The sequence below is a fragment of the Carya illinoinensis genome, chromosome 11 (genome assembly GCF_018687715.1).
Source record: "Carya illinoinensis cultivar Pawnee chromosome 11, C.illinoinensisPawnee_v1, whole genome shotgun sequence".
NCBI classification, from domain to species: domain Eukaryota; kingdom Viridiplantae; phylum Streptophyta; class Magnoliopsida; order Fagales; family Juglandaceae; genus Carya; species Carya illinoinensis.
Genome location: NC_056762.1, coordinates 5311345 through 5383433, shown reverse-complemented (window position 1 = coordinate 5383433; position 72089 = coordinate 5311345). Strand labels below are relative to the sequence as shown.

At 34.6% G+C, this 72089-nt stretch overlaps 5 protein-coding genes across 11 annotated transcripts; 4 read left to right on the top strand and 1 right to left on the bottom strand.

Annotated features, from left to right (window-relative positions):
- The first annotated feature begins 2620 nt into the window (after positions 1-2620).
- LOC122281671 (putative DNA glycosylase At3g47830) lies at positions 2621-6658 on the top strand. Of its 2 annotated transcripts, none has more exons than XM_043093396.1 (4): positions 2621-3132; positions 3562-3777; positions 5761-5817; positions 5887-6658. In XM_043093396.1, exons 1-4 carry the CDS (start codon positions 2740-2742, stop codon positions 6115-6117), a joined length of 897 nt encoding a protein of 298 aa, XP_042949330.1. In that variant the 5' UTR covers positions 2621-2739; the 3' UTR covers positions 6118-6658. The 2 variants fall into 2 exon arrangements, with proteins under 2 accessions (XP_042949330.1, XP_042949331.1); XM_043093397.1 differs by having other exon boundaries at positions 2622-3132; positions 3577-3777.
- Positions 6659-6886: 228 nt separating this feature from the next.
- On the bottom strand, positions 6887-8370 carry LOC122281670 (peroxidase 65-like). The gene has a single exon (XM_043093395.1). The coding sequence runs from the start codon at positions 8137-8139 to the stop codon at positions 7159-7161; it is 981 nt and encodes a 326-aa protein (XP_042949329.1). The 5' UTR covers positions 8140-8370; the 3' UTR covers positions 6887-7158.
- A 30532-nt stretch (positions 8371-38902) lies between these two features.
- Positions 38903-48869, top strand: LOC122281344 (alpha-mannosidase I MNS5). 3 transcript variants are annotated; one of them, XM_043092749.1, is made up of 16 exons: positions 38903-39170; positions 39857-39899; positions 39986-40051; positions 40128-40189; positions 40329-40428; positions 40636-40818; positions 42388-42436; positions 42525-42704; positions 42867-42987; positions 43845-43926; positions 44033-44118; positions 44310-44410; positions 46696-46837; positions 46955-47105; positions 47347-47564; positions 47664-48869. In XM_043092749.1, exons 1-16 carry the CDS (start codon positions 38923-38925, stop codon positions 47695-47697), a joined length of 1866 nt encoding a protein of 621 aa, XP_042948683.1. In that variant the 5' UTR covers positions 38903-38922; the 3' UTR covers positions 47698-48869. The 3 variants fall into 3 exon arrangements, with proteins under 3 accessions (XP_042948683.1, XP_042948684.1, XP_042948685.1); XM_043092751.1 differs by lacking the exon at positions 38903-39170 and adding an exon at positions 39194-39763; XM_043092750.1 differs by having other exon boundaries at positions 47347-48869.
- A 2582-nt stretch (positions 48870-51451) lies between these two features.
- Positions 51452-52392, top strand: LOC122280798 (protein RSI-1-like). Its single transcript, XM_043091835.1, has 4 exons — positions 51452-51613; positions 51724-51774; positions 51858-51900; positions 52030-52392. Exons 1-4 carry the CDS (start codon positions 51482-51484, stop codon positions 52212-52214), a joined length of 411 nt encoding a protein of 136 aa, XP_042947769.1. The 5' UTR covers positions 51452-51481; the 3' UTR covers positions 52215-52392.
- A 1396-nt stretch (positions 52393-53788) lies between these two features.
- On the top strand, positions 53789-60804 carry LOC122282814 (putative recombination initiation defects 3). 4 transcript variants are annotated; one of them, XR_006230471.1, is made up of 13 exons: positions 53790-54161; positions 55145-55295; positions 55803-55956; positions 56179-56313; positions 56704-56756; positions 56853-57047; positions 57309-57374; positions 57497-57546; positions 58155-58305; positions 58562-58640; positions 59631-59739; positions 60425-60535; positions 60640-60804. XR_006230471.1 is itself a non-coding variant. In XM_043094851.1 (12 exons), the coding sequence occupies exons 1-11, from the start codon at positions 54097-54099 to the stop codon at positions 59735-59737; spliced, it is 1200 nt and encodes a 399-aa protein (XP_042950785.1). In that variant the 5' UTR covers positions 53789-54096; the 3' UTR covers positions 59738-59739; positions 60425-60804. The 4 variants fall into 4 exon arrangements, 3 of the variants coding, with proteins under 3 accessions (XP_042950785.1, XP_042950786.1, XP_042950784.1); XM_043094851.1 differs by having other exon boundaries at positions 53789-54161; positions 59637-59739; positions 60425-60804; XM_043094850.1 differs by having other exon boundaries at positions 60425-60804.
- Positions 60805-72089: the final 11285 nt, after the last annotated feature.

Genomic DNA, 72089 nt, shown 5'->3' with positions numbered 1-72089 from the left:
TAATATAATATTATTTTTTTAATAATAATTTTTTTTTCATATTTTGCAATTAAATCTACTATATGTACATTAATAATTTAATTTGATATTTAAATTATTGATTTCCAACTAATTTTTTTCCTCAAACTAATTACAAACAAACACATTTTGCTAACCATTCTTCTGCCTAACAATCAAATATATAATAATTTAATGAACAACAAACACATATAAAATTTGTTCATCCAAGATAAAATATTATATTTGAAACTAACTACAAACCACCATTCTTTTCTACCTAAACTTTACGTCTACAATTCTATCCTCGATCAAACACATTCATTCCACCATACACAATACCCAACATTTATATTCATAATTCTTCAAACCAACTTGTAGATGTAGCTAACCGTTCTTTTGCCAAGATTTTTAGATATAGCTAATAGTCTTGGATTAAACCCTATAAATATATCCATTCTTTAACTACTTTCCACTCATCAAAAACTAATATTTCTTCTTCCAATTCTTCGCATTTTTTTCTCTTAGTTCCCTATGGATCCCTATAGCAATACTCTTTATATGTTAGATGAAGATTATTTTGATCATGAGGATCTTATTATAGAAGCAATGGCCCTACATAGACAACGACATGTAACTCTCAGAGCATCTTCTTCACGTCGTCCTAATTCTCAATAAACAAGGCAATATAATTTAAAAATGACTGCAATTGAAAAAAATAATAGAACACAAGACAGAAAAGTTTACAGAAAACCAATATAAAAAAAACAAAAAAAATAATATAAATAAATGACTGCAAAACATATCCAAAAAAGAGAACAAAGACAGAAAAATAGTAGCACATACAACGTATTTGGCATTAAACAAGGTAATACAATTCAACTTTTAACAACTGCCACAAATGATTGCAAGTGAAAAAAATAATATAACACAAGACAGAATAGTTTACAGCAAAATAGTATAAAAAAAATAGAAAAACAGGGTTGGGGAGCTAAATGTTTGATCAACAAGCTTATTCAATAATAGGGTTTCCCTAAATTAAGCAAGCTAGTTATTATTTCACTATGTCAAAAATGAGCTTCAAATAAATTGGTAGACAAAGGCTGGAATTCAGCCTTAAGTATGGGAGCATATAGTTGAACATGTTACATTTGTCAAACCTAAATTCGAGGAGGACGGATAACTAGTGTTGAAACATATATACTTCACCATGGTTTATTGCATTTCTACTTCGCAGTTGAGACAGTCCTAAAGTTATAAAAATGGTTTATTGCATTTGTACTTCACTATATAAATAGTGTTGAAACATGGTCTGAACACAATTGAGATAGTCCTGAAGTTCTAAAATTGATTTATTGTATTTCTACTTCACTATATATATAGTGCTGAAACATGGTCTGAACATAATGTCCTTACCATTTTTCATTTGCATGTTTTGTTCTCTCATACATGCCTTTGTTGTCAAGACTTTTAGACTATTTTTTACTTTAAATTGGCCATTTTTTACAGTCTCATATTCATATTAAAAAACAATTTAAAAAACAAAAAAACAGAAATAAGGAATCGACCTGTACTGAGGTAACATATTAGATGTTTCCAAGCACATCACTAATCATGTGGTTGGATAGTATAATGGACTTTAAAGTGGGTAAAGAGTAATTTTCAAAACTACATGCTGCAAACTGATGGACCCACCAAGACATACTCGAACACAATCATGGACAAGTCTTAAGCTATGATTATTTACTTTTTTTTTTTTTAAAACTAATTAATTCTTAATAATTAACTATTTTAGGCAACCACGAGGAATCCATTTATTTAATTTATTTTTCCTCTTACAATCATAATATATGGGACCGACCCATCACATGGCTTTGGCAATAAAGGTTGGAGGGGCACACCAATTGAGAATTCAACATCCTTAGCCCACCATTATAGCCTCCAAAGAAAACTCGGTTTTTTGGTATTTATATTATCTTTTTGTTTGTAATTTTTGTATTATGAAAAATACCATAAGTTCATAACCGATAAATTTATGTAGGTGCGCATGAATAAAGTTTACATACCAAACCTAGTTACCTAGCATACTTTTTTTTCTTAAGCAAGTAAATTTTTATTAGAAACGAAAAGGATGATACATGAAGGGGTGAGTTTCCCAATAAATGCCCTTAGCCTACTTTTTAATCTATTGGAACTATGATATGGTGTTCAAACTTGTATATAGAATGACCCTATTTCTAAAAGGAAAATATTAGTATATTGCTTGAATTTATTTCCTTATTTTGATTGTTTATATATTTAAATTTTTTTAATTTTTTTAAGAGAGTGATTTTTAATGTATTGATATATTTTTTATTTTTAAAAATATTTAAAAATATTAAAAAAAATTAAATTTATGCTAGACGACAATACCAACAGTCCGACAGCCCTACAATCACTCGATTCAGTCCTTACAAAATGTGTGATACAAATTGACCCTCCAAAGCAGAAAGACATCTGAGATTCACATATTTTGCGGTCATGGAAAAGCCCAAGTGAAAAATGCAGGCCCATCTTTAGATAAAATTAATTTCCAAATTTATGGCAAAATAAAATGAGGAAGCTTTTTTCTTTAAAAAAAAAAGTAAGCTTTTGCCTACGAGAACATGAACAGCCGCTGTAATCGGCAGCAGTGAAATTCACCAGCTGACTTGACAATCGAAGTACAAAAATAAAAAAAAACAAAGGAACAAACAGCAGACAATGCAGAAACCCCGCAAAAGGAAGCAGCCTGAGGTCCGCCAGCCGCCCCAGCCTCGAATCAAACCAGCCAGACCCTCCATTTCCCTCGGCAAACCCCCCAACGACCCGTATCCGACCCACCCTCGACCCACCCCAGAAGAATGCCGAGCCATACGGGACGACCTGTTGGCCTTCCATGGCTTCCCCCAAGAGTTTGCCAAGTACCGCAGACAACAACCAAATTCTTCTTTCGATCAGGCTCATGGTTTTCTGAAATCAGAGCTCTTAGATGGGGAATCCAAGGAGACGGTTTTGGACGGTTTGGTTAAAACTGTCCTCTCCCAAAACACTACGGAAGTTAATTCTGAGAGGGCTTTTGAGTCTCTCAAGTCTGCTTTTCCCACTTGGGAAGATGTATGTAAGCCTTTTTGTTTGATTTTTTCTTCAATTTTTCTGGCTTGGTCGGCCATAGGCATTGGGATTGGGTTTTATCTGTTATGAATGAATTTCCTCGAAGTTTTAGGGTCTTAATGAATCATGGTAAAAGTAGTGCTTTAGGAGATTCCTTGATCGTGTTTATAGAATAAATTGTTTAACGAAAATGAGTGATGTAGAACAATGTGGGCTTTTCTATTCCGTTTTTTAACCTAAATGTGGTTTTTGAAGAAGTTATTTTTATTTTGGCTTGATAAATGTTAGTAAATTGACATTTAGGTTGTATTTTCTGAAAATATATTTCAAGGTTCATCTTTTGTTTCGGCCTGATGGTTATTGATGGATCACGAATGCTTTGGACTATATGGGTGTTCCTGAAGCTACTTTTTCTTTGGTTTTGAATGATAGTCGTGTTTGTTCAAGGTCCTTGCTGCTGAATCCAAATGTATAGAAAATTCCATAAGAAGTGGAGGTTTGGCGCCGACCAAGGCATCCTGCATTAAAAATATACTGAGTTGCTTGCTCGAGAAAAAAGGCAAATTATGCTTGGAGTACTTGCGAGACTTGTCGGTTGATGAAATTAAAGCTGAGCTCTCTCAATTCAAAGGGATTGGCCCCAAAACGGTAACTGTTGTTTTGATTATCCTTTTATATGGTTCATGCCTGCTTGAGTTTAAACCTTCATGGCGTTAAGAACATTGGGACCTGTGTCTATTTTTAATAAGAAGGTATGAGATGGCTTATTAATGGTCCAATTTAATGCTTTCTTTCACTTCCTTTCATGCCCTATTGTTCTCCTGTTATTGTATTGTTGCTAACATTTTCAAGTGCACATTTTCTGGTGACTGAAATAGTTTAACGTCTGTATTTTTGTTGTCCTATGTGGTACTAAGTATCCTTTTCAATTCCCTGCTGCAATTACACTTTAACCATTGCCTGCAGTAAATGTATGTCGTTATGTACATTTTGGCCTGATTTTGGGTTGTTAGGGGCTCTCTAATATGAGCTAGGTGTTTTCTTGTATACGTTCAGTGTACCTAGTTACTTGTATGATATATATAATATCAGTTTGTCTACGTACAGGCGTCTAATGTAGATGCCGTGCAGTCAGTCAGGCCACGTCAGCTGATATTTAAAAAAAAAAAAAAACAAATGAATATGAAAAGGGGAAGAAATGGGATTGAAACCCATTTCAGTGGTTTGTCGCTTCTGATGGTGCGAGAGATCAAAACCTTAGCGCGACTCTTTTTCCTTGTGTGGGACTGTGGGAGGAGCGATCGATCTGTTGAGATTTGTTGTTGTGGAGGAAGAGGGAGAGAAAGAGAGAGAATGGTGCAGAATAGGTTTTGCAGTCTCAGGTTGGGAAGACCAAGGATGGGAGGCCATCAATGGGAATGGTATACAGCAGCGTTTTTGCTAAGGATGGATTTCCGCCTCTGATTGAAGAAATGCATAGTTGCTGGGATGTGTTCCAGTACTCATTCATTTAGAATTCTGTTTGGTAGTTGAGGAAAAAAAAAAGGTCCGAGAAAAGGAAATGGATAAGACTTTTTTTTTCTATGATTTTTTTTTTTTTTTATGATTTCAAACTTCAAAGTAAGAAACAAAGAAAAGCTGACTGCATGAGTTTGTTTTATTTGGATTTTAGCGAGGACAAATCTAAAAATAAACAACTTGTTCAAAATTTGTTCTTGAGGATTTCAAGTGCATAGATGATGAATTTTATTATTTTTGTGACGGTGGAATTAAGGATTTCAGTTACTTTTTGTTGTAACCGAACTAAATCATGCTGTAAGATTTTATTTTTAAGAGATTTTTTAAGAACCATGCTAAAATGGAAGATCTGGTTCTGAGACCAGTTCTGAGAGAATGGTGTGGAATCGAAAGGGAAGCAGAGAGAGGAGGGATCTGAGGAGAGAGAAAAATAAAACGGTGGGGAAAGAGGATTAACTAAACAGTGCATTAAGAATTAATCCATGTCAACTGCCGCTTACGAGGCGCTTATCCCCGCCGACTGCATCCAGCTTTTTTTCATATAATATTTTTACTTATAAAAAAAATTTACTTGTGTTGTATATAACGTCCTGTGATATTTACACTTGCCAAATTTTCGCTTCCCAATCGTGGCAAAAGGAGTCTTGATGTGATAAGTCGGGGTATCAAGTAGTGTCACTTTCTAAAATCATGATGCTCTATTCTCAACTTCAAGGGTCCGGGGAATTTCTGTGAAGTATCTTTTCAGAATTCTATTGGAATACCAATTAGATTTCCTTGGTTTGTTATTTGGTCAATTTTCAGTAGCACAAATAAGTTGATTAATTTAAAGAACTTATTTTTGCGGATTAGAATCCGCTTAAAATGAAACAGAGGTATTCAATTGGTTAGAGTACTGTGATAAGCATAATAATGTAGTGTAATGTGACACAAGATATTGGACTGGTTAAAATCTTTCATGATTTTATTGCTTATCTTTCTATATCAGAAATGATGGTAGTTTCTGATGTAGTTATATCTTCTGCTCTTTTCATATCTCATATTTATTCACATTCACACATAATTTTTTTCCCCAGTTGCATCAAAATTTCACAATTATGAAATGGTTGATAGGTGGCTTGTGTTTTGATGTTCCATCTTCAGCAAGATGATTTTCCAGTGGACACACATGTGAGTACCGTATTTCCCTAACTGCTTTTGTGCTGTGGGATTCACATAATACTCAGCATGCTTATGCAGGTATTTGAGATTGCAAAGGCCATTAGTTGGGTACCAGCTCTGGCTGATAGGAATAAGACATATCTTCATCTCAATAAACGGATCCCAAATGAACTCAAGTTTGATCTGAACTGTCTTCTGTATACACATGGTAAGCTCTGCCGCAGATGCACCAAGAAAGTGGATAAGCAGCAAACAAAGGAATCCCAGGATAACCCGTGTCCTCTATTAAAGTACTGCAAGAACTCTTAGTATGAAACCAAGTAACAAGTTCAATCCAAGGTTTTTAATCTGAAGCCCTTCATTGATCCTAATCTATTGTTTTGAGAGTTTTGTGTCCAAAAGGATTTTCCAGACTCGGGCGTTGAAGGCTCACGAATGCCCATAAGAAAGGGCTGAAAAAGAAGAATGTGGCTTCATGCAAAAGAGTTGGAGGCGCTCGAAAGTCTCGACACACGAGTCACGGTTACTTCATTTTTTATGGCTCTTGGTCATGGTTTGTTTTCATGTTTTCTACAAGAGGTAACACAATACAAGGATCTCGGAGGTGGGGGGCGCTTAAATTCCTTGGGTGGAGACCAAAACTTCCACGGCGGTGCATATGATGTTATCAAAGCCCATATAACTCCGGCTTGGAGTGAACAATAAAGCTGAGGGACATTAATAGAAACATTTTTGAGTTTTTCTTCGATTTTATTAACAATATAGAGAAACCTCAAGTGGTCCTCAACATCGTTCTTGCTTGCTGCCCGTGGACGTCAACAGGCAATTTAAATTGTTATATTTATTTTTATTGACTTCTTCTCTCCCGCGTGCACATCCTAACGTAAAGGGTAAGGTACTCGTGGTACTGAAACTGAATTTCAACTCACTCATGAAGATGACAACCTCAACCAAAACATGTAGCAGCCTTCCTTTCCAGATGAAGATCGATGAGAAACCTTTCCCTCCTTTCATCACTCGTGAATCTCAATACAGATATTAACGTTAATTATATTTTTAAAAAATACCAGCTATAATATATGTAATGATAGCATAAATATTATATAGTCATGAGCAGACCGTCAATATCATGATGAAACACATCTACCAGATCATCACATATATAAACACATACATTATGCATATACCAGTCCGAAATCCGAAAAAAGAAAGAAAGAGGAAACATCAGGCAAAACAATTAACAAGGTCAGAAATTAACTTATCTCTTTTGGTCACAATGGCCATGGTTATCATCATCAAGACCAGACCATAACGTACGCACGTACGTACATGTCTTTAATTGATATGATTTTATGCCTTGTGTGGCCTGTTGAATGCATCGCACCTGTGTCTGACCTCTCCCTGTGGACCAGTCTTAACTCCATAAACGCTAAGCTTCTCCATTGCATGCGAAAATTCCTGGAAGAACATTGTCTGGTCCGATGCGTACAAATCTACGATAGGCCTTGTCCTCGGGTCCGTCGCCAGTAAATGGTCCGAGGTCAACAGCCCCAGTCCCCTCTGCAGATTCTGGAAGTACATGTTGTCGAACTTTCCGGGCGTCATTACGTCGTTGAAAGCAGACATTGTGTGGTCTTTGGTGTAGTTTGCACAAGTTTTCCTCAATGCGACGGCAAACTTGGGATAGATTGCTGGGTCCGTTGGTGTTTTTTTGCTGTAATTGAAAATTCTGTCGCTGAATTCCTTGCAATGAGAGAATCCAATGGTGTGTGCTCCACTTAGGGCAACTATTTCTTTTAATGTAAAGCCTTTGTCGGCGAACATCTTGATTATATGGGTCATGGACATGTTCGTTCTCGGAATGTGTCCTTCGACACGCGAAGCTAGGGAAACGAAGCCATCCTTTCGACCGAGGCTAACAGGGTAGAATGGGCCGCCGACCATGGTGATAAGGTCGCGGGTGGCTTGAGCGAGGATGTCGGAGCAGGAGACAATGCCAGGGCAAGCGAGCTCGAGAGCAGTCTTGGCACGGACAATAACGTCAAAGGCATCGCCTGCGAGGGAGAGGTTGATGTCGGCATCGCGATCGGCCTTGTTGAAGGAATTGGAGGAGATTAGGACGGAGGCGTCGCAGCCCTCAACCATGCAGTCATGGAAGAAGAGACGAACAGTGCCGGCGGCGGTGGTGGGGCTAGCGATTTGCTTGGTGGTCACTGCTTCGCGCACGATTTTGTCAAAGTCGGGGCATTTTTTCTTATAGTAGTCGAGGGAGAGCTTGGATTCTGAGAAGGGAATGGAGAGGAAGAGAAGGAAAAGTAAAGGAAAAGCCATGGCGAAAGAGAGAGATGGAGAGAGATAGATAAATATATAGATAGATAGATAGATAGATAGATAGAAACCTGCTCTCCTTTCTTCAATGGAACCTCCTCAGGAGGGAACTGGGGAAGAAAGAGAAAGCTTGTTGTCTATGCATTTCAGCGAAAAGTAGAAAAACAAAGAAGCTGGTAAAAGTGGTGCGGATGGGAGAGGTTTTAGGGGTAGATTTGTTTGTCAAATGAAGATCAGAGAGTACGTAGGAGTGAGTTTTGTGTGTTTATATGGGAGTGCTATTTTTAGCATTAGGGCTACGTTGTTGTGGGTTATTATGAGAATGAGGGTGTTATTTTTGCATGGCTTTTGTCTTTTGTAAAGGGTAGAAATTATATCTGCCATTTTGAGCGTGGACTACGCTGGATCGAGAAGCCGATCGATGGTCCACGATTACCGCAAATATATCTTCTTTTAACCATCTCCTAGAATTCTATACATCAGAAATAATACTATGCCCCTCATTTGTAGTGTTCTAAATAATTGCTCATGTATTTTTAATTTTTTATTTAATAATTAAGAAAGTAATTTTTAATATATTGGTATATATTTTTTTATTTTTTAAATATATTAAAAAATATAAAAACAAAAGAAAAAGTAAAAATCTCATTTTGTACTTAAACGACACGCTCAACGGTTATTACTAGGCAGCAACTGAGTATTATTCATCATTTTTTTCATGTACGTATTAGATATATAATAATTTTATATAATGTGAACATTATTAAAAAATAATAATACTTTTTTAATATTTTTTAAAGTAATGTCAGAACATCTAAAATAAGGAAAATAGACATACATAAAATGTCCTTCAATTAATTAATAATTATCAAATATTTGTGAAAGCATTTATCAGTAATATTGTGCTAGCTAGCTAGTCCAATCCTAGCGTTTAAACAGGCCGATATATTTCATGTGAAGGGGTGTATTAATTAGACTCTAGGAGAAAACACTAGGAGGTCGATTTAAGTTTTTGAAAAATTTTGGACTTCAGACTCACACTTTTCACATTATTTAAATATATAATTTTATTCTTTTATTCTCTTTTATTATACACTTAAAAAATTTTGATATATCAAGTGTGAGGCTGTTGTGTAGAATAACCTTACTTTTTTTACCCCAATGGTAACATTGAATTAATTTCATTAATTTTTTTAATGACCGAAAATAGCTCCATTCAAAGAGCAAACATTATTAGAGTTCAATTATACAGACATATCAAGAATAAAGACTCACTACAATATAAATGACTTTTTCTGGTGGAAATTTTTGCCAGGTAAAGGGGTACAAATCGCCCATACTCACTTTTCCCGACAATTTACATCTTGTTGCATGTTCGTTAGTACTATTCCTTCACTTCTAATCTATTGCAATGGAAGTAAAAAATCATCGCCGCAAAAAGGTTAGATTTCTTGGCCATTTTTTTTTTGTCGCAATTAGTCCAAAATATTGTCGTAATTACAAACTATGATTCAGTTAAAAATCGTTGGAAAAAACTTATTCCGACGATTTTCTACCGTCAATAATAGTAGTAAAATCGCTGCGAATATCTATTCCCAATGACTAAGAACACATCGCTGGCACTATGAATTTTGTTATCAAAACCCTATTGCGGCGATGAGTTTTCGCCACCAATATGCCTTTCCAAAGGCTTTTGACATTGCTAAAATTGAGTTTTCGGTCTTAAGAACCCCATTGTGGCGACGAGTTTTCGCCGTGAATGGCTGTTTTCAACGTTTTTTTGACATCGTTGCAATTGAGTTTTCGATTTTCAAAACCAAATTGCAGCAACTAGTTTTTATCGTGAATGGCTCTTTCGAGCATTTTTTTACATTGCTGCAACTGGTTTTTTGGTTTTCAAAACACTATTACAACGACACAATTTTGCTGTGTTATGGTATTTCCAGCAAGTTTTGAATCATTGCAAATACTAATTCAAGGTTTAAAAAGCTTTTACCGTCGCTCTTTTTTCATCGCCAATGAATAAAAAATCACTGAAAAATTAAAATTCCAGATTCATTTCCAGTATTCTTTTCAGTATTCCCACATTTATGTTAATTTTTTTTGAAGGAAACATAGAAGAAACACTTCTGCAAATTAAGAAATGACATTCATTCATTCAAATGTGCCTAATTCACATGATCAACTAATCCATCAACAAATATAGCTGAGACCATTTGCATCTAATTTAATAATTTCTTCAAACGTCAATTCATCCAAACTCATATGCATTTATACACTGGGGTGGTACATTTTACTCATATCAAATACAAACTGAGCTACTAATTAAATAATAGATAAACATCACTGTTATAACAGATTTGAGGACTCTACTATCACTAAAAATAACTGCTAGCAAGTGCCGCACTTCTATTTAAGTGGGACTTTTCTCCTTTTCATCGACATCATCACCGGCATTTAAACCATTCAACATATCACCTTTGATTGAGAAAGGCGGCGAACACAAAGATTCATCTCACGCTACTACTACTCAGCCCAAGCTTGAATGGCCATATCACTCCGCTGATCAAAAACTCTTCTCTTTTACATGAGGTCAGAACATCCATGTTTGAGATGCCTGATATAAGAGTGAAATGGCTAACCATTACTAAAGCAAATGAACTACATGACAAAGACGTACACGAGGTTCATTTTTTTTTTTTTTGTTTGAATGGAAGAAAAAGTGAAGACTAGGATTTTACAATATCTTGCAAGTTTAGTGGTGCCTTCAATTGAAGCTAGCATTGAACCAGAATAGTTCAAGTTGAGATTTTCAACAATTATCTCTTCTTTTTTCTTAGAATTGCATAAAGTATCTATAGGGATTTTAATGCAAAAGCACTTCATTGGATTTGATAATTAATAATGTATACACACACAGAGAAAAACTCAAGTATAAGTAATGCTGCTACCTAGATGTGACTCATAATTTTCAACAACAATGACATTGCCTAGTCTCATTTATTTTACAGAATGATGCAGCTTTTATGGATCCAAATTCCACAGCAATATCCATTCTATATAAAGCATTAATCACTGTTATTAGCTGAAACCCAGTAGAGAAAAATTTATCAATAATTTACCTCTACTAATTAATGACAAATCTCAAGCTCATTGGATTCATTCAATGTTAATCATGTGCGCATTAACTTTTAATGAAACTAGCGTATGTAGTTTAGAATTATAAGCGTCCACTTGGCACATCAATTCATATAAATTGATGTAGTTTGACGTTATATGATGTATTATAATTTTTTTATTTTAAAATAAATTTAATATATGACATCAAGATTTTAATATATGACATCGATAAGTCAATAGTAAATTCATTTTTATGAAATCTCTTTATATATGAATATGAGAACTTCAAGAAAGAAACAAAAGAAAAAGAGATTTTGATAACTCATCATTCGATACTTTTCATTTTATTTCTTGTTTTTGCATTTTTTATTTGTTCCTTCTTTCCTTTTCTCTCTTCTTAATTTTCATCCTTTCCAACAAGCTAATCCTAAAGTTTACAGTTAAATAAAATGTGTATCCACATGGCAAAGTCACCATGTGATGGCTATGCATATCATTTGCAATAACTTTTAAAAGATGTATGATTCTAAAAAGTATACATTTTGATCATACCATTCTCAAGAGGATAAGTATATTTGTTCTTACAAGTAAGAAGATAAATAAAAATTAGTAGTCAGATAATCTGGTGTAAGTTTTTTTTTTTTTTGACAAGTTATGAAGAACATGTTGATGGATAATCTGGTGTAAAAATAACTATATTTAAATGCTCTTCCAAATATACCACAATCTTGCAGCTATCTAGGATGATAATAAAAAGTCCTGCAATTTAGGCTTACAACTAATAAATACTTGAAAAATCATTTGGAGCTTAAAATGGTAGAATATGTACACATAAGACAGTTGACATACCATAGTTGAATTTTTACTGTTTTTAGGATCAACTGGACCCGAGGAGATCGCATCCAAGATCCCATATATTTCAATATTTCCACCAAAGTTATGCAACATACACCTGATGGCCATTAAGGTGATCAAGAAGTATACAAGACATAAAACAGAACACCTGATTAGAAAAGAATAATAATACAAGATAATCATGAAACCTCAGTTGATTAAAATCTATAGTAGGTATAACCTAGAGAAAAAACAAGTTAAGAATAGCATACGAAACTTCTGAAAAGTTGAGAGCAAAAACATTCAATAGCTAGTAAAGGAAAATAACACAAATAAAGAGACTTGGGATGCATAGTTGAAAGTTTGTAAACAAATGCTTCTACCTCGAGAAAAAAATTAATAAAAAAAAAAGGCAAGGAAACGCGCGGGTCCAAATCAACTGTTTATCTTGCTTGCTTTAAATTTCATATTCTTGCAAAAAATAATAAAAAAATCAGGATAAGGATACCAATAGAATACAGACAAATGCAGAAATGTTCATCCGAACAGTTTGGGCCAAAAATATTTGCTTACTCCGAGATAGTTGACTTGTCTCAATAATTGGCTACCCAATAATTAGCTTTATATTAATTGCAGATATAATTTATTGTTATTAACATAAAAAACAAACCTATCCTCGATGAAGAGTGTTGTCTCACTTCAAAATAAAGTAAAACATGATCCCAACCACTCCTATAAGAAGAAAAAAAAAGAGTGAATTGTCCATATAATTTACTCTCCCCATGATGGCTCAAAAATCTATGCATCCGCTTGTTTCCATACATGCACAATTCAATTAATGTGAACAACAAAAGCTCACTCAAATGACAAAGTTGTGAACTTTTTTGGGAGTTGGGAAGGCTAACTCATCACTATACCAGGCTTTATCTTTAACATACTGTTTGGACTTGTCGAGATATTTTTCAAATAGTTACATCTATCTATATTGTACTAGACTATCAAATATGGCCTCACGGGTAAATGGAGAGCTAGGTGAACCATGACATTGAAAAAAGAAAGAGTCAATATCATCTCTAATTTGCATACAATGGTGACAATATTAGTTTGGAGCTGGGATAGGCGATTCACATTCAGTGTTCGGGTGCACAACTTTTTGAAAAAAGTACTAAGATCAGTCAAAGCCAATGCAATGTCACTTCTTAGGTACCCCCAACAGCAATGGGGAGTAGTCTTTGAAGGAAAACATGACAGTTATGACTTTTCAACATTGAGATTTTGCAATCACGTAGAGAAACACAGTTCAAGATATTGGAAGCGAACCCATCTAAAAATTTGATATTGGCCAGCCACTCACAAAATTTAGTCCTTTCATCTCCGTGTAATGTGTGCAGTGCATGTGGCATTGTTACATGATTACCTTTACGCCTCAAATGTAATTTTTTTCTATAACCCAAAATCTCCAGGTCACGCCATAAATTGATATTATCTTTATTTTTTCTTGGAATGTTCATTAAAGTGAATAAGATATTATCGGCAATATTCTTCTCAATATGCATAACATCTAAATTATGCCGAAATCGAAGTGTTAACCAATAAGGTAACTTGAATAATATGCTATACTTTGTCTAGTTTAGCTCTTCAACAGTGCGTTTTCTCTTCTTATAAGATTTATCAAACTGAACATCCCAATCATCTACAATTGAGTTTGAATATCGTCTCCTCCTATATCTCTTGGTGGCATTCGATGATCTTCTTTACCGTTGAACAATCATTTCCTTGTTCTCCATATATGATTTGTTGGTAAGAAATATTGGTGTCCCATATAACAATATTTTTGGACTTATTTCAACCAGTTGGAGTTTGTGTTGGCATTACAAGAAGAACAAGCCAATTTTCCCTTTATTGACCAGCCATAGAGATCATTGTAGACAAGAAAGTCATTGATTTTCTACAATAAGGCGGCATGCAACATAAACATTTCCTTAGTTGAGGCATCATATGTAGGTATCCCATGTTCCCAAAATTCAAGCAGTCCATCAATCAATAGGTACAAGTAAACATTGATGTCATTCCCTTGTGACTTTGGGCCAAGAATAATAAGAGATGTCATAAAGAATTGGTCTTTCATGCATGACCATGATGGCAAGTTATACGGGACAAGGATCACTGGCCAAATGCTATGGGGTTTAGCCAAATTGTTGAAGGGAGTGAAGCCATCACTTGCCAGACCAAGTCTAACATTGCGAGAAACCGCAACAAACCAACTATGATGTTCATTAAATTTCTTCCAGGACTTAGAGTCAGCCGGATGTCTCATACTAGTATCTTTTATCGCCTATTGCTCTTTATGCCATCTCATATCACATGCTATCTTTGCAGACATAAAGAGAAGCTGCAATCTCGATTTCAATGGAAAATTGTGCAACACTTTTTGAGGTATCACATTGACCTGTGTGTATTTGGCATCCATCTCGAAGCCTTACATATAGGGTACTCATTAAGAGCGGCATTTTCCTTCCAGAATAAGATGCAGTTGTTGGAGCACGCATGGATTTTATGGCACTTGAAACCTGAACCATGCTCCATAGACCTTGACTTCTCATATGATTGTGGCAAGAGCACATCAGGAAAGACAAATTGCAATAGGTTAAGGAGCATATCAAATGCCTTAATTGACCATCTACCGATTGATTTGATGTGTAACAACTTGACAATGGATGATAGTTTTGAAAATTTTGTACACCCGTCGAAAAGAGGATGTCGGGCATCTTCTAGTAGCTGGTCAAAAGATGACGCTGGTGAAGCTTTAGGTATTGGTGGCCTATTTGGTGCAAGAGTGCTGTCTTGGGGCACATCAACAAAGGTGCCTGTCTGAATATCATCCAACATATGTTGCATGTCATTGATGTAATCATCTTCTAGTATAACCTCGTCATCAATATCATCGTCACTAACATTAAATGTTTCCTCCTCTCCATGAAATATCCACTGGGTGTAATTTGGATTGATCCATTTGATAAATAAATGAGTTTCCACCTCAAATATAGGCAGCCACAGATTGTTAAGGCATGTATGGCGTGGACACCGAATGCAATCCCTTTCACCTACATGGTTTCGTGCTTGTGTGAGGAAGTTGTTAACCCCTACGATGTATGTAGGTGATAAAAGTCTATCCGGCTCGTTCATCCAACTTTTATCCATCTAGAAAAGTTCACAATGGACAAACTTATTAGATAATCAGAGACCGTCAATTTTCAGAACGTTCATCAAGTCACATTTGAAAAGTAAACTCAGTGAAAATGAATAAGCGTATATGGTCTCATTAATTGAATGATGGAGCAAAATGAAGGCTGCATATATTTTGAAAATGTGATTAAATAAGGTTGGTCAAATAATGCAAACTGTAATATCCGTAAGGTAGATTGTGGAATAGTACTACATGCTTTATGGTAATGCCCTGACGCATAAAATGTGCTCTGAAAATGGTTGTGTAGTGCAGAATGGACTTCAAAAGGTGGATGATGTTCCCATGCTTATACTAGCTCATTCTGAATCTAAAATCAGATGTTTTAGAGGAGGTATGGGTCTTATGAGGGGTATTTGGCACAATCGTAACAAGTTGGTTTTTGAAGATAAATTCACTGGCCCTGCATAAGCTTATAATGCAGCTGTATAAGTTTGTAAGGCCTTCAGAGAAGCTGTGCAGAGGATAAAAGTGACACCAATTGATGTAACAAAACGTACATAAATAGTTAAGTAGAAGACACCTAATTAGGGGTGGTTGACAGTTAATTTTGATGCTACAATGGATGTTCAAAAATAAAAGAGTTGGGCTGGGATTCATAATTAGAAGCAGTTCTGGTGAGATAATGGCCGCATGTTGCTTTATCTTAGAATGAATTTCAATGTTGGATCGAGGAGGGCGCTGAGGAAATTGTAAATAAGGTTATCTCAAGAAAAGTTTGTAATGTTTCTTCATGAATGAAAGTTCATTATTATATTCTTAAAAAAAAAAAAAATTCATATATATATATATATATTTTGAAAAACTAATCTCATTAATCAGGGTACCATTAACAAACTTCAACTCTATGGTCTTATGAAGCATAGAGAAATGTGATTACATCAAATCTGAAATCATAATAGACTTAATACAAGGAGGACATGTTTCAATGTCATAGACGTCTTCAGCTTCCTCAAAGGCAGCTTTTGCTAGTTGGTGGGCTACCTTGTTTGCTTCTCGATAGATGTGAGAAGCTGTCCACTTGATGTTTGAATTTAGCACTTGTCTTGCATCTTCAATTAGGCAACCCCCAAGCTCCAATTCAGACCTTGGATTAGCAACAAGTCCACTGCATGCTTAGAGTCACCATCTAGACAGACCTGTTGCAGTTCTAGCTCTTTGCAAAACACTGCAGCAATTAGTAGTCCATAAGTTTCAACATTAGAGGGGCATCCTTTGAGAGACATCTTGGCATGAAGAGTACCTATGATTTGTCCTTGGAAGTCTTTGACAATCACTCCTATGCCAATTCACCCCTCCCTTTCTTTGACTGCCGCATCCCAGTTGAGTTTGAACCAGTTCTTTTTTAGCTTTGTCCATTTATGGATGATTATAGGGGCCGTCTCATGTTCTCCTTTTGATGCTTTGAGAGAATCTTTGTAAGCTGAAAACTCATCTGTTGCCCGCTGGAACACTCTTGTGGGGTGCATGAAATCTTGACCATGAAGGACTTCATTCCTCCTGGTCTAGATTCCCTTCAAGATGATGGCACTCTTCTCCAACTCTGTAGTATCTAAGGTCTCTACTAGGATTGACCATATATCAAAGAAGAGATCACTTTGGCACGACACTTTTTGAATCTTCTTGTTGCTCTGATTCCATATATCCTAAGTAGCAGCACAACTCCACAAGGCATGACCCGATGTCTTAGGGTCTTGTTTGCAAATGAAGCATGAGCTATCATCCACAATCTTTCTTCCTTTTAGGTTTCCCAGGGTTGGGAGTGCCTCACTACAAGCTCTCCATATGAACATTTTGACATTTGGAGGAATTCTCATCTTCCAAATGCTCTTTCACATTTGCTTATCCAGAGCTCTGCTAGATGGTTTTCCTTCCAAGTCATCCTCCAATTGTCTATGGAAATGGTATCCACTTTTCACTGAGTATTGTCCATTAGAAGTAAGTGGCCATACCAGCCTGTCTTCCCTCCCTCCTATGCTTATTGGTATGACTTTGATAGCTTCAATCTCCCTTGCTGAGAATAGCTCCTGAAGGAGTGGGTCATTCCAAATTTTGAGGTTTGCATCAATGAGATCACTGACCTGTTCACACCAACAGTCAGCTAGTCGAGGTGAGATTACCTTGTAGAAGGGGAGGGAAGGAACCCAGCCATCGTTCCAAATGTTTACATGATTGCCATTACCTACCCTCCACAAGAGACCTTTTTTTAGTATCTCCAAACCTGCATGGATGCCTCTCCAAGCAAAAGGTGGCCCTGAACCCAATTGTGCATCTAACAACTCAGTCTTACAGAAATATTTCTGTTTGAGGATCCTTACAACTAGGGATGTTGGATTCTGTAGAATTCTCCACCCTTATTTTGAAAGTAAGGCTAAGTTGAAACTCCTGAAATCTCTAAAATCAAGCCCTCCATTATCTTTGCTATGACTAATCTATTTCCACTTGATCCATTGAATTTTCGAGGTGTCCTCATTGTAGCCCCACCAGAACTTCCTGATTAGCTGATTCAGCCTTCTTGTTATGGAGATTGGAAGCAAAAAAGCTTGTAGCACTGCTTTGAGGAGAACTTCTTTGCATGCTGTAGAGAGGTACTTTGATTTCCAATTTGTCACATGGGCCCATGTTCTATCAATAAGACCATGGACTTCTGCAACTTTTCTTCTACCCACAAATGCTGGTAACCCTAGATATCTTTCAAAGTTGCTGAATGAATTGACCCCTGCCAACTTCATTATTTGGTCCTTATCATCTTGTTTGGTATTTTTGCTAAAGAAAATGGTGGACTTTTCTTTGTTTAGTACCTGCCTTGATGCCTTCTCATATACTGTTAGGATATTAAGCACATTAAGGAGCTCCTGAGGGGTTGCTTAACATAAGAGAAGGTTATCATCCGCGAAGAAAATATGATTAATTGAGATGGGGCCTCTTCCTATTGATGCATGTGTTATCATGCCAGATTGTTCTGCTTGATTCAATAATGCAATGAGGGCTTCAGCATACATAATGAATATGTAGAGGGACACATGATCACCTTATCTAAGGCTCCTTGAAGGCCTAAATTTTCTTGTGGTTCCCCATTAATCAGGATCGAGTAGGATACTGAAGTAAGGCAGGATTGGATGAGCTTGATCCAATGAAGGGGAAATTCCATCTTTGTCATGACTGTTTTTACAAAACTCCATTCTACCCTGTCATAAGCCTTGTTTATGTCTAGTTTTAAGGCCAAACATCCTCTTTTGCCTGTCATCCTTGAGTTCATTGAGTGAAAGACTTCGTAGGCAACTAGAACATTGTCTGAAATGAGTCTATTAAGCACAAAAGCACTTTGATTTAAGGATATAAGATTAGGAAGTATTCCTTTCAATCTGTTGGCAAGCGTTTTAGAGACAATTTTGTAGTTTACATTACATAAGCTAATGGGTCGATACTCAACAAGTTTCTTTGGGTTTTTTACTTTTGGAATGAGTGAGATATACGTGTCATTAACCTCTTACAGTGAACCATCTTGATTGCGGACCTGAAGAGCAAATTTATAGACCTCCTTACCCACCACCTTCCAATGTTTCTAAAAAAATTAGGCTGGGAGCCCATCAGGACTAGGAGATCCTAATGGGTTCATTTGGAAAGTTGTAACTCTTACCTCTTCCCTAGTGAAGGGATGGAGGAACCATTGTTTCATTTCAGCATTCAATTTAGAGTTCATTACACCTAAGCATTCTTTGAATCCAGAGAGGCTAGATGTATTAAAAAGGGAAGAGAAGTAACCTGTGAATACCTCCCCTATTTCATCTTGCTCAAAAACTGTCCTCCCTTGTGGGTCCTCAACACTTTTAATAGCATTTGTCCTTCTTCTTTGAGATGCCTGTAGGTGAAAGTAACGTGTATTTCGATCCCCAAACTGCAATCAATGTTGCTTTGCTCTTTGGCGCCACTTTAGTTCCTCTGCAGCCACTGAGTTTTCCACCTCTTTTTGCAGTTGATTCATGGTAGGGATATGGGAGCCAGTGCCAGTTTGTTGGAGATGTCTTATCTTGTCTAAAGCTTGTGTGGTGGCCTTGTGGTTGTTCAGCTTGTTTCCCTATTGCCACTTCTGTAGGCCTTTTTGGCATAACTCCAGCTTTAGTCTCATAGTTCCTGCACCATTCCCAACTCTATTGAGATCCTTCCACCCGTCAGCCACTATTCTTTAGCACTCTTCATTTAAATCCTAGGCTGCCTCATATCTGAAACAATGTCCCATTCTTTTTCTACTATAGCTTGGGTTTTGTTTTGTAATATGTAAGGGAGAATGGTCTGATTTTATTGCTGCTAGTACATTGCATGTTGCATTGCTGAACATCTTATTCCATTCCTTGTTTGCCATTGCCCTGTCTATACGCTCTTTCGTGAACTCCCTTCCATTTTTGTTGTTTGACCAAGTAAATTGTGGACCCTGAGAATGAATATCATTAAATCCACAGACTTTTACTGCTTGTTTGAAAGTTTCTATTTGGTTGTAGGGTCTTGTAGTTGCGCCCTGCTTTTCATTTTGATGCAAAATCTCATTGAAGTCTCCTGCACAAAGCCAAGCCATGGGAGAATGAGGTTTTAACATTTCAAGTAAAGTCCAGCTACTTTTCCTTTTGACAGTTACAGGATGGCCATAAAAGCCCGTGAATTGCCATGTATGTCCAGAGTCCTCCTCTTTTATCAATGCATTAATGTGCCATTGGGTATAGTTGATGATCTTGACCTGCCACTCATCCTTCCACAAAAGGGCAATTCCTCCACTCAGTTGTGAACTATCAACTGCAAAGCACCCATCCATCTTCAACTTCTTCCTTACTTCCTTTAGTCTTTGTTTTCTGCTCTTTGTTTCCACCAAGAAAACTAAGAGTGGGCTCTTTTCCTTAGTAAGTTTTCTAAGGATTCTAACTGACCAAGGGTTCCCAAGCTTTCGGTAGTTCCAAATTAAGAGACTCATAGATGATGGCAAGGCTGGAGGCCAGCCTCTGCCATTGGTAGTTTGTTTTCATTGTTCCCCACCTTTCTCATTTGTCTTTTATTCTCATAACCCTGCTCATTGATATGTCTTTTGAGGCTCCCTCTTGTTCCAGTTTTTATGGATCTGTTTGAGATATCTACTAAGGCTTTACTACTACTAAGTCCAACATTGGTAACCCTCCCTCGAGCAAGCCTTTTCCATTTCCTACCCATTAGGCCCTCATCCTCCTTGGTAGGTTCCCTATATGTACTAACATGAGGGTTGCTAGTAACTAGCCCCTTCCAATTGACCAGTCCCTCATGATCTCCATCTAGTTTAGTTTTTGTAACCTGTTCTGCAATCTGCTGAGTTGTTGTTACCTGTTCTACACCCTGCTGAGTGTTTGCTGTGTCAGGGTCCAGGTCCATACTTTTTGCACGTGTAGTGCCTTGAGGTTTAAGGTCAGCTTCCAGGATGATTGCCTCTTGAAGGTATGGCATCTCTTGCACTATTGGGAATTGACTTTCAAGGTGTTCTCCATTGGGAAAGTCAAAAGTAACATCTGTATATATAGTACTCATTGGGTGATGGCTTCCTGGTTTCCTGCTGTTTCTTACCAACTTGAGGGTCTTGTTCCAACTTTCCCGCTACAGTCACATCATGCACGTCTGAAGCATGTTCCTGCGAGACAATCTGGTTTCCTGACATTGGCTCTTCCCTTTTACCTTTTCCACTTCCTCCTTGTTGCAGTTGGTGGTGGTTTCCACCATGAGAGCCACCATACTTTCGACTATCGAAGATATTGGTTGTGCTCTAAGCCAAGAGCCAAATTGTTGGGGATGTTGCCCTCAGTCCTGTTGCTCGTAATGCTACCTCATGCAGTTCTTTCCTTTATGATAGAGAATCCCACACTGGAAACAAAAGCTCTGTAATCTCTCGTACTTGAAGGAGATCCAATGTCGTTGGTCCTCAACCATCATCCATTTTCCTCTCAGTAGGGGTTTGTGAAGGTCTATAGCTATTCTAACTTGCATACAGCGGCCCCAGGCACGTCCATCAGACTCGGTTTCCACTCTAATGACGTGACCAATAGAGACCGCTAGCTCAACACTGATGTCTTCTGTCATTGTGACTAGGGGAAGCTTGTGCATTTGCACCCAAAATGGCTCAAAACGAAATTTGAGGCTATTAATGGACACTGAACCATCCAGCTCTAGCAGGGTTAGTAGGCTCCGATCAAAGAACCAAGGTCTCCCACTTAAGACCTTGTCTTTGTCGTCTAAATACTGGAATTCAATCAAGAAACATTGGTCACCTAATTCCTTAAATCTTACCCAGCCCTCCAACCGCCAAATTTGAGACATGGTGCTTCTGAATGCCCCACTGTTGACATTTTTCTCAGTTAGAACTCTTCCAACAATGCAATGCTTCCCTTTCATATTTCCATGTTCGAGCCCCTCCTGCTTGATGTGGAAGCAAAAGCTTTCTTCTGTCGAGCAGTTTAACCTCTCCTAACATTTGGCTAGCTCCTCAGCCTCCATTACTACAGAAACACTTGACAAGGAACAAACTCACAAGAAGTGAGACCAAAGACCTTTGTGGAAGGCAAAGGCACTGAAACCTTACTTTGTCTCACGAGAGCAGAAAAGGCACTCAACAATTAAAATTTCCATATATATTAAGCTGGTGCATGTGCTTAAAATATTTCCATAGAAATTAAGCATACAAATATATTTATTAGACAGACCAATAACAATCTTCCATTTTATACTTAATAAATTGCCATTATATATGCTCCTATATATGAGTACTCCATTATACATCCCAATTTAACACTAGCCATTTGTGAAAAGAAGAAGATCGCTCCCTTCTTACATAAAGGCACTATGCTCTCAAGTTCAAAAAGTCAAAGACAAAACTCCATTTTTAATAGAAGCAGTCAATGTAATTTTTTCGACATTAAAAATCTTTTTATTGCAATTTTTTCGACATTAAAAATCTTTTTATTATACTGGCAGAAACAAGTCAAAACTACAGGCAATGCTTCCATGGATATTATATGAAATAAAGTCCTAATGATTTATGTATAAATGATTGGAATGGATAGTTGGTATTATATAAAAGATATTGGAAGGCACATATATGTAATCACACATATATGTACCTTCCAATCCTTACCCATTTTAAAAATACAGACTGCCTTGGAGAAACCAAGGTAGAAACTAGAGATGTATTGGTTTATTACTTAATCAGAGGTCTAAGGTCAAAATGGAGAAGGAAAGTCGGGAAATTGTGTCTTAAGACATACATGAGTGAAATTACGAACCATTTAAATAAATGATGAGTATACCTAGAAGTTCACTAATAAGATGAGATAGATTGGTATGATAATGGGCCCTAAAAATGAAGTAACTTATTATATATCACTAGATATATATATATATATATATATATATTTATATATATCTACTTATTTATTGCTTGCTAGTGTTGGCACTAGAATTTGGTATTATTTGATTAAAAATGATTATTTTTAAGATAAATGTGGGAACACATTGTTGGCTTTTATGTAACATGTGTCGAGTTCCTTGTTTGTTTCCATCATGAGCTTGTTACTTGCGAATAAAAGAGATCTAAGTGATGGATGCCACCTATTGTAGTTTTGCATATATCATGCATGGTTGTAATCTTATTATGAGAGTTGACATCATTAACTCTAGTTGTTTTCCTATAAACTCTTGCACTAAGACTTTGCCATTAATTTGTTCGATGCTATATAGGAATAATTTGTTTATTCCAAGTAATCAAATGTTAATTGTACTTTGGTCAGGGATTCCCTCCAAATAAACCAAATTGATAAGATCTCATACAGAGGTGAAATGGGCAAGTTAAAAAAAAGATGGGATATTTTTGTCTGTTTCTGTTTGCAATGACATGTATGTATGTGTTTCATTGTTAGTCTCCCTTATATATAATTAATGGCACCAGTCGTTTGATCTATGTCAACTCAATTTGTGAAATATTTTTTCCAAACTAAACATCTAGTATAGGTACTAATAATTACCTTAGTATTTTTAAAGCAAAACCTTTCTTATTTATGAACTCAATATGTATAGTGATTAATTTTTAAAGCAGAATTTTCTCTTCTAGGCTTGATTAAACTACCTGGGATGAATAAATAAATCAACAAGTTGTAACTTATTAGGACCAAAATACATTATTTCTCTATCTTAGAATTTTCATAATTTTTCTATTGCAACTATTAACATAAATCATTTTCAATTTAAAACGTGCTATATGTTCAATTGTTCAACCAGTGTTAGTTGTAATATGTTATTCACATGATTCCTCTTCCCCACCTATGCATATTACAAATTCTTTAAGCACCAAAGAAACTAACATTTGAAGTAAGTAAACCATTAAATATATGAATGCATTATAATTATCGTCAGGTCAACAAATGTAGATAATGAAACTTGGAACCAATCACAGGTCTTAAGGCATAACATATACTTTCCCCCATATGCAATAAATATTGTATTTGATTGCAAAATTTAGCTAAAATGAAAAGGATAAGCATTATTCAGATGTATAGACAAAAAGGGTTTCATTAAAATAGACAAAGATAACTATAACATAATACAAGGATAGCTAAGCTAATACCAGCGATTTCTTACTAAAATTTTGCACTTGAATATATGACAAAACATAAAAGACATTCCCTTTCCTTTAAATAAATCATTTTGAAATTTCAACGACAATTTGTAATTTCACTTACCCAGCATTTTCACTTATTTTGAATGGGTGACAGTTTGGAACTTCAAAGACAGTCGAATGAGACAAACACAAAAAATGCACTAGTGAAGGGGCCATGAATAAACCAAACGAAGGGGAAAAATCCATAAGTTACGAACCAAAAAAAAAAAAAAAAGGTTCACTTAGAAATAGGGGTGGCAATATGTTACACGACTCGTTAACCCAATACGAACACGACATGATAATAATGGGTTAGAGTTTAGTCTTAACAGGTTCGAATCAAAACAGGTTGACCAGTTAAGACAAGATTGCTTAACGGGTTGATAACGAGTCAACCTGTTTTGACACGTTAAAAAAATTAAAGTTACAATTATACCCTTATACTTAAAAGTAAAATTGTTAGAATTTTAATTTCGATATTTTTATTGTTTGGATTGTAATTTTGGACTTGTAATTTGTTTGATAATTTTTATAGATATTATGATTTTAACATTTATATAAAATTATGCTAAATTTAATCAGGTCAAACATGTTAATTTTGAGTATATTCAACCAATTTACATAAACAGTTTGAAACAGATCGTATTGTGTCGTATTAAATTATTTCGTAATATTCACTAATGGGTAAAAATGGATTGACACGACACGACCCGTTATGTTAATGGGTCTTGTTAGGGTTTGAGATTTTGACACAATAAACTTAACGGGTCGAGTTAGGGTTGACCTATATAGTATAATATACATAGTTTGACACAACACAAACAACCCGTTAACACGATTTGACACCCCTACTCAGAAATAAGGACGCTTACAAGCCCAGAAAGGACATGAATTCAGACACACTCTTAATCAGTACCCACCAAAATGCATAATTTTTGCAATAAGTAACTCATGCGAGGATGAAGGGGGAGAGATATTTCTTAAAGGGAACGATAGATACCTGCGGTGCATGAAAGAGAGTCCCCATCATGTTGATGGACGATCTCGACTACTGATATTGGACTTCCTGAAACAACCACTCGGAAAGAGGGGCCTGGGTTCTGTGAAAGGAATGACAAGAAATGGACAAGGCTGCAACGGTATGGAATCTGGAGCTCCTAAATCGTCGTATGCAACCGGGGGGTGTGTCTTACAGGTAGGGGGAAATGGAGGTTGATGGAGGAAATTTTGAAGGGTTTGGTAATCGAGATTATTAAACAGGGGAAAGTGAAGAATGGGGGAAAATAAATATTTTCTTACATTTCACGCCCAAATACTCAATACCGATGCAAAACCCACCGTCGCAACACATAATTTCCTATTGCGACAATTCATTACGTCACCACATGTGGTTAAATCACTGCAAAAATAAATTAAATAGATTGGGTGCTATTAATCGCAAGTTGGGTTTAAAAGTGAGCGACGATATCAAATTTGATGCAAATAATCACTTATTATGACGAGTTTATTTGCAACGATAATAAAATCACTGCAATAGGCCCAATTTCTTGTAGTGACTACTTAATAAAGTTTGGAATAGAATGTCACCAAATCCTAGTTAGTATCCTCCACATTTTTATAAAATATAGCCAAAGTATGCACTACAAAATTTTCTTTGCTCAGGATATGATGAAACTTGACACCTTGAAAGCCTGAACACAAATTCCTGATATCAGCTAAAATAGCACTTTGGGTTGACAAATCTACATCACTAGAATTCAACATTGTCACAGTGGTTTATGAATCACCTTCAATTATAAGCCTTTAAGCCCATATGAGAAATAAATTGTAAACCCTTAAGAATGGACAGAAATATGTGTATTTCATACCGGTAAAAATACCAGGTGTACTGGCTGGTACAGGACTGTTTCGGCCAGAATATAGATTCCGTCCGATATAGAGTAATTTCATATAGTCCTGGCATTTTTGTAATTTAATTAAAAGTTCAAGGTTATTTATGTCATTTAATCCCATTTAGTCCTTAGGGTTTTTCAACTTTTTTGTTCTTTTCTTCTTTCTTTGCTGCCGCACTCCAGAATCCCAAATTTAGTCCTTAGGTTTTAACTTTTTTGACATTTTGGTTCTTTTCTTCTTTCTTTGGCCGCCGCACCTAAGTCTGGTTAGTATAAGATTTTACTCATTTTCAATTTCATCATCTTGATCTTTTATTCTCTTCTTTGATCTCGTTGCTGTGTGCTCTTCTTTTTTCCTTTTTTTTTCCTCTTCTTGGCCTACGCAGTACGCACTTCTTTAGTGGGAATTTTTGGTTTTCACTTGTTTTGGTTGGCCATTTGGAATTTCGAATTCCTGAAGAAAAACGATGAACTGATGAAGATGTGGCATGGCATGTCAAAAACCAGGATTCCGAGACATCACCTTCTGATCTTTCATGATTAAATTTAAGGCATTTCAAGTTTCAAGTTTCAATTTCTTGAATTTTTTTTTTTAAAATCTGCATAAGAAATTAAAAAAAAATTAACATTTAATGGTTTAGTAATTAGCATCAGTCATCTCTGATTCTCTACTCCCACGGAACATTGTTTTTTTTTCTTTTTTCTCAAATTTTTTAAATTATTATATATATAGGCAGTATATGTATATACTGTATATTCGCCTAACATTTTTTAGTGAATCAATCTTACATTGAAAGAAATGCCATATATATATATATATATTATTTTGATAGAAATGCCATAAAATATCTTTATGGTGCAGGACAGGAACTTAAACACTATGTAACAACTAACAACTTATTTGCGTGAAATGTATCTTTTGCATATTAATTGGAGGCTAGGAGTATATGCTACACGATGATGATAAATCATGTCCTACCTTTTTAGACTTGTAAATAAAGTGATCTCTTGCCAGCTCCTTAGGAAAAATGCCCATATGACGTTTGGATGCGTTTGTCTTGGGTAGAAATGTAGAGAATTCAATAAATTTATTGTTAATTTTAATTGTATAATGGTCAGGCAATGTAGAAGCATGTAAAAAGGTATCTGAAGATGTAAAATGGCAAATGAAGGAGTTGCTTGATGAAATAAAAAAAGCAAAGAAAAGAAAAGAAAAGAAACTTAAGTTCAGAGATTGGAGGCGATATAGATTTAACATCTGATGATATTGATGATAATAATAGTATGGAGGGACAGTCTCAACTTTCAAAAGGTAAGGAGAAGTCAAGAGAATCTGGAACTGGAAAGTCAGTGGGGGGATTAAGTAGATTTTTTGCGCCAAGAAGAACTCCTGGAGCCCAACTTTCGATTAAGAGTTCTATGTGTTCGAATGAGATGCTTGTACAAGCAAAAATGGCTGTAACACGCTAGTGGTATGATTCTAATCTGCCTTTCAATGCGACTCAATCCAAGTTTTATCAACCAGCTATCGATGCCATAACTGCCATTGGGCCAGGATTCAAGGGCCCTTCTTTATATGAGTTGAGGAAAAATTTATTAAAGATAGCTGTGAATGAGGTTCAAAATTATTTGCAACAAATTAAGAAGGTTTGGAATGAGACCGGTTGTACACTAATGGCAGATGGTTGGACAAATCAGAAGCAACAATCAATAATCTATAGTTTATTGTCCGAAAGATACAATGTTCTTGAAGTCTGTTGATACATTTGGCCTTAGAAAAGATGTTGAAACATTATTTAAGATCTTTGATGAGGTTGTTCAAGAAATTGGAGTTGAGAATATTGTGTAGTTCATAACTGACAATGATGCAAGTTATAAAGCTGCAGGAAAAAAGTTACAGTAGAAGTATGGCTCTTTCTATTGGTCCCCTTGTGTAGCTCATTGCATAGATTTGATGTTAGAAAATTTTTGTGATCCAAGATATTTTTCCATTATTGATGATACTATAAAAAAGGCAAAAAAGATAACAAAATTCATATATAACAATGGTTGGGTTTTGGCATTGATGAGACAAGATTTCACCAAAGATCATGATTTGTGTCGTCTTGCAATTACAAGGTTTGCAACAAATTTTTTAAGTATCCAATGTTTGCTCTTATTTAAGAAAGAACTGAGACAAATGTTTACGTGTGATAAATGGATGTCATCAAGTCATTCTAAGAGCTACATAGGGAAGGAGATAGCTGTGATTGTTTTAGAAGATAAAGAGTTTTGGGCTCAGTGTCAATTTATCATTAAAATTAGTGAGCATTTGGTTCGAGTTCTACGACTTGTTGACGGGGATGAGAAGCCGGCAATGAGATACTTGTATGCAACTAGATGTGAGAGAAATTGGAGCACATTTGATTTTATTCATTCGAAGAAGAGAAATAGATTAGTGCATAAACGTTTAAATGACTTAGTATTTGTTCGTTATAACTTGAAGCTGCGAGAGAGGTAAATTTTTTTAATACTAATGTTTTTCAATTTTGAAAATATATATAACATTTTCAATTATGTTTGATTTTATTTTGACAGGAGTATAAAAAATGGAAGAGATGCTTTAAATCCAATCAATTTTGAAAACATTGCCTTGATGGACGAATGGGTGGGTGAAGAATCTAAGCTTCTTGATAGAGAAGATTTGGATTGGGTAAGTATTGAGGAGCCATTAGCCTCACTAAATGAGGAAGACGTTGATAATATTGGTGTTGATGTTGATGACGGTGGTGACGTTGATGAAAATATTTTGATTAACATGTCGAATCTTGCTCCTTATTGTCTTTTTGATGAGGATGAGTGATTTTATTTTAATGGTTGGATTAAGAACTTATTTAGTTTATATCTTAAAACTTAAGACTTGTATTGAGAAGTATTGAGTTTATGACTTATTTTGTTGTTATTTTGGAATATAGTAAATGTTTATACATATATAATTTATTCAAGTATAAACTATTCCGAAACAGTACCGGTACCGAAACGGTATCGGTGCCGAAATATTATTCCAAAACGGTACACGAAACGATACTGGTATCGAAATATTTCGTTTCATTGCTTTGACCGGTATGACTTCCGGTACGGTATTCAAAACTTTGACAATCACCCCTTAAAATGGCACTCATACCAAACTTATTTAAATAAGAAAAAAGAGCCCTATCCACATTCAACTTAATACTAGCAAAATAGGGTTTTTGCCACAAGAGACAATGCTTTTTAGTTGCTAATTTTTGTTGGGAATGTATCTGAAGATAGCTTCGTAGCAAGTTAAAAGCGTTTTGAACAACAACATTAGGTGCAATGTGTTTGCTTTTGAAAATGGCCAAATTTCTTATATACCATAAACTCCAAGCAATTGTAAAGAACTCAATAAAATTCATATTGACCACATTCTACAGCAAACATAAAATAAAAGCACCAACACTTTGACAAGGATAAAACTTAATAAATATGCTAGGATACCTCTTAAGCCATACCTCCTGAACTTATTTACAAGTAAAATAGCATGAAGACAACTTTCCACCTATTTATGACATAAAGAACAGCTTTCATCCATCACCAATTGTTTCCTTTTAAGCAATTAGGTGATAGGAAGAATATCATTACAAAATCTCCAAGCAAAATTCTTTATCTTTCTCGAGGTATGTATGTTTCATATTAATTTCCCCTACACCATCACTTGGGATTGGACTATAAATGGCTCTTTCATAAGTAAATTTTACTAAAAATAAATCATTTTTCTAACCAAGCCAAATTAATTTATCATTGAGACAAGTAAAACAGAAGAGAATATTCAAAATATCTCAATTGAGAAGTTGTTGGATAGTTTCTCCCTATTCCACTCAGGTACCTCCAAGTCTATAAGTTCACTCACTTTTGTATCATAATCACGTCCAACAGTAGTAGGTAATAAACCTGGAAGCCAACGATCCTTTCATATTCTAATTCCCTTGCTAGTCCCAAAGCGCCACGCACAACCTTTTTGTAGAATCTATTTAGCTTGACTAATCCCTCTCAAAGCATATGAAGGATGACTACCTAATGAAGAATGAGGAAAATACGTTACTTTGACAACCTATAAAACAAAGACTCAATATTATGTACATACATTTTTTTTTTCTCCTAACAAGTTTGTGAGTAACAGTTCAATGATTCCAAGTGATTTAGTCGATTTCAATTTACATCTATAAATAATCTAACGTCCGATCCAATCAATAGATCATGCGTGTAGTCTTAGAATATTGTCTCGAGGTGCATGATTTTAACATCAGAATTATTTTAATTAATGTCTATCGCACTTTCCTATCTCTCGTTATTACAAGAGCTAATTAAATTTCTTGGATCTTCAACCAATCTATGGATATCAGATAAATCCTTGATTTATTAGGTAATATAGACAACTGCTTTATTGTTCGATAATTGTCTCAACTTCTATCAGTTGTTCTTGTGTACGAGGTTGGTCCGGACCTGCGATACCTTGTGGTTTGGGACCTATACTGACTATAGTGATGAGAAGAAAATGGTGGCTACTTAATTGGTGTCAGTCCAAGTTTATACGAGATGAAATATATATGAGATTTCCTTAATGATCACATTGCAAAGCATAGAGCTCCTTATATAAATAACCCAAATGCTAAACATGAAAATTATATGAGTTTTATTATATTAATAACTCAAATCCTACTATTTATTAATTTGATAGCCCATATCAATTATCTAGCAAATCATGGGTTGATATCAATTATTTCACAGAGAATACTAAATTGATATCAGTTTTCAAATTTCTTATAACAAGTCATGAGTTGATATCAATCATTCTCCCTTATGCAAGATTATTGTCCTCAAGAGTCATATTAGGAAATTATTGCCGCAAGTTCCTTAGATCCTCCCATGTAGCCTCGGTAGGTGATAGTCCTTGCTATAAGATCAAAGCCTCTTCACAACGCTTTCTCACTATTGCCACTTTTCAAGTATGGCTTGAGGAAGTGGAAGCAATGTTTCATTGTTTTCTTGTGTTTGTGGTAGTTGGAGTAACATGGTTACACCTTCTCCAACTCATTTTTTCAAGAGGCTACCATGAAAATTTGGGTGGATGTCAGATTAAGATGGAAGGTGTAGTTGATAAGTAATTGGGCTAATCTTATGAGAGATCTTAAATGGGCCAGAGAAATGGGCTGCTAGCTTAGTATTCCACCGCCACTCCACTGTGGACTGCCTATAAGAGTGTAACCTCATATAAACCCAATCTCCCACTTCATATTCGAATCCCCGATGATGCCGATCATACACCTTCTTCATTCTCTCTTGGGTTAACCATATGTGATCCTTTAACTCTCATAGTATCACATCTCTCTTCTTTATCTCTTCTTCCAACAATGCTACCTTGGCCGTTCTTGGAATCTATAAAAGAAGTGTAAGGGTTATTGACCATATATGACCCCAAAATAAGTCTTTTTCAAAACAGAGTGCTAAGTAGTATTGTAACTATACTCTACCCAAGCTAACCAACTTATCGGCCCATTCCTTAGGTTGAACCTATGCAAAGCACGTTAAGCACATCTCTCCTATGCAAATGACTAATTTTGTTTGATTACCTGTTTGAGGAAGGTAAGGGGAGCTAAAATTAAAACTGGTGTTGTGGAGTCAAAATAGCTCCATTCAAAATAGACTCGTAAGTGTCATGTAATGATTCCCAACAATAATTTAGGGTAGCCTATGCAGTCAACAAATTTGGTAAAAAACTAACTAAACAATTGTAGGGGCTGTATGTGGATGACTCAGAGCTAAGAAGTGCCCATATTTGGACAACATTGCGACCAATATGGTTGTCTTTCCCTTGGATTTTGGTAAGTCACTATTAAAATGTATGGAGATGTCTTCCTAAATCTTATTAGGAATGGGTAAAGGTTGAAATAATACTGTCGAAGTCGGATTAGAGACTTTGTTATGTTGATATACATCACAAACCAGGATGTACTCTTTTATGACTTATGGTATCCTTTATGGAATGCTCCTTGGAATTGGCTGAGAAGATTGGCAATTAACTTAGAGTCTTGTGGCAAGTATATCCAATCTTTGAAGAGTATAAAGACCATTTGTAAACTTCCACAAGCTCACTACTTCTCCACTATTGATTTTGTCTTTTAATTTAGGTAACTCAAAATTGCTATAAACTTCATATTTGATGACCTCGATCCAATTCAGAATCAAGTACAAAATTATGGCTAACCCTCCTTATTGCTTTCCCATACGATCTTATCTAAACAAAGCATATGCCACCACATTGTCTCACCCACACTTGTACTCTTATAATGTCAAAGCCCAAGTGCTTGTGTAGCAACCTTTTTTTGGTACTCACAGTACTCTTCTGAGACCATAGATACTTGAGGCTTTGATGATTGGTCCTAGCCATAAAATGACATTCTAATAAATAGGATCACCACTTTTGTACAGCCAATACTAGTGTTAACATTTCCTTGTATGTTAGCAAAAATAGTTTATCCTTGTAAGGCTAACTTAAGAAAGCTGTGGGACGTCCTTAATGAATAACAACTCTAGCACCACCTTCAAAAGCATCACAAGCAACAAAGAAGGTCTTGGTGAATTCCAATAGGGCTAAACTGGTGCTTGGGTCATGGCTTCCTTCAATTTGTCAAGGGTTGCTTTGGATGAATTACTCCCTGAGAAACCATCATTTTTTAACATTTAGGTGAGTGGTGCTGCGATTTTTCCAAAATGTTGTATAAAGCACCAGTAGTACCTCGCCAATCCCAAGAAGACTTGCAACTATTTCACACCACATGGTTTTGGCCATTGAACTAAGGTAGAGACTTTGTCAAGGTTAACTTCTACACCATTTTCTATCACAATGTGGCCAAGGTAGTAGACTCGAGTTTCTACAAACTGGCACTTAGATTTCTTAACAAATAACTTATTTAGCTGTAACACTAAGAGAACCTTCTCCAATTGTATAAGGTGATATTCCTAATTGGAACTATATACCAATATATCGTGAAAAAACAAAAAGAATGAACTTATATAGGTACCTTTTAGAAACTTCATTATAAGGGCTTGAAACGTCAAAGGAGCATTTCTTACGCCAAAAGATAAAACCAAGAATTCAAAGTGGTCTTCATGTGTTCATAATGTTGTTTTTGCCACATCATCTAGAACCATTCAAATTTGATGATATTCAAAGAGTAAATCGAGCTTATAAAAAATACATGCACCATGAATTTCGTCCAAGAGTTTCTTGATCAAAGGAATTGGAAACTTGTCTTTGACCGTGATTTTATTCAATTTATTGTAGTCCATGCACATATGCCAAGTGTTGTCTTGTTTTTTCACCAAAATAATAGGTAAAAAATAATGGCTAGTAGACTCAAGGATAATGCATGTTGAAGGCATGTTTGCTACAATTTTCTCAATTGCTTCCTTTTGATATTGTGGGTAACTGTAGGGTTTGACTATGGTTGGGTCCATTCCATTATACACTTGGATTCGATGATCATATTTTCATGATGGCAGTAGCTCCCGTGATTCTTAAAACACATCTTCATACACTTTCTGAGTAGCCCCTCCAATTATCCTTTGTCAGTTGTCTGCTATAAAGAAGCTAACCCAACATTTTGTCCTACTTTTTTAACACATGCCCAGTGCATAGATTGACTTGCCTAAGAGAAACAAAAAACCATGCGCCCAAAGTCCATAACAACTAGCCCGAGTAGCTTCAACCATTGTGCACCTAGAAGCAACACGTAATCTTCTGATAATAGGACGAAAAGGTTGACATTGAAGACTAAGCCCTACACTTCTAAACATGTCTGCTTGCAATAACCACAGCTAGTCATTTTCTCTATTGATGCGACCATAACCTCCAAGGCTGATGCTACCAACTTATTGCAATTTTGTTGTATGAGCCACAACCTCACTCACAAGGTTATGAGTGCTGCCACCAAGATAAGGGTAGAGGTGCTGCCGATTTTTCCAAAAACCTTGAAGGTTTCGGGTGCATTCGACCCAGCTAGGGCATGCAAGGAGATGGAAGGAACACTTGGGATGTCATCATCAAGGTCTGTGTCATCTGCCATCACCACGTCGTTGTTCTCATTGGCCTAGTATGCCTCAATCATGAACAACCACTTGCATTGATGCCTAGGTCTATATCTCTCAGTACGTTTGAAACAAAGACCTCTTTGTTGCCTTTCACATAATTCATTAGGTGTCAACCTTTTGGTGGGTAAATGAGTGTATGATGTTTGGGTTTGTGGATGTTGAGAATGCTGGTGGCAAGATGGTTGAGTCATGGTATTAGCGTTGGAAGCGATAAATGCAACATGGGTGTTTGTGAAATGGCCTAAGTGAGAGTGACAATGCTGAGCGGGGGCTTGTGACAGTATTTTTGGTTCAAAGCTTGGGTGTTTGCTTATAGCAGAGTTATGGGCTTTGTAAACTCAAGCCAGACCAATAGTGGACGAGAGATTTGGGAGGAGGGCGACGAGGACATTGACTTTGATGAAATCATTCAAGCAGCTTACAAAGCCACTCATTTACTTCTCAAGTGATAGTACCTTGACCTTGTCAAGGAGAACTTCAAACTGTTGTTAGTTTGAATGGATCCATCTTAGTTCACCAAAGGGGTCGAAAAGTTGGCTTGGGCCAAACTGGACGTGCAATCCTTGACCTAATTCTTCCCAAGTGTTTCAATCCTCTTGCCAGGGGAGTTGATACCATAGTTGTGCATTGTCCTCTAAGTGAAAAGAGGAGAGAATCACCTTGTCAACCAGTGGAATGCCATAGTAGCGGAAAAATTGCTCAACTCAATCGACCCAACTCATGGGGTCCTCGTCCCCATTATACCAAGGAACTCAAGACGTAGGGATTTGAAGCCGGAACCATAGTGGCCAAATTTATCCCGAGTAACATAAGGACTAAGAGATGACTCACCATGCTCTAGTTGAGAATGATTTTGTGTGGACAATAGCTAGAGAATTTTCGTGAGTTGGTTCATAAGTTGATGTTAACCTTGCTCAATTGTTGAACTCGATTCTTCATGTCCAATCTCTGATACCACTTTGGTACGAAACTTTGTGGTAATTTTTGAACCTATATTTGACTGTAGTGACAAGAAAAAAATGGTGGCCACTTTGAGGGAGTCGGTCCTCCAATTTCATACAAGACTTGAAAAAAAGATGAGAATTCCTTATATAGATAACCCAAATACTAAGCATGTAAATTATTTGATTTTTCTTACATTAATAACTCAAATCCTACCATTTATTACTTTGATAGCCCATATTAATTCCCTAGCAAATCATGGATTGATATCAATTATTTCATAGCAAATCATGGGTTGATATAAGAGGTTTTCCCACATTATATAATTTTTTCTTGATATAATGTAATGCTATTCTCGTGGAGAGAGAGAAGATATTCTCGGTGTAAACCAATATAGAATTAATTATAATAATGATCGACAAGTACTAGCTGGTAAAAGAAATAATAAAGTTCATTTCCTGCACAAAAAGTCATCTTAAAGCATTCATTATCACGCTTACTATAGTGATAAGATATTTTTGGGCAAACTAAAGATATATTAACATCATGAAAAGGTATTTTCAAAAAAAAAAAACATCATGAAAAGGTATAAACGATGGGAGAGGACATCGATAACCACCTAAAATACAAATAAAAATATAGTGACAAATGTATTAGTCACAGACACACACGTACAATGTATTAGTCACAGACACACGTACATAATCCACTCACGGGTTGAAAATAATAGTACACCTAATGCTACTCCCACAGCAGGGAGTAGGGGTGTACACCGGATACTGTGATGGATTGAAATTTGTGGATCATCATTTTTTCAAACCTAACATTTTTAGAGACTAGTCCGATTCGGTGTAATTTTTTTTTTAGATTTTTTAGAGTTGGTATTATCGTCGTCCGACTCAGACTTTGTTGGAGTGGAGTCGGAGTTAGGATTTTCTATTGGACTTTTTTTTTTAATCTATTTGATATTTTAATTTTACAATTTTAGACTCTAATCTGATTTGGGCTTCCATTTTTTAAAATATAATTTTTAATTTATTTAACCAAATTTGTAAAAAGAAATCATTCACACAATGATCCTTCATCTTTAGATCTTTAGAACTTGATACGCACATTAAAATCTTAGATATTGTAAAATAAAACAAAATTCAAACTTACAAGAAAAAATTTTCCAACTATGATACACACATTAAAAATACATAACTAAAATTACAAATTAAAATTATTTATACAAAATTACAAATTAAAAATACATAACTAAAATTACAAACTAATTATCCATTATCATCTATCCTCTCAAATTATCTAACCAACTCATGGCTCATCATCCATCAAGTTCTAATTCCATCAACAAGTTACAATTTACAACAAAAGAACCAATACAAATTGTAACGAATTTTATTCCAACAAGTTATTATAGAATCATAGATTGATTACTATAGTCTATACATTACTACTACATGGTATATTAGGTACATTAGTGTTACACGTTATTATAGTAAAATTATATTATTTTAGTTACATTTATTCATACTAGTATTTAACTCACTATATAAGTTATAGTTATATAAAATATATATGATTAATGTATAAAGAATATAGATATTTTTATAATAATAATTAACTCATGCTAGTATATATATTATTGAGTTTAACTAACTATATAAGATATAGTTATATAAAATCTACATAATCAATACTTTAGTTATTATACATTAGTACTACACGTTATTATAAATTTATTATTGATATATTAGTGTTTATCCATTGGTGTTATATGTTATTATGCATTTTAGTATTTATACATTATTATAACATGTTATTATATTTATATGATTAATACATAGAAAAATACATATATTTTTATTAAATATGTACAATATCGGAGTAAAGTCGGAGCGGAGTCGGAGTCGGAGCGAATTGGATTCGGTTCATCTCCACCTTTGACTCCGACTTTCCTTGGGAAAAAAACTCCGACAAATCAGAGTCGGGGTTGGAGTCGAATTTTTGGATTTCTATTCAGCCCTATTTTTTTCATCTTTTTTTTAATATATTAAAAGTAAAATTTATTTAAATTATTAAATTAAAATTAAGTGAATTATTAACGTAGATTATATAATTAACTCATTACAAATATATTTTATATGATCAATAATAATAAATTAGATGAAAATTACATCATTAACTTATATAATTACTATATAAAAAGATTATATTAAATTATTAAAAATATTTTAAAAATATATATAAGAGTTCGGTCCATTCGGTTTGGTCTAGTTCAAAATTTATAAATTTCGGGATCGGACCAAATACTATTCAGTCCACACTTTTTAAGATCGAGACCAACCGGACTAGAATTCGGTTCGGTCCGATCGGTTTTTTTGTCCGGACCGACCGGCTTACACCCCAAGTTGAGAGCTTCTGTTAGTACAAATTGAAGTTTTTTTTTAAAAAATATTTTTTACACTTATTTTTTAAACACTCAATTTTTTAAAAATAAAATCATAATATTATTTAAAAATATTTCATTAATCACGTAGTTAAAAAAAATAAAAACAAAAAAATGTTTCGCGAGAGCTCCGATGGTGGGACTAGCATTATTCAATAAACAATTACTACGTTTACACTAAGAACATTTTAATTTCTCTTGTTTTTAATTTTTGCAAATTAATACCAAATAAAAGTAATAAAAAATAAATTTTTGATAAGATTATTTAAGAAATATTAATAGCTGTACTAAACGAGATTAATTATCGATTTTTTTGGATTAAAAAAAACTTAAAAAGGAAAAAAAATTTAATTATAAATATAATTGTGTATTAATATATCTCTTAATTTGATATGATTGAAAAAATAAATTTTATTAAAAATAATATTAATTTAAATTTTAAATATAAATAAATTAATATTAATATATAAATTATTACGTGATTTTATTGTAACTTTATTTATACCTAATAAAATTAAAAAGATAAAAAAGCACGCGTTGGCAAACCCATTGCCACGTGATTATTTTCTGCCGATGTAAAACCAGATACCTATCGAATTAGGTGGCATCACGTAATTGGACAGGGTGTCACAGCATATCTTACCCATCAAATAGTCTAAGGGCAGATTTTGTAAGTGAGGAGAGAATTTCAAATTAAAATAAAAGTTTAAAATATTATTTTTAAATATTATTATTATTTTTAAATTTAAAAAAATTAAATTATTTATTATATAAAAATTTAAGAAAGTTTTAAGTGAAACTAAAATTTTGAATTAAAATATTTTTACTAGATTTGGTTTGGTCATTGAGATTTTTCATCTTAAATATAAAATTTATATATCATTATTACAACTTTTTTAAATCTTCATATAAAATATAATAAATAATTCAAATTTTTTTAATTTTATAATAATAATAATATTAAAATATAATATTTTAATATTTAATATTAAAACTCAAAATACAAATCTCAATGTCAAGCTGCCTAAGAGCACTAATAATGACTTATCTATCTTCATCTTTATTCTTAAATTTGAATAAACTTCCCTTAAAATATTTACATTAACTTATCTATATCTATAATTTTGAATAATTATGAATAGTCATTATTTATTTTTGAAGATGTCATTTTCCTTTTTCAAATATTATTTTTATTATTTTTTCTTTTTCAAATTATAAATTTGTATAAAATTAGACTACACATAAAATATGTGTGAATTTTTTTATATTGCTAAATATATATACGATAGTTTGAATTTATTGGACTTGATATTAAATTTGATTTGAATTTATTGGACTATTTAGATTTAAAAAAAAAAATATAATAATATTTTATTATTATTTGATAAAAAATATATAATTTAATCTATGAATTTTTCTTTATGTTTAAAATTAATTTTTAAAATATGTGATTTTAAAGATAAAGATGCATGAACAATTGCTAGTGCCCTAATAGATGGATTGCTACAGCTTACGGTCCAGCGTGAGTCCCTTCTTTCGTTGTTGGAAGACAAGATCCACTGCAACAGCCTCCGCATTGGAATTAAACACCGAAACGAAAACCATGTTGCTCCGCAACTCTGCTTGGACATGGATGTTCCTGTTCCTCGTGATCTCTCCCGCCATCTTAAACCCGTGTACCTCTCAGGTCGATCACCGTTGGGCTGCTAGGAAGAGACAGATGAGAGAGAAAGTTCGCAAGATGTAAGGCCAGAAAAGCTTCTCGCTCACCCAATTCATACTCTGGGCTCAATTCCATTGCTTTCGTGTTGATATTCATTTTTTTGCACTGATGAGTCTTCATTTGGTCTTGGTGCGCTTATGGGTGCGTTGAATTTATCTATAGCGGTCAACTTTTTGCGGGTACTTTGAGGGTTTAGCTTGCTAACTTCTTAGTGATTGTAAATTTGGGTTTTGATTGGATTTTGTTTTTGGCACTAGGATAGTTTTATAGGGAATACGCGTCGATATCTGTATGGGCAAATGCTTGGTGTCTGATTGAAGTTGGAGGTAGATTGGTGCTTTGTCTTTTGTTTTTAGTCCCTATTAGTTGGAACAATTTTATTTCTAATCTCATTTTTTCTTAAAATTTATGAGTATTGGGAAAATATGTGGTTTGTTGAGTCCGGCTGAGTACTTCTTTCCTAAGAATAAAAAGGGTTCCTTTGAAGCATTTAAAGTGTAAAATAAAAGGATTTTACATAATTTGTTCCTGTTGTGTTCATGGCTATCTTCATTGCAATTGAATCTTGATTCTACATGGATTTGCCTTTCGAACAAAGAGAAAAAGAAAAATGGTGAGAAACATGTGGTTACAAAATTATATTGGCATCTATCGTTTAGGGAATATTTAGGGGAAATGTAACAGTCTTCGTTATATCTCTTTTCAGGTTTTACCATGCATATGACAACTACTTGGCCCATGCATTCCCGGTCAGTTTGTGATCTTCAATGATGTATGTACAAGTTGGCATATTAGTTCCATCTCATGGCATCGTAATTTGTTATATCCCTTGCAGCACGATGAGCTAAAGCCTCTTACTAAATCTTTCACTGACTCTCTTAGTGAGCTTGGAAATCTGAAGGTAATTTTCATTATTTAGGATTCATTGATAGTTGGTTACAAGGGGAAATATAAAGGTTTTGTTTTCTCCATTACAGCTTGAACACTTACCACAAGACTATAAGGGATCTGCCCTTACACTTGTTGAATCTTTATCCAGGTATAACATGTGGATGCATTTCTTCAATTAGTATTGTTGTGTTTCTAGTCATTGCAATAATTTATGCTAAATTTCATTTTATATGGTGTGATTATTATTTCTGATATGAAATCTCTCTCTCTCTCTCTCTCTCTCTCAGCCTTGTTATTTTGGGTAACAACACTGAATTTGAAAGGGCAGTACTTTGGCTTTCTGAAAATCTAACATTCAATGTCGATGCAAGGATAAATCTTTTTGAGGTATGTAATTGAAATACTTATTGGAAAAACTTCAGTTTGGTTGATTCTAAAGCTTCATTTGATATGATTATAGATTACTCAAACCTGATGAAGCCAATGATTATAGTTTCTATTTCTGGAATCATTCAAGGAGCAACATTTGCTGGATAGCAGTTGCTTTCAAAGTGTTTTAATGGTGTTCTTTTCCACTTGGTCGTTATTGTGTAGTGCAACATAAGAGTTCTTGGAGGACTTGTTTCTGCTCATATACTTGCAACTGATTCTACAAACAGGTTGGTTAATAGCTCCTACAGGAACGAGCTGCTTTTCTTGGCTGAAGATTTAGGGAAGCGGTTTCTACCTGCATTCAATACACCCACTGGGTTGCCATATGCATGGATTAACTTAAAGGTACTACTACCAAACCGTCCTTAAGCAGAAACTCATATTTATTAACCTTAGGATATATCTCTGATATACTTATCAAAAAGGATATATCTCTGATATCCTACTAACTTTCTAAACCAATTTAGGTTGTCTTCTTCTAGAAACAAGAAACATATAGGATTGTGCTTTTTTGTTGCACCAGCAAAGTAGCAAGCCTTTGAACAAGGCTTGTAAAGTTAAATAATATTATGAAATTCAATATTTAAAGATATTCTTTGAGACAACTCTATATATGGGTTTTCCATTTATATTGAAAATAGCTTACTTTTTATGTGGGATAACTGAACCATATTTTGTCTAGTCAATGCTCAGTTGTTTTTGGCTATAAATTAGCCTGATTTCAATACTTTTAATATCTGAGATTGAGAATTTAAAAGATACTACTGGTAATTTATAAAAAGATACCATAATACACCAGGGTGAGGATAAGGGTTCTTGCCAGATTGAGTAAAAATATACTATTAACAAAGCTTTACTTTTACTGATCAAAAAATAAAAAAGATTTGAGTATAAGGGGTGTAGGACATCGTGAATGAGATTCTACATTACCTCGGAATGAGTAGTTCTTGCCCTATATAATGATTCCAAGGGATCCTACTTAGGTGTCTCTTTTGTATGCATCCCATGTACATGGATTCATCAATAAAGCTCTTGATTACTTAAAAGAAAATTCAAGGGGCTCAAATTGTAGTATTGACTAGTCACTTTGGGGTTTTAACACAAACGTGGCTAGCACTTTCCCACATCATGAATGGAATTTTGTCACTTATTCCACGGATCCCACATTATGAATGGAATTTTGTTTCCTTAACCTAGAACTTTGATACTAAAGATCACCGTTGATATGTCCAAGGGTTTGTAGTTGCCTTTTGGGATCTCCATGTAGACTTCCAATTCATCAAGCTGTTTCAATAACCACTCCAGTTGGATTTCGATTTTTTTCAACTTTTACGTTCTTCTTTGTTGTGAAGTGATAGATCACCTTTGATACAACTGACACAACCAAGGCCATGATGAGACAAGAAATTACTTAAACTGTCTATTGAACTCTTAGTTTCTCAGAAGGGAAAAAAAAAAGAAAAAGAAAAAACCCTCTACATGGAGTGCTGGAATAAAAAAGATCCTAGATTTCTTGGAAGGACCAACAAGGCAAGGCAATTATATGGATAACAAAGAATAGCCATCATACATTTAATCCTAGCCGCTGATCCACTATGTGAACATTAATTTTTAAACAAATTTTGAACTGTATCAGTTATGCTTCTGATGCTTTTCAGAAATGTAAAGCAGCTGCAAATTTAAAGAGTTAAAATATCTCTGTCGTCATCCTACACAAAATGTCATCAATCATATACTGGAGCATTCTCTGTTGATTCTATTAAGATGTTGAAGACAAGCTTAGGCATTACTTGCACACATCTTACATAATCCTTTCAAGCAATTCATGCTTAAATTCTTAAAATGTACGAATATCGTCTGTTTGTTTGTAAGAAGGATATATGACTCCGCATCAATGCGAAATTCTGTGGACAGTATGGAGTGATGGTGAATGAGACTACTGAAACAAGCACTTCAGGGTGTGGTAATATGCTTATCTTTGAAAGTTAAAGATGAGGCTATAAAAAAAAAAGTGCCGCCCTGAAATTGGCTGGTTTTCATTGTGGATTTAGGGTCTTTGATTCTTGAAATGGGAGCCTTATCACGATTGACTGGTGACCCCATATATGAATATGCCGCTTTACGCTCTCTTCGTAAGTTGTGGAGCATGCGGAGCTCATTGAATTTATTTGGAACGACACTGGATGTGGCAACCGGGGAATGGCTCGAGCATTCGTCTGGTATTGGGGCTGGTAGGTAATCTTTGGGCATAGATTTTTGTTTTTGTGGGATTTTAATGTCTGGTTTCTGAGGCTTCTAAATATGTCAGCATCCTTTTATAAGCTTCATCTTGCCTCTTTGAATTTGACGAGTAAGGGTTGAATATATCTCATTTTGGATTCTGTCTCTTGTAGGGGTTGATTCATTCTATGAGTATCTATTCAAGGCCCACATTCTTTTTGGGAAGGAGGAGTTTTGGAGAATGTTTCATTCTGCTTATCTTGCAGTGCAAAAATATTTCAGACATGGTCCATGGTACTGAACCAATGTCTAGCTCTGTTGAATTTGACTGTTTCTAAGCCTTTTTTTTTTTCCACCCATGGTTGTTTAGTTTAGGTTTTTTACCTGTCTAGAGAATTTTACTTATGATGATTTTGTGTGCTGGCCTTTGCCGCCTTTATTTTGGCTTCTCGAATCTCCAGTTCATTCTGTCAAAATCTCTAGCCAGTTTTTTAAAATTCAGGTGGTTTGATTTTCTTGAGTATTCTTAAGCTTGTCATTTTCATTCCGTTTTGTTGTGCTGAATTAAGTTTAAATTAATGTGTGGATTCCATTTTCTAATGCAAGAATAGATGCAGCCTCAGTAATATATAAAAAGATTTGATGACATGCCCAACTTTTTACCTGGAATTCGCTCAATTTGAATGACCTACCATCTAATATTACATTTGACCAACACATTTCTAAAATTAGTGCTGGTGAAATTAATACATTATACAGAAGTAGAAAAAATACAAACTGAAGGGAAGTGGATAGAACCCTTTTGGCTATAAACCGTAAATTATGGGGGGAAATCTCTCTCTCTCTCTCTTGTAATTAGAACTTTACAACTTGAACTGTCAATAATATATGGTTTTTAAGTTTTTTAACGATTGGAAGTGTTTTTTTAAGTTACTATTGGCAAGTTGAGCGTGAAACGCCTTATACATCATTTGTGTAAATATTAAAACCTTGTATTTTACCTTACATATCCTAAAAGAACCTCCTCAAATATAAATATTATAGTAGGACTTTTTATCCGGAACCTAGAAGCCAAAAGAATATATATTCACCTATTAATTAGTTTGCTGGAAAATAGTGTTTGTTATTTGAAGCTTGTTATTATAATTTAGGTACCACGAAGCTGATATGAGAACGGGAAAGGCTACGTATTGGCAGCTTACAAGCCTTCAAGCATTTTGGCCGGGCCTACAGGTAATTACATTTCATTTATTATTTTATTTAATTTTAAAAAGTAAATTAAAATTTGAAGCCTCATAAAAAAATCTTCTGATCTTTATATTTTAATCATGGAAATTAGGTTCTCGTTGGGGATATTGCAGCTGCTAATTCATCACATCGTGAATTTTTCCATGTATGGGAGAGGTTTGGGGTTCTACCAGAGAGGTACCTGCTTTTGAGGTTTTTGTTATGTCTTCCTTTACTCATATAAACTGGAATAATTACTAGCGTTGCTTAATTCAGGTTCTGTGGTACTTCTCAAAAAATTTAGTTTCTGTGTTTGGTTTCTACCATGGCAGAAGTTTTTGTTCATAATGGTAAAGAAACAGCTAACATGAAACTATAAAATTATTCAGGTATCTACTGGACCATCAAATGTTGCATCCCACAGAAAAATATTACCCTTTGCGCCCTGAATTTGCAGAGTCAACATTCTACTTATATCAAGCCACCAAAGGTCTGAGAAATTTTTATATCAGTTAATTTTATTGACAGTCCATTATTTTCTCTAATCTTATAATATATATATATTGAAATGTTACCCTTGTTTAAGCTTTGAACTTACTAAACCATCTATAGGGGGTAAATTTGGGGTAATGTCCAAAAGTTGTAATCTTCTTTTAAACATTTCAGCTTCCAAGTTGACAGTTGCTGGACCTTTTAGGCATTGTGGTAACCAGGTTACAAGGGACACATTAGTTACATTGTCATTATTGTGTCCTTAAAAAGATTAAAAAAAAGTGTGTTTGCTTTAAGCTTCATTATGTGCATGCTTGTAGTCACCATGCAGACGCATCACACCTCTCTTTTGAATCATGGCGTTGTTTAGCTGTGCTTTGAACTATTCTGATTTTCACATCTTTGTTTGTAACACCCCGTTCCCGTAGGATAGAGACGTTACTAACAAACATGATAAAATGCCCGGTAAAAAGACTCATTACTCTGAAATACCTTATTTATTGCAAGAAACTTAACTGAAAGGATATAAATAGTCTTGAAACTTGAAACTGAATAAAGCAAAACATGAGCTAATCTTAAACAAGACTAATTATTGAAATGACATAAAAGAAACTTAATCCTTGTGTAAATGACACTTATTCATCTCTAAGTCCTTGTACTAAATCTACTCCTGGCCATCCAGCTCTGCATCATCATAATCACCATCTGTGGCAATCAACATAGAAGAAAACAAAAAGACAAACAATAAAAATGAGTCGAATACTCAGTAAATAATACATCATACCGTAAAATACTATCTAGCTTAGCATAAATTTGGTTTTTAAAGCCTTATCATAACTTTCATATAACATTCATGGATTAACATGGGCGGAAACATTCATAATCATGGCAAACATGAAGCGTGAATGCATGAGTAACTTGTTTATCTTGAATTGTACTTATTTCATGGTGAACCACGCTTGAGTCCATGGCACCACATAACTTGTCATGTAGTGAAACACGCTTGAGTCCGTGTTTCACTTAACTTGCATAACATGAAGTGAAATACGCTTGAGTCCGTATTTCACTTATCCTGCTTGACGTGGAGTGAAACACGCTTGGGTCCGTGTTTCACTTATCTTGCTTGACATGGAGTAAAACACGCTTGAGTCCGTGTTTCACTTATCTTGCTTGACATGGAGTGAAACACGCTTGGGTCCGTGTTTCACTTATCTTGCTTGACATGGAGTGAAACACGCTTGGGTCTGTGTTTCACTTATCTTGTTTGACATGGAGTGAAACATGCTTGGGTCTGTGTTTCACTTAACTTGCATGACATGGAGTGAAACACGCTTGAGTCCGTGTTTCACTTAACTTGTGGTAACCACGCTTGAGTCCGTGGTACCGTCTTAGCATAACTGTGGTAAACACGCTTGGATCCGTGTTACCTTAAAATGTTTATCTTTCTTGATGCATGATAATTTTCTTGGACTTCTTAGACTTTTCTAGCATGGCATATTCTTGTACATGGCATGGCATAACATGATATATTCTTGTACATGGTATAGTATAGCATGACATGGCCTAACATGATTTAATCATTTTATGACATTTCATGGCATGCATGATCTGAGAACTAATGAACATGTCATACATGATTAGGCTATTTATTACATGGCATGCTTGACTTAAGTTATTGCATGAACAATACATGGCATATATGGTCTAAGTACTACATGAATGAAGCATGCATGATCTGGCTATTTTAATTCATAGAATACCTAACTTAAATTATTATATGATCATATCATGATTTCCATGTGATTTTTGTAACATTCAATCCATCAATCAACAATCCATAAAAGCATAACATATATATAGGCTTACTTTCATGTAAATCATCGTAATTCATAGAAGTTCGTGAAAGCAATCTAACCTTGACTTGGCTCTTAGCGCAACGTAGATAACCATCAAAACTATATCATATTATCATACCCAATTATAATATTTACATTACGCGTACATTTATATGATCATACTATTTACCTCTTAGTGCTGCTTCCGAAATCTCACGTCTTAGCTCGTGACCTATACGAGGCACTAGACGTTACTAATCTTTCTAGAAAATGTGTCGTAGCAATCTAATTACTTAAAATCCTACCATAGAAATAATTTAATAAATAAGTAATTAATAAAAAGAATAAATATAATCATAACATAACTAAATAATTTATAACTGAATTAACCTAAATTCTAGGTTCGTAAGTTACATTGTTTCCTTCCTATCATTTATCGTGTTTTCAGATTCATGGTACTTAGACGTGGGTGAATCAATTGTAAATTCTCTTAATTTACACACCAAAGTGGAAGGAGGATATGCAAGCGTAAGAGATGTAACAACCATGCAGTTGGAAGATCATCAGCATAGTTTTTTCCTTGCTGAAACGTGAGAGCCTTTTCCTCCTCTTTCTTCTTCCTGCCTTCTAGCATATTGTCTCTGCCATAGAATTGTTACACTCAAACTATAACGATGCCTTCTGGCATGTTTTTAATGTTTCTGTAGATGCAAGTACCTATATCTTCTGTTTGATGATTCCTTTTTGGTCAATCGGAATTTTATATTCACGACTGAGGGTCATCCCCTTCCAGTATTAAGTGACTGGCATGAAAGGCTTCCAGAGACCTACATCCCAACAAACTGGACTTTTGCTCAGGTGCTTTGCTACTTATCTGGTTGTATAGTAAATAATATATTTTAAACCCATCTTTAATCTTTTCCAAATATGCTTCCTGAATCCTGATTGAATCAGAAGTTTCTAAGAATTCTTTTTCTGCATGCATGCCTCCTGATTTTGGTAGCAGTTTTGCAATTCTTACTTTTTTTGTTCTGAAATGAATTCTGGAATTGGGTGTGTACGTGTACGCCCATAAGTAATGAGGTTTCTTCCTGCACAGGGTGAAAAGAAAGCAAGACGAGCCAGTGCAATGTCTTTGCAAGTCTGTCCAGCCAGAGCATTGAATACTTGGGGACAGGGCGACCAACAGGCAGAGAGTGCTTGCCACATCCCTGATGCTCGTATTGACCACCGGTGTTTGACGGATGAAGAATGTGGAGTTGATTCGACCACGTGTCGACGAAGATCATGTAGCATGGCTGGCTACTGTGGGCTATGGTTGTTCATTTGATAACCATTCAGACAAACTTTTTTTTTTCCCTCTTGTCGTAAACTAATGCTGCATGATACAAGAAGCTTTTGTAATTATTCTGGCAGGTTTACAAGCTCGCACCCATGTGAGAGAAAATAGGGAAAAGGGGAGAGTAGGAATACATGGTATGGAAATTCTTCCAAAGTGATGCGATCATTTTTTTATTTTTGGGTCGCATAACATTAGCATCTTTGTATTTTGAGATCATGAGCCTTCTGTAAGATCATGGAAATCAAACTCTAGCTGCTCTGCATATCAACTTTCCAAAGGTTCGTGCTGTGTATCACAAATCCCTAAAGCATGTCTTGCAATTGCCTCTCAATCGTTCAGCTTCGTAAGTGGCTTGGCATTTTAATTTGAGCTATCATCTTCATATTAGATTTATCATCTTTAATCACATCTGTAGTTCTAACATATTTCAAGTTAAATATCATTCTTCATGTTAAATTGTTTAAGTGATTGCGAAAGTTATAGGCATATAAAGACTTAAATTGTGTCATTTCAACACCTGTGACTACAATAGTAAAGTTTAGGATAAGAATAATATTATTCATCACTTAAATGAATGCTTACCAATGGGAGTAAAGGAGAATAGATAAGTTTTTCCTTATAGCATGGGAAATGTGGTATAGAAGAAATCAGAAGATGCATGAAGGAAACATCCTTCAGCCTGAGCAAGTGTTTGATTATGCTTTGTATAAAGAACACAATGAGGTCAGAATGGAGCCAAAGCAGATGAAAATATTTAGAAGTGTAGCTGGTTACCTCCTCCCTTCAGGGATGTTGAAGTTGAATATCGATCGGCTATATTTCATGATCAATGTAGGGCAGGAGTGAGGATTATCCTCAAGAGATGAAAAGGGAAAGGTTATCATGTCTACTAGCAGAAAAAGAAAATGAAGTGAATGACCATGGAGATTGAACTGTTAGTAATATTGAGGGGTTTACAATTATGTTTTCCTTTGGGACTACATGATCTAATGGTGGAAAGTAACTCAGTTGCTGTTGGTGAGTCTATGTCCCTGCTAGGGAATTTGATCAAAGATGTGAAAGATTTGATGCAGAAGAACCCTAGATGTACAATACAGCACACTGGTCGTGTGGCAAATGAAGCTGCACACAGAATGGTTAAACATGCATGGAGGTTATAAGACTATGACAGTTTGGTAGAATTCATTTCCAGACTGTGTTTCACAAATTGTGTGGTCTGATACTTTGATGTAATCATGTTTTGGTTGAATAAATTACCTTTTGATATTAAAAAAAAAAAATGGATGCTTACTAAATATGTTGTATCAATAAGAGCAAATTGAGAATAATAAAAAGTTGAAAAATTCTAAACATAAGTTCACACTACATTTTTTTTAATTTTTTAATTTTATTAAATATTTAATATATGGATAATGATTAGAAAAATTTAATTAGTTTAAAAAGAATAAATATATATATAAAGTAAATTTATAAATTAATATAATTTTATAGAATTTATTATATTTATTTTATAAAAAGTTAATTTTATAATCTATATATTATATCAAATTATAAATTTATATTTATATAATTTTTTTAATTAAAATATTTTTTATATAAAAATTAAATAAAATTATAATAATTATATGAAATAAAATAAAATAACATCTAACCAATCTTACCCAAATCAGTTGACAAATGGAAGCTGGCCAACTTCCTTTTGTTTATCTGAATGATGGTGATGTCAAACATGAGTCCCATCCTTTTGACCCATTATTTTACACTCACCAAGAAGTATCAGAACGCGAGGCAATGGGATAAACATGGAAGATAGAAAAAGAAACAGTGAGGCTGAGGCCAAGACCTCTTTAGGATGGGTCCGGCTACTATGCCCGTACCGCTGGTCGTACCGTTCAGTGTAAAATTTATTTTTATTTATTTTTAATTTATTTTTACAATTTTTTAATAATTTTTTTAATCATTAAAAAATATATCAATATACTTAAAATTTATTTCTTAACTATTAAATAAAAAATATATATATTTTTTTCCGAACGGTACACTTAAGCGGTACCGCTCGGGCGGCAAAATGGCTTTATCCCTTTAGCATACTTGAGTGAACACATTGGCCTTTACTCTGAGCTGTTATCTAAAAAGATGGGAGTCAGATGGATGATGAACTGGCTTCCATCCTAGGCCAGCCTGGAAGGCTGATCCTTTATTTAAACTGGGCAAAAGGGCTTCGGTCAGGGGTACCCACTCTCAGGTAAAGTGGGCCCCTGTTTTGTTAACCTGACCGCTACCCGACAAAATACAACTTACAACCACAGCCAGTTCAGGCCATCCGATCCGATCCGATCTCCTTCGTTTTTGCTCGTTTGTCCTGACTCCGTCTTGATGAGAGTGGGTTCAGATATTTTCACCTCCGGTAGGACCTCCCCAGTCATGATGCTACAGCTTATTGCCACGTGACATAAAAACTTTGATTCGGATGGTACTACGATACAATCTCTTACCCTAACCCTGTCTCCGACTTTCCGTCAGCCATCGTCCAGCTGTCTTCAATTAACTTGGCCCCTTGGTATGGTCAAGGCCAGCAGGGAATATTGCAGTACCACTTGGGAATAAATATAGTTTTTTTATTTTTTATTTTTTAATTATTTATTTATTTTTTATACTAAAATGGATAAACTCCTAACGTGCTTGCGATATTTTTTGGATTTATTCCTGATTTAAACATTAATCTAAAGTTGAAAATGATGATACCCTAAATATGGAAAAAAATAAAAGAACCTATTTGAAATCAAAATAACAATTGTTTCGGCATGAAAAATAAATTATTTTTGAGGAAAATTACTCAATTTTCGTTTTAAAAAAATGTGTTAAATAAGGTTGTATTTAGATGTTGAATTGAATTGAGTTAAGTTAAAATAAAAATTAAAAATTAAATAAAATATTATTTTTAATATTATTATTATTTTATAATTTTAAAAAATTATTATGATTAAATTAGTTGAAATAAGTTTGAAAACCAAACCCATAGTTGATTCATCAGTCATCAATATCCGGATACAAGGGTAATATTTCTGGCAATAGAAATATTTTATTTAAATTTAAATTTTATAAATATAAATTTATAAATTAATATAATTTATTATAATATTTCAGGTCTATTTTATCGTTAAAAAAATTTTACAATTCGATATATGACATCAAAATTTAAAAATCTACTTTTTTTATAGATATTCTTATAAATGTAGCACTTATATTTTTTCAACCATTTATCTCGTACTATATATATAAAAGCAATCATTGTAAATTTGTAATATTAATTCAGATTTTATTAGAAACTCAATTAAATATTTTATATATTTAATTTATTTATTAAAGATAAATCTAACAATAAACTAAAATATAAATAAAATTATTAAAATGATTTGCTTATATGTATTTAATTTTAGGATATTTTTTCTGTTTGACCTAAATTACCCTTGACTTTATTCAATCCAATCACTAAAATGATATCCGTTTGATAACTTTGATGCATTGAATTAATTAGACAATGTTGAACCATCTAATACGTTTTGTGTAAGAATAATGTTATTTATTATTTTTTATTCTTAAATTACTTTATTTATCTTGCAATCAGACATGAAATGAAATAATATTATTAAAAATGATTGACCCATCCCCGACACCAAACTCGACTAGCCAGCCATACACGGGCATTTACCAACTCTGGCACTAGCACTACAGAGCAACGAAAACACATACATGCATTATACATGGTATTTGGCTTTGCCCAAAGCTCGAGGCGTCCCCCCCGGCAGGCAGGCCTGATGGTAATAACAAGCAGAAAGTGTGACCACTTCAGTAATATCGACACAATCGAAATGGCTATAAAGAGCACGCAATGCCAGCTGCTTTCAATTCAGCGGTGACTACCGAGAAGTGTGACACTGACGTACCTTCTCAGTGCCTCGATCTCATAATGGCAATGCGTGTGGTTTTTCTCTTTGGCGCCTTCCTCTTCTGCTTCACAATGGTACATAATCCAGATTGCTTTCGATAAAAATGCCTGTTTGAAGAATGGTTCTTGTTAAAAGAGATTCTCTGTATCAGCCATCTCTGATGATCTTCATGTAATATATGCAGGTTTCTTCTGATATCAAGATAGAAGAAGAGCTACCTCATCTTAACCTGCCGGTACGATATCTGTTTCAGAAAATAATGTTTAAATAACTTAGTAAAGTTACGAATATTCACATGTTTGGCATTTGTATTTTCAGCTTGTTGTAAAAGGTGCAAACAGAAGGCTCATGCAGGAAGTGGGTGAGTCTCTCTCTCTCTCTCTAAGATCATTTTTTTATGCGAGTTTTTTGCTGTGTAGTAGAGATTTAAGCTTGATCTTCATAAAAATAATGCATTTTTGTGGTTCATGATTTCTTTGGGGGATTGCAGATTGTGGAGGATTGTGCAAGCAGAGGTGCAGTGTTCATTCGAGGCCAAACGTGTGCAACAGGGCATGCGGGACTTGCTGCGTGAGGTGCAAATGCGTTCCACCAGGGACCTCAGGAAACAGAGAGTTGTGCGGGGCATGCTACACTGACATGACCACCCATGGCAACAAGACCAAATGTCCGTAGCCACGCAGCTCGAACGTCTGGATTTCTCTTTCTTAGTTTCCTCCTTGTATTTAGTCTCTCTCTAATCACGATGTGTGTGAGTAGTGGTTGCCAGTTTGTGTTTGTGCTCTGTTTTTGTCAAACTCTTAAACCTTATTTCTGTGTAATCAATATTTACAAGTAAGCAGCTTTCAGTTTCGGTCCGTTTTAGCAAATATCAAATCTGAATTTAGCAACGATAGCTCGTTTGGACCCACACAACATCAATGACAAATCATTTAACAGCAAAATGATTTATTTACGATTATTGATAACTATATTATAATATTAAGATATATTTTTTAATAGGAAACATATTATATTAATTAATTAAAAATAAATCATAAAGTACATGTATTATATTATTTTCATTAAAATTAAAAAAATAGATTAAAATATGAATATTAAAAGTTATTAATATAATTTTATTATTTGTTTTCGAATAAATAATCTTTTTATAATAACACATAAATAGGGATTCACAGTGAATAAAAAAATATGAAATTTATTTGATAAATTTTAGGATTAAGGAAATGCAATCAAATGCATAAAGAAAAATTCTAAGTGCAGTCCGCACTTTGGGACTCCCCACGCACGACTAGAAACGAATCGTTTCATTAATAGTCAAAACGCTATCGTTCTATTAATTGGAGTAAAATACATGAAAGAATCTGGCCCAAAATCATCCGAAATCGTCGGCGCCTTCAGATCGGAAAACCGTCGCCTTCAGATCGAGATCGCTGTCTCCGATCCTTCATCGGCGCGGGACCGTTGTCCCCTTCCTCAGCTCGACAGGGCCGGCCCCTTCGATCAGCAAGGCAATCTTCTTTCGGATGAAAGGTTTCAGCTTTCCGTGTGAAAGCAAAAAAAAAAAACAAACTATAAAGAAATCGACAAAGCCAGCAAAATATCAACAAACGCAATACAAAAAAAAAAAAAAAAAAAAAGCCATGGAAAACCTATAGAAACCTACCAGCAGAATATCAACTTGCAATAAAAAAAAAAAAGGCAAGTTTTGCCATGATTTATGAACAAAACCAGTAGAATATCGAAGGCAACAAAAAAGAATATCTACAAAACCAACGAAAACTTGAAATCCAAAAAGACCAGCAGAAAACCAAAGGCAACAAAATTGACTTCGTGTAAATCTACCCATGCCGATATAAATAAATCTTCCCAATAAATCCTCACAATTCCGATATAAATCTAAAAGAATAATTAACAAAAAAACAAAAAAGGTTCGTTCAATGTTAGAGGTTTGATGTGGTCGGCGGCCAGTGGAGAAGATGATGTCGACTATGCCGGACGGAGCTCGAAAAGTGACCAAAGGCGTTGAAGTTTTACGCTGGCCCGTGTTCTGGTCTGGAAGAGAGAGAACTTTGGTCTGTTGGGAGGGAAGATGAAGTTAAGGGTATTTTTGACTTTTGAACAAAATTTTAGTAAAATGATGTAAAAACCCTCCTCGTGCGCACGCAGGCCCCCAATGGGGCCTGTACGTAGCACATCCCAATGATAAAACTCTTAACATTACTCCCACTATAAAACAATGTTGGGCCTCTTTGTGCCTCTTTGTTGACACAGGGTCGAGCCCAGGACGCAAAGGTTTGCGTCCGAACTGATTCTGAAGTACCTTTTCCCGCCACGCCTCGAATATAACCGTCGAGATTCCTCTCTCTTCCGCAGTTATAAATCTCTCCGATGTCCTCTCCTAAATTCGAAGAAACACAAAGCACTCAGAGACCGTTTGCTTGCCTTAATTCACAGTTAGACGACGACCTTGTCGCCGATTACCTAGGGTTTCAAGCAAGTAATAACGGCAAAGTTCGATTCTCATCGGACCTTTCAAATCACTGAATCAAACTCAATGAAGCTGCAAATCAATAAAGCTTGTGATCTCAGCGCCATCTCGGTCCTTCCTCCTCATTCGAGGTTAGAATTCTCCTACACAACATACTTTGCTTGGTTCCTGAGTATGCGCAGGAAATGCTAAGAACAGATATCCCGAATGCTTGAATTTTCAGTAATTTATGAAAATCTCTGCTCAATTCAGCTGTTGCTTAACCAGCTCTTGGATTTTGGTCGAGCTCACTCCGAATCTAATATAAAGCTGTTCCTCGTCATAATTGTTTCAGATTTTCCTTTAAAGACTGAAATGTACATGAAACCGAAGTTCTCTATCAAGATTTTTGAGTTTTATTCGATTAATGAATTTAATATTACTATTTGGTTTAGTCGACCTCAAGCTGAGCTCGACCTTTGCTCTTTCTCGAAAATTTGTTTCTTACTCTTCTGCTTTCCCTCCGTTTTCTCGGCATCCAAAAGAAACAAGCAGCAGATTATTTCTTTCAATCTTTTATATTTCCTTTTTCACATGGATAAGATTTCAATGAGAAAATGTTCGTTCCTTATCTTCAGAAAGTATCCATTTGGTTGCTGAGAAAATGCAGCAATAAAGTTCAAATTTGAAAACCTTTGAATTCCAATTGTACTAAAAGGAACGAGTCAACTTCCATTTTTTTTATTCTCAGTTTCTCTCAGAAGCCAAAGAGAGGGAAACAGCACCTGTATTTGTTATAAATCTGTTCTCATAACTGCCTATTAGCCTTTTTTATGATCCTGAGGACTTCACATGCTTCTGTTCCATCTCGAATTTGGTTGCTAAGCCCATATGAGGAAAATAAGAGATTCAGAATTTTTTTTTATTTTAAATTATCGCTCTTTTGAATTCAATGTGATTGAAATATCCTCTCAACTGAGGCTTAATCAGCCATCTGCCTCGATAACATTTAATTTTATGAGTATTTATTTATTTATTTAATGATCCTTCTCGACCTGCACCTCTCTAAGTTCATTTAAATTCTCTCGTCTGTCTTTTTTTCACATGTGCCTTTTGTTTTGGAAATGATCTGCAGAAGATCAAATTCCGTGCCAACTGGACCGCAAGGGTCACAGCTTCATTCACAACCATCGCAGCAATCATTTTCGCAGGGTCTTTCATCTCAGCATGGCATGTTTTCCCAGCTCTCTCAAAACTCTCTTAATGAGGTTCTGACAAATGATCAGGTTTGAGTTATTTTTAGCTTGCTAGAAGATTTGAGAAATGCTTTGACTGCAAAGAAAGTCACAAAAAGATTAATTCTCGAGGGCCTGAGTTGGATGCTGTTCTAGGACACCTGGTACCGATAAAAAATAAAGTCACAAAAAGATACATTCACAAGCTAACACTGTCGATGTCATATATCAGATCGTGAAATTCTTTTTATTAAAATTTATGTAAGTACCGTATCAGTTTATAAGTTTCTTAATATTATTTTCGTTGTAGGCCTACCATTTCTTTAGAAAAAATGGTTCTCTCCTAGAGTGCGATGTTTTTGTGAAATCCTTTTTGCCTAACTGACATATCGGCTTGTTTGCCCTTTCTAGGCTTTTGAGATGCGCACTTCAAAATTTTAAATCAAAACAGCACAGTTTATCTTTTCTGAGTTGCTTATTCCGTTTCTTTTTTACCTCGGCACATATGGTGTTAATTATTTATACTTTTCTATTAATTATGGTCTTCAATCTTTGCAGAAATTCGGTTCTCAAGAACGAGAGAACTCTGTGAAGAAGATTTCTTGCTTGCCGCCACCAAGTTGTTCCCGAGAAGAGAATCAAATGCTCATCTTAAGATCTTCAGCCAATCCAATCCGCAAATGGAATTCTGCTTCTGTTCCAGAGCATAGATGTAAGATCACTCATTAGTGTCAACGTAATGAATTATCTTGGATTGATTAGGTATAATCATCATGTACTCGTCACATTTTACAAGGAAAAGGTGGTACGCCTTCTTTAGAGTTATGCAAAAGCAGGCATGTCAATTAAGCTTTTGTTCTTGCATGGATGATGATGGCATGATGCGTATGTATGTCTTTGCATGGGTTACCGAATTTTTTGTTTGTCTGACCAGGTCAAATTAGTGAAGAACTTGAACATCGGATTGGATTGATAGAAACTTCACTAAGCAGATTAGGAATGATTTTGGATTCTGTTCAGAGTGATGTCATGCAAGCAAGCAAAGGAACGAAAGAAGTTTCATTGGACAGTGAGTAACCTACTCTATTTAATAAACACCTTCATTTATCTATTTGTTTGGCATAGAGACACTAGTATGAATGCATCTTATCTAGTTCCAAGAACTTACGTCTTTTTTATCTCCTCTTTTTTTTTTGCTTGGCAGACGGATATTCTGAATGTTTGGCACTTATCCATTTTCTTTATAAAACTTGAAGTTGATGGTTTCTGAACTTAGAGTTTGATAAGATTCGGTTATGAATGTGCTCAAATTTGGTTTGGCAGGACTGAGATTTGAAATCAGACAAACAATCAACGAAAGAAACCAGAGTAGATTTTGACTGTTTGTGTGTAATCCGATAGTTGTAGAACATAACTAACCAAAAACAATTCTCTGCTTTTTTGATCAATTTTGCTCCAGCGGAGAGCATACGACAGAAGCTGATTCTTCATGATGGCTTATTGCAGTTAATGGTGAGGCCTGGTTTACTTACCATGTTGATCTGCTTATTAGTTTCAAAATTAAACTATCAATGCATGTGTCCTTTTCTAACATAATATGGTAAACAGAAAGAGGGACAAGAAGATGTCAAGGCTAGTCTTGCTGGGGGCTTTAGGTTGATATCTGATCAGCTAAGCAAAGAGACATATCAAGACAAATTACAGAAGATTTGCTTGCAGGTGTCAGCTTTTGCACAGCAGATGGAAGCATCTACGTTGAAACTACAAGATAAGATCAGCAATACTCTCAGCAAAGAAATGCAGGTATGATGTAAGGACAACGCTGTTACGCTGGTATATGTGTGATACTGAAGGCTTTAAGATAATTTGTTTTGTGCTTCTTGTTATTGACTAAAGCAAATATTACATCTAATTGTATTTCTTTTCTGGACACAAATGCCCAAGTCATCGCTATTTGCCTATTTCCGGATCTTCTAAATATGCTCAAGTCAATATTCATATTACGGATAAGGCCTTGCCTCTCAGTTCATTGGTTGCCTTTTTTTTTGTGTCACTTGTCCTCAGTCAATAGCTTGCAGGCTGAAGACTACCGACTCAAAAGATCTGACATCGTCCATGGTTCTACCTGAGGTGCTTCATTCTTCTTAGAGGGATGACCCATCGGCTTTTCTGTTTTTGCCTCTTTATTTTTTAAACTGCTCACTATCTGAATTTATATTCTTAAAAATCCGCTTACATTTTCCACTATGCAGGATACCGCCCACTGTGCTACTCCACAGGGACGTGCACAGCCCCCTATGAAGTATGTAAAACTCTGTTAATTTCTGCTGCATTTAGTACTGCTCAATTGGACAAGTTACATCCATTGACCCTGGTAAACAATGCAATAGCCGAATATTCCAAAACCGGAGCGATCCGTTGACTCTTGTAGCGTTCTCTCTTTTTTCGCTCTGTGCCTTAAAATCTGGCAGAAGTTTTAGTTAAGCAAATACAGACTGAAAAATGTAATCATTTAAAATAACCCGTTGACTGAAATTGGAAGGACAAGAAAATGTTGTTCACTTCTAAGTGAGAGAAAATGGGCTTAGTGTGAATGTGCATGGCAATCTTTTGGAAGCAATAAATTCGTGACCGTTGCATTTTAGAGCTTTGCTTTGTCTGATGCAACCCGTTGCAGTAGTGCTTGTTTGAAACTTCCCTTAGACGGGATTGAGAATTAAGATATTTTTCAGTATTTTCCTTTCAAGAAAAGTTCATGAGTGTTTGTCTGATGTCATCTATTATTATTATTTAAGAAAAACTCTCCAATGGCATCTGCTTTGACATTCATGTTGGTTCTTTAGTTAGTTTTTTAGTCTTGTTGTTTTGTGAAGCCTTCCAAGAGATTACAAAAATTTTTCCCCGTTCTAGTTTGGCAGCGCCTCCAAAGTTCTGTGTGCAAGCTAATGTAGTTCCAAAGGTGGAATCAGAAGGCTGGAAGTCAGTAAAAGCGGGAAAAGCGATTGCCAAGGATGGGGCATCCAACAAGGTGCAGAAACAAAACGTAGTTTCCCCCAAGCAGGTGATTTCGTCTCCAGCACCAGCCCTCTCTTTCCTTTTTTATCAGAAAAAGCCGCATGTTTTCCTTTTGAGATATTTTAGTTAAAACCGTAATCTTCTAAGATGATTGGCATGACAATATTTGTCCTATTGAGTACATTCCTTAAAATATACCAGACAGCAGAAGGTGACCTTCTACCACTAGTACTGCATGAAAATCTTGGTGCTTACGCATTTGAAATAATACAAATCTACTTTCTTGGCAATACATGATGCAGGAAAAGAGTTGTAGAATCAACATTGAATCAGATGAGGAGATCGATGGAGGTTTCTCCTGGTTGCTTGAAGAAGAAACAGGTGGTTAATGAAAGTAAATAAGCAACATTTATGATTCTGAACTAGCTCATGTCTCCTTGATGAAATTTCCTGTTGGGAGTGAACTTTGAACTCTTAGGATCAACAACACATCTTTTATTAATCTTACAGAATAAAACTCACCAACGGTGTGGCTCGTTGGTGTATTAGATTGTAAAATTATTTGTATTATAAATTAGATCTAAATTATCACATCTAGGCGCATCAATTTATAAAATTATTTTTTATTAAGATTTATTTGTGAATCTAGCGGGGCTCGTATTAAAAACTAAAAAATATCTTTATTAAGAACTAGTAGGGCTACTAACTGATATTTTAATAACAGATGATCATGTCAGGTGGTCTCAAAAATCATTTCACTAATGATGCTCTCTTTTCATCTAAAGATTTTAAAGAATAATCAATATTGTACGTAGCGTTTACTTTACTGAGGTGAGCCGTGTTGTGACAGCTAAGACATAAGAGGGAAAAGAAAAAGGGTATATCTATTATGCCGTCTCATTGTTATTGTTCTAGTTAATCGCTCGTCAAATTTTTTTTTTTTATATTTAATAAGTAAGAAAATGATTTGAAGTGTATTGATATATGTTTTTAAATATTGAAATATATTAAAAAACTATGAAAAGAAAATTTTTTTTAAAAAAAAAAAAAGGGTTTGAAAGTGTGCTAGTGGTAACAATAAGCGGTACGACAGAGTAGCACCGCTCAGAAAAAAAATGTCTTCTCTTTTTCGTCTTTTACGCCTGGCACACATTGATGTCAAGGTTTCAAAATCTTCTTTAGTTTTCCTAATCATATTGCCAGTAGATGTAAGATTCATCTTGATCTTTGGTTTACAGTGAGAATGTTACTATTACTTGTTTTTTAATCTTTGATTTACAGTACAAATACAAGTTTATTTGGTTTACCGTGAGAATGTTACTATTATTTGTGTTTTCATCTTTGCTCACATTCTAACTGCTTCTTGGGAAGGCGTAGGAAAGTGTATGATCCAGGAGGCAAAAGAAGAGACAGAACGGATTTTGAGGAAAGCTAGGAGGCAAAAAAGAAAGTACCGGAATCCAATAATTATTAATTGAAGGTAAAAGACTTTCATCATTTAATTCTCAGACGACGTTGGTTCCTCAATATTTATAGTTGGGAGGGGAGAGACGAGTGGATGGGGATATGTCTTGTAATTTTGTATGGTAGTACTGTTGGTAGTCATTATAATTAAAGAATCTCTGTGTTATGAGATTATCAAGGTTAGAAGCCCGATAAGTTGCGCATCAGAAGATAGAGACATAGATATCCATTTTGTTTCAAATTCAAACAAAAGCGAATCCTTTGGAGTCATATTTTTGTGCTTTCATGATCTAATAGTCTTCAAGTTAGACAATCGAATAGCCCTAGTAAAATACAGGAGAAACCGTAGGCAAACCTTTTAATCATCGTCCATTTATTCTTTTATCATATTATTGTAATAAATGATTTAATATAATCTCATTTTTCATAATACAATTTTACAATTATTGGACGGACCAGATATCCAATGCATCTACTTAAGATCCCCAGGTGTCTCAAATTATTCCAAGACAGGTTTATTGCCTTGTTATTCATCTTTTAGCAAGAAGCTCTCCTTCGTTGCCTGAAAGACCCATAATAGGAAACCTACTGTATCTTCCGCGCAGTTCCAGACATTGTTACGCGCTTTAGCCATTTCATTGGATAGTTCTGCTTTTAATTTGAGTTTATGACATCGAAGTATGCCTTTTCTGGTTGTGCAGGTGCAAGATATCTGAGAAGACAGGCTTTTCGAGTAGTTCTAGCTGAGTGACCCTTGGTGCAACCCCCTGCCACGACTTCCGTAATACTCGGAATCGAGTTCGATTATTTTGGTACATTTCTTTCCACACCCATGAAATTGTTTTTCTTTACCCTTTAGATCATTTTTATCAGTAAATTGAGATTTCCAAAGAGCTGGCTTTGTAATGCGATGCAGAAAATCTGTGGCAAAAATGTGGGTGCGAGGGCAGATAAGTACCCGCTAACTAGGTCTTCGCACAACTTAGATAAATTTCCATTGCTGAATAGTCAGTACTGTTGTCCCATGAAAATGAAACCATATTTCTTTAAACCACCAGAAAATAAAACCATTCTTTTGTTAGATCATATTCTCATGATGTTTATTACAAGCCGAGTTCTAGCGTAAAAGCAGATAAATCGTGGGTTTCTGCTCATCTCTATTGGAGACTACCATAGTCTATATTATATGAACAAATCTCATCAGTAAATAAGCAACCTAGTCAAAAGAAATATAGAATGTGGAGTTCAGGATAATCACTAGGCGTGCACAAACCAAAGACATACCCCACAACTTCGTGACAAGAATAGCCATAACATAATATGCAACAAGAGCAATATAGGGCTGGATACATATTATGCTGATATAAGGGATACTAGACCTGCCACCTCATTCATTCATCCCTATAAATTAATTCCAGGAAAATTATTATGTGTTTGGTGACATACTATTATTACCATTATAAGTTAATTCAACATTTTTTTTCCTTTAATTTTAATGTTTGATTGTTGAAACATCAGCCTGTAAAGTCTATGTAGTTGTAGCTCTAGTATTACTCATAATTCTAATCCCACGCTTTGGGTTTTTGTTTACATGTTTTTCCTTTGAAAGATTAGGTTAATAGGTATTGATTAGTACCATATAAGAATTAACGTCCACTAATCCAAACCCCTTAATTTAATCGAGCTGAAACCGAGATTTTGTTAATTGCGCACTGCACATTATCGTTGAGGTGAGAACAGGCAATTCGACCTCAATGGCCCGAAAGCAAACGAAAATGAATAAATGATTCTTGGTAGCAATAAGATAGAAGCGATGGATGTTTTATGGTGTAGATCCAACGACTGATGAGTTTTGGAACAAAAGCATGCAAGCCATTCAAGCCCAATACATCTCTTCAGTAGCCTTCCATACCATTTATTGCCACTAGGCCAACCCGGTCTCATCTAGGATGGACTATGGGCTCAAAAGAATTGTAAATAAGAGGATAGATATACTTGGTTTCGATGCTAGTTATCACGCCACTTATTGTGATACCGGTTATAATTATAAAAAAATTAAAATATCAATACTTTTTATTATCGTGGAACCACTTTAGTAGCGTGTTGCGCGCGTCCAAACATAAATTGCAAATAGATGTTTTCCAATAAACTTGCACCCTTTGTGTTGTGAGTTTTGTACTTTACACTCCAAATTATCAAAAATTCAAAATTGATATATTAGACTCAAACTACCAATTACTAACACTTTGCACTCTCCGTTGTGATCCAAATGTCAATATTCTTTCAAATCTGTACCTTTTAAATTTTACACCTTAAACAAGGTTTCCTTTATACCCTCCCTAATGGCCTAGCCTACCACTGAGTATCACTTTGCACCCTCCACACGACTATATTATTTTTATTTACATAATAAACAAAAAAAAATACAAATATTTTGAGGGTACAAATTGAAACTTTTGAAATATAGGAATTCATGTGATGAGTTGGACCAAAATGTCCCTCTACATATCTCATATTGGACTGAAATGCCCTTGCTACTTTTGTCAATCAATTCAAAGTACCCATGAAAACACTGAGTTAGGCTAAAATGCCCATCCACATAGTTGAGCTGACTAAAATACTCCAAGGACAAATTGAATTAGACAACAAAAGCCCTAATTCAAATCAAACCAATCAATGACAATAAAAAATCTCCAAAACCAACTTCATATTCTCTCACACCCTTCACTCTCCATCTACCTTCACCTGGTTCTTCATTCTTCAACTGTTTCTCTTTTCCTTATGCTTTACAATTTCTATGAAGCTTTAGAATTCTTCTCCATAGAAATTGTAAAGCTATGTTTATTTGTCAACTATCTTGCGAGCCACGACAGAGATGGATAGTCACATCAACGTGACCAAACCATCAAGTTGTCGTGGGCCCGAGATGGAGATTTATAGTGGAGATTTTGATGGAGGTTTGTTGTAGGTATTTGTGCCGTCAACTTAATATTTCTGAAATGTAGATTTCTAATGGGAGTGCTTTACATGCTCGAGAACGGAGCTCATGCTCGGGAACGGAGCTCCCATGTAACCTACCAATTTGATCAATGGTTCGATATTTATAGGGATTGGGTATGCTTTACATGCTCGGGAAGCGAACTCTCATGTAATCCGAACAATTTGATTTTTTTGGGGGGGGAGGAGGGTTTACATATTTATGGAGATCAATTACGTATCTAGCTCCCATGTAATTCAAGCTCCCACGTATGCATTAGATTCGGTGGAGCTAGTTTGATGTCAACTTAATATTTCTGAAATGTAGATTTCTAATGGGAGTGCTTTACATGCTCGAGAACGGAGCTCATGCTCGGGAACGGAGCTCCCATGTAACCTACCAATTTGATCAATGGTTCGATATTTATAGGGATTGGGTATGCTTTACATGCTCGGGAAGCGAACTCTCATGTAATCTGAACAATTTGATTTTTTTGGGGGGGGGAGGAGGGTTTACATATTTATGGAGATCAATTACGTATCTAGCTCCCATGTAATTCAAGCTCCCACGTATGCATTAGATTCGGTGGAGCTAGTTTGATGTGCATAAGCTCCCACTGCCATTGAGCACAATTACTGAGCACGTAATGTGACCTAAGTGCTCGCCCCTTGAGCTTGAAATGTTGTTGCTCCTTTGAGATGAGTACTTGGAGAACATCATTACATTTAATTTTCTTTTTAACATTCGCCTTTAATCAAAGCATTTGTGGCTCGCCCCAAAGTGCGATCACTTTTGCTTAATTAGATTTAAGCAATCTTTGGTCACCTCTGGGGTCGAAGCAATCTTTGCTCTTCCCTGGGTGCGAGTCCTGTAAACTCGCACCTGGTAATGGAGGTGGTGAGTATTTTTGCTCATGCAAAGCAAAGTGTGGGCGCTTCACTTGCCTTTTTAGATTGGAGGACTTTTGCTTGCACCAATAAAAGTGCTCACCCCTTAGGTGCAATATAACTTCAATTATTTATTTGAATGCTCGCCCTTGAGAGGAGAACATTTTAGGGCTAGCTCTTTTAGTCACCTAGGTTTATTTTTCCATCTTATCTTCGTTTTTCGCTACCCTCATTTTCCAACTTACCTTCATTTTTTGGGTTACCTTTATGTTTTCGTCCTACCTCATTTTCACGTGCTACCTTTATATCTCCAACCAAGCTTCATTTTCTAGTATATCTTCTTCTTTCCGTCATATCTTCTTTTTCCGTCTTGAGTTCATTTTCCATCCTACCAGCATTTACTAACCTACCATCATTTTCTGACCAAGTTTCATTTTCCAGTCTATCTTCATTTTTCCACCCTAGCTTCATCTTCCAAATACTTTTTCTTGCCATTCCATCGGGTGAGCACTCTGAGCCATTGGCTTGACCTTTATGCTCTTTCACGGTACTTGCCCTAAGCGCGAGCACTTTTGATTGCCTTATGCAGGAACTCATTGTTTGCCTGAGTGCGAGCACTCTTTCCTCACACATGGATTGAGTACTCGTTGCTCGCTCAGCAATGCTTGCCCTTGAGTCCGAGCACTGACCTCCCATAGTGTTTTGAGAATGGGAAGAGCATTTCTTCAATGTTATCACTCACTTTTTGGATGCGAGGACTTTAAGTTACATGTGAGTGAAGTGTGCACCCCTAGCAAAGTGCTCGCTATTGTTGCTCGCCCTTCGTAGTAGCACTGTTGCTCTTCAAGGATCTAGCTTTATTGCTTACCCTCGGGTTGGTGATCTATTCGCTCACCTTACAGGTAAAGAGATCCCACATGAGCTGAGCAACTTGATTGGGGGTCAGATATGTGCTTGGTAGCCAATATCCCACGTGATTTGAACTATTTAATTAGAGGTCGGATCTTATACTCAGGAGCTTAGTTCCCACAAGAGCGTGATCCGATCAATGTGATTTGACCACTTTAATTGGAGGTTGGTTACTTATGGAGATTGGATACGCTTTACATGCTCACAAGCCAATCTCCTATGTGATTCGATCTATTTGATTGGTGGTCAGAACATGATCGGGAACCAAGTGCCCACATGATCTAACCTTTTTTTTATCGAGAATTAGATCACATGCTCAAGAGCCAAGCTTCCATGTGATCGAATCACATGCTCTGGTATCGAGCTCCCACGTAATCTATCCTATTTGATCTGGGTAGGATCACATGCTCGAGAGCTGAGTTCTTACATGATCTGAAAAACTTGTTCTATCTAAGCACTTCGCCAAACTCTCCCTCTCTACATATTCAATATTGGTCACTATAGTGGATGAGCAATCTACCTTCCATGATATTTTCAAAGCATCTTTTTTTTTTCCTTTCAAATTTAAAATAGTCTCAGAGGGAACTGACCACTTGCATGTGCCCTCCTACTAGTTGTTCTAAACAAAAGACATTTATATAAAATTTTAAAACCAAATGAGATTAAGATTATGCTTGACTATTGAGATTTCTTAGATAAGAATTTTGAATTTTAAGATTAAATATTAAAATATTATATTTTAATATTATTATTATTTTAGAATTTGAAAAAATTAAGAAAAAGTTGAATTATTTATTATATTTTATATAAAGATTTGAGAAAGTTATAATGATGAGATGAGACTTTTGTGTTTGAGATCAGAAATCTTAATGGCCAAATAGTACCTAAAAAATTTAAAAAAAATTAAGGGATTGTTTGTAAGTTGTAATAGTTTCATCTCATCTCTCATCTTATTTCTTTCTCAAGCACAAAAATTTTTTAATTACATATTTTTAATTTTTTTACTTAATTATTACAATTTTTTTAAACTTTCAAACAAAACATAAAAAATAATTCAATTTTTTCAAATCTAAAAAAATAATAATATTAAAAAATTATATCCTAATAATATTTTTATTTAATTTTTTCTATCTGCTTTTTTAAAACTCATAAAATATCATAATTCAAATAATTTAAATATTATTCATAAATAATTTTATTATTAATTTTAATTTTTTTCATCTTATCTTATTGTACAGTCCACTTTTTTTTTTTTTGAAAAAATATAGTTGCAAGTATAATTGTGCACTAATCTGTGTACCAATGTGATGTAATTGATCAAAAAGTAGATTTTATTAAAAATAGTGTTAATTTAAATTTTAAGTATGAATAAATCAGTATTGCTACACAGATTAGTACGCGACTATATTTATATGTAACAAAACTTTTTTTTAATAGGTGAAAATAGAACATTCTACCGTTTACTCGTCCCTTCTCAGTTAAGTCTTGTAATAAAGTATTATTTTTCCAAATGAAAAATATAGTTACAAGCATAATTGTGTATTAATTTGTATATTAATATGATGTGATTGGTCAAAAAATAGATTTTATTGAAAATAGTATTAATTTAAATTTTAAGTATAAATAAATCAATATTGATACATAAATTAATGCGCGACTGTGCTGATATGTAGTAAAAATCTTTTCTAAAATATAAAATGAGAAATGATAATAACCGCTTTTCAATTTTCTAACCATTGACAATCACTAGACCCCCCCTAATTCCAACAGCTTTAACACTTAAAAGAAAGACTGGGAAAGAGGGACAAGTATACTGTAGATAGAACGTCGCCCATTCCTAAGTCAAACTTCGTACTACCGACACAATCCTACAGTCCGACGCGAGGTTTTCTCGTCACGTGTTGGTAGGTACCTTTCACGAACCTTCCTTCTTGTGTATATAAAAAAGAGTAAAACAACCGCAACGTTTGATATTTGAGATTAATAAATAAGCAAATGGTTATATTTTCCTGAGGAAAAAGCGTTTAAAAAATTGTGGTTATTATGGTTATTGGTCAGTGCATAAATACATAGTTTAGCCCATCCACCCTTGATTGTTTTGTTCCTTTAAAAAAAAAAAAAAAAACTAGGTTTTATAACTTCCCGATATGACTGCTATTAATACAAACAATTTTATTTTTAAAAGTTTCACTGTGTGAATTCTCTTTGGTAAAAGGAAGAGACGTGTTCAATCATAGCTTGTAGAAGGAAACAGCACACGTCACATGCACTACATTTTTCCTACTGACCTAGTATTTAAATATAGAGAAATCGGCATGAGGTCTGGTCAGATAATTGTCCAGTGCTAGCTCCTTTCACACTCAGTAGTCAGTAGTAGCTAGTACAATGGCTGTTTGGCTTCAACTGAATGTCTGTGTTTTTCACCGAATCTTAAAAAGTGTACTTGCATGTATCATGCCCAGATGTGTGATTTGTTTTTGCTAACAAACTTTGTAAGTTGTCAAGTTTGACACGTATCACACTTTAGCACTAAGTTCGAGATGGCACTTAAAAGGAATGATATAAATCCGAATGATAATGTTATGATCATATATAAGTAAAGAATACTTTCTGTCCAACCTTTTTCTTAGAAAAAAAGAAACGTTAAACGTTTATCATTATAGTATGAAAAACTAATGTTTTAAAAAATAATAATAATAAATAAATAAATAACACTAATAGGTTTGGATTTCACTTTTTGGATTTGAGAAAATCATACTTGTGATAAATCTACAATTACTTCCAATGTAGATATAAGACGTATTTCATTTTATTTTATCTCATCATTATAATTTTTTTAAATTTTTACATAAAATATAATAAATAATTCAACATTTTCAAATTTCAAACAATAATAATATTAAAAAATATTATTTTAAAAATATTTTATTTAATTTTTTACTTTTATTTCAACGCATCTTATCTCAACTCAATATCCAAAAGATAACTTAGTCTATGACTATTTTATAACTCCACTTAAAATGAATGGTAGTTAGGTGCAATTGATTATTATTATTATTATTATTATTATTATTATTGAAGTGTTACAATTACACTAGCATTAATTGATTTTAAATGAATTGTAAAATAGGTGTAAAAAAAACGTAGATATATCATTACCCACATAGTTTTAAACCCTCAAATTATAAAGGTTTTGCACACCAAATTGCTAAGATTCATGCTTTGTATCATTCACCTATAAAAAGTTTTAAAATGTAATTTAGTAAGATTTGAAGTCAAATTGTATCATGTCATCTAGTTTTCTTCTATCTTAAAACTCATATTTGGAAAATAGTGTTGTTTATCAATTTTTATAATTAGATAGTGCAATGTGTTAATTTTCTTACTTTGGGATAAAAAAAAAAAAAATTGTTTGACATTTTGGCCTCTGAATTAATCAGACAAATAAGATATCACACAGATCTCGAGCATATGCATATCAATAGTGCAAAAGTGGAAGTCTCGGAAGATTTTTACGATGTGGCCGGTGCGAATATTTATCAATTATTTTACTTTGTTACAAGTTGCTAAAACTTTGTTCTGATGTGCCTGCCAATATTTTAACGTTTTCTATCCATCCATTTGATTTTATTTATAATTATTTTTTATTTTTTAAATCATAGACTTTAGTCAAATCAAAATGTTTGGATAGATCGAAAACGATTGAAAAAAGCAAATACTACTTTAATTATAATGATTACCATCATTTTCCTATATTCAAATTTTTCCTAGCTTTTAATAAATATTACTAAAAATCTAAATATACATATATTAATGCCAAGTGACAAGTCAATCATTGACAAATTAACACCGCGTATGGTTGATGGATTAATATTCTTTTTACTTTGAGTTAGAATTTTGGATGATAATTTAACGGAGAGATATTTATAAAAAAAGTAATGACATTCTTGACTCATGACATTCTTTTCAACACTTTCCTGCACAAGTAAAATTAAATATATGTCATAGATTTAAATAAAGAGTCTTTATATAAAACTTCTTTATCTCAATCAATTATAACAATATTAACAATAAAAAAGCTGCATGTGTATTGTCATTTTCCACTAAATTTTGTCTTTTGTAATAAAAACAATGGTGTCAAGTAATTGGGCAGATATCATACAAATATAACTAAAGGTATACAGTAATAGATTATAACTTTCGATATATTAAAACTTAATTCAATAATTTATTTCAAGAAGTCGATGTCTAATGTCAACAACCAAGTTAATTTATATTATATAGATGTATATATATATATTTATATATATATATATATATAATATAAGGCAAATCCAACGAATGGATCAAGAAGATTGAACGCAATCAGACAGATAAGATATCACACAGATCTTGAGCACAGGCATATCAATAATGCAAAAGTGGAAGTCTCGGAAGATTTTAGAGGAAAGACGTGAAAACTGTAGAGGCTGACATCGAGATGTGTATTGGTTTGTGTCTATGTCATAGATTTAAATAAAGAGTCTTTATATAAAACTTCTTTATCTCAATCAATTATAACAATATTAATAATAAAAACACTGCATGTGTATTGCCATCTTCCACTAAATTTTGTCTTCTGTAATAAAAACAATGGTGTCAAGTAATTGGGTAGACATCATATAAATATGACTAAAGGTATAAAGTAATAGATTATAACTTTCGATATATTAAAACTTGATATATTAAAACTTGATTCAATAATTTAAAATGCATGGGTGTGTGCCAGCTATTGATGCTCTCTGTCATCAAATAAAACAAAATAAATGAGAAGATGCGATTAGACTCGGCAACCGAACAAAGCATCTTCACATGGCATCAACTCCAGAATAGTTTCGCGCATCTCATTGACATTATTCTTAATTTTTAAAAGAAAAAATTTATTTATTATTTTAATTTTAATCATCCGTTCGTTATTTTATAATATAATATTAAATAATAGATTTAAAAATAAAATATAATAAATAATTTTTAATTATCTAATATTATATTATGAGATGATGAAAATTAAAATGATAAGTAAAATAAACTTCTGGAATTCAAAACCCTCCACCCGAAATACATATATTAAAAAAAAAAAGTGAGAAAAGTTTTGAGAGATATTAAAAAATTCAACATAGATAGATTATTTAATGAAAAATAATTTATACAGTCTTAAAATATATAAATTTTGTATATTTTTTAAAAAGAAACAAATAAATCAGAATACAAAAAACTTATATTTTAAAAGTAAATTTTACTTTTTTTTTTTTTAAAAAAAGCAAAAATTATACATGTTAAAATTGTGTTTAACACTATTTTTATCTATTTACATCTTTATTAATCTCATCAGGAAGTGTAATGCTTGACAATGATAGAAAACAATATGTGCAATATATCACCCTTGATTTAGAACTGATCGAATGTGGATCCTTGTATTATTTCCAAGAGAGGGATAGAGTCAAAGAAAAATTATGTTTCTATCTAACTAATTTATTTGGAAAGCTACACTAATTGATGTAGGTAATAAAATACCCTTTATACTGGAATCCAAGGAGAAAAGAAGAACGATGAAATATGTCTATGGTACAGTTTTTCTTTTCTTTTGTTTTCCGTGCGCGTGTAGGTATGTGTGTTTTGAGAAATCTCTTTCTCTTTTCCGCAATATTTGATTTGCTTGATGATTGAGATAAGCTTTAAAAATTTTATTGTAATATATTGTCATTGTCCAAAACGGCCAAATGCGTGTCTTTCAAAAAGGAAAAAGAAATTTCTCCCTTGCGTCCAAAAGCTGAAAGGGGCCTCCATGTACTGATGATCTTTTCATTATTAAATACTAATATTTATACTAATATTTACAAGATGATCTTGACAATTAATCATGATTATCTTGATTTTATCATTATAAACAATTTCATTGTTTGTATGATCTTGTCCGTTCATACCATTAATTAAGTGTCCATCACGTGCCTTAAAATCTAATCTTGAATTTATTAATTATTTAAATATTTCGTGTCAAATCCATATCAATTAAGCAACAAGGTATGGGTATCCCAAGTGGGCAGCCCTAATTGAAATGATCTGTCATTTATTAAATAGATTCACGAAATCTTTCTTCTTTTTCATCTTTTATGTTTTAAATCAAAGGAGGTCAGGCTGCAGCATTTTCAAAAACAAAAAGTCACTTCACAGACTAAGTGAGGAAAAAAAAAACAAACTGCAACTTGTTGTATTTGGGACACGTTAACCAAATAAATTTTTAAATATAAATCCATCATTCCATATACTCCATATTATCTATTTTGTAAATCAAACCAAGATGTACTATATATGTTGAACTGTTTTTAAATTGAAGTTGTATAATAGTAGATCAACTGCATTTAATTTATATTCTTTTAACTCACTCACTCACCCCACTGGGCCCTACAAAGAGATATGTAGATGATGATCATGTTAGCATAATGCGATGTTGAAAATGACCATATCGGTTTGGTGGAAGGATTGGCTTGGTGTCTCTCTACACTGTATGTCTATTTTAGGGTCCTTTTATGAATTGTAAGGATGATAATTGCTTCTCTCTCTGTATTGCAATTAATTATAGTTTATCATCACCAGCGCCTTGTCTCAATACACATGATAGCCAACTCATCGTCCATTGAGGGAGTCCACCCTGTCGTTGTTTGTCGTGGCATGATGACCTGTTAATTGTGTAGATAAAATGTCAGATTTATTTGTTCAAATTCATAAAGAAATTCAGTTCACAGTTATTTAATTAAGGAATTATGGATATGAAACAGTTCATAACAATAAGGTTTTAAGTGCTTGAGATGTCTTAAAAAATGTCGGAGTCAGCATCATTGAAAATCTGCGAGTATTGCGTGGAAGATTTGTGACGCCCCCAAATCCCCACGCCCGAACACGGGGAAATTGAGACGTCCGGATGGTGACAACCCGGGTCTCCATCCCATCGACGGGTGTCGAGTGTGTGCAAGGCAACATATGTGTACAGAGAAACACGCAGCGGATAACGAAAGTCGTAACTAAGTACCAGAACTTTTTCTTAATGCAATACAAGCTGTTTAAAACATACATAGATAAAATATTACAAAACACAAATACAGTTTTGACAAATATAAAACACCGCATCAGCAGCCCGGCGGAGCCGCATCCTCGGGCTCAGCCTCCTCCTCTTCGTCCTCTAACTCTGCACCAAAGGCTACGGAACCAAAAATGGTACCGCAGGTAAGTAAAACCCAAACACTACCAGATAAAAACACATAAAACTCAAACAAGATGCATGATACATGCCCAATACACAAAGCCCATAAAACACAAGTTTTCCACACACGCCAAAAACCCATTTGGCCCAAAAACACATCCTTTCTGAAAAACACGCCAAAAGTCACATTTGGCCGCCAAAAGTCCATTTGGCCCAATATCTCGCCAGAAGTCCATCCGGCCCAATATCTCGCCAGAAGTCCATCTGGCCCACGCCAAAAGTCCCATTTGGCCTCACAAACCATTATCCAATTTTAACCGCGTGCACCATGACCTCCCCTAGGGGTCATCCGCACA

Coding starts and splice junctions, on each gene's coding strand:
- LOC122281671 (XM_043093396.1), top strand. CDS start 2,740: ATGCAGAAACCCCGCAAAAGGAAGCAGCCTGAGGTCCGCCAGCCGCCC. Junction 3,133..3,561: donor CTTTTCCCACTTGGGAAGAT/GTATGTAAGCCT, acceptor TTTGAATGATAG/TCGTGTTTGTTCAAGGTCCT. Junction 3,778..5,760: donor AAGGGATTGGCCCCAAAACG/GTAACTGTTGTT, acceptor AATGGTTGATAG/GTGGCTTGTGTTTTGATGTT.
- LOC122281670 (XM_043093395.1), bottom strand. CDS start 8,139: ATGGCTTTTCCTTTACTTTTCCTTCTCTTCCTCTCCATTCCCTTCTCA.
- LOC122281344 (XM_043092749.1), top strand. CDS start 38,923: ATGGATTGCTACAGCTTACGGTCCAGCGTGAGTCCCTTCTTTCGTTGT. Junction 39,171..39,856: donor AGAGAGAAAGTTCGCAAGAT/GTAAGGCCAGAA, acceptor ATCTCTTTTCAG/GTTTTACCATGCATATGACA. Junction 40,052..40,127: donor GTGAGCTTGGAAATCTGAAG/GTAATTTTCATT, acceptor TCTCCATTACAG/CTTGAACACTTACCACAAGA.
- LOC122280798 (XM_043091835.1), top strand. CDS start 51,482: ATGCCAGCTGCTTTCAATTCAGCGGTGACTACCGAGAAGTGTGACACT. Junction 51,614..51,723: donor TCCTCTTCTGCTTCACAATG/GTACATAATCCA, acceptor TAATATATGCAG/GTTTCTTCTGATATCAAGAT. Junction 51,775..51,857: donor TACCTCATCTTAACCTGCCG/GTACGATATCTG, acceptor TTGTATTTTCAG/CTTGTTGTAAAAGGTGCAAA.
- LOC122282814 (XM_043094850.1), top strand. CDS start 54,097: ATGAAGCTGCAAATCAATAAAGCTTGTGATCTCAGCGCCATCTCGGTC. Junction 55,957..56,178: donor TTCTGTTCCAGAGCATAGAT/GTAAGATCACTC, acceptor TTGTCTGACCAG/GTCAAATTAGTGAAGAACTT. Junction 57,048..57,308: donor CTCTCAGCAAAGAAATGCAG/GTATGATGTAAG, acceptor ACTTGTCCTCAG/TCAATAGCTTGCAGGCTGAA.